General features: G+C 41.3%; 2 protein-coding genes across 2 annotated transcripts; both read right to left on the reverse strand.

Moving 5' to 3' along the window:
• Nucleotides 1–2,340: 2,340 nt before the first annotated feature.
• On the reverse strand, nt 2,341–6,081 carry setmar (SET domain and mariner transposase fusion gene). Its single transcript, XM_084348073.1, has 2 exons — nt 5,912–6,081; nt 2,341–3,190 (listed from the first exon to the last, which is right to left on the reverse strand). The coding sequence occupies exons 1-2, from the start codon at nt 6,029–6,031 to the stop codon at nt 2,393–2,395; spliced, it is 918 nt and encodes a 305-aa protein (XP_084204199.1). The 5' UTR covers nt 6,032–6,081; the 3' UTR covers nt 2,341–2,392.
• A 14,414-nt stretch (nt 6,082–20,495) lies between these two features.
• lrrn1 (leucine rich repeat neuronal 1) lies at nt 20,496–35,019 on the reverse strand. Its single transcript, XM_084348956.1, has 2 exons — nt 34,567–35,019; nt 20,496–23,647 (listed from the first exon to the last, which is right to left on the reverse strand). Exon 2 carries the CDS (start codon nt 23,478–23,480, stop codon nt 21,327–21,329), a length of 2,154 nt encoding a protein of 717 aa, XP_084205082.1. The 5' UTR covers nt 23,481–23,647; nt 34,567–35,019; the 3' UTR covers nt 20,496–21,326.
• Nucleotides 35,020–72,089: the final 37,070 nt, after the last annotated feature.

Raw genomic sequence — 72,089 nt, forward strand, 5'->3', positions numbered from 1 at the left:
TCTACTGCCGTATGTGCCCAGTCGAACTCTGTTCACTTGGAGAAGTTTAAAGGGATAGTCAGTCATTTTGGTACTCATAGAGTCAAATATACTGTTTTGTTGTGCTGACCTCTGTTAAATTTGAAACCACCGTTAGCAGCTTCTCAGCTTAGCTTTACGTCTGGAAATGGAGAAAAAGTTAACTCGACTCTGTCTTAAGGTAGGCCAAAGAAAACAGCCTACCAGCAGTAAGCTACTATTACAAATATGCACAATATATTATGCAAGTCAGTTGATCAATTATATTATATGAGGTGTGAAGTGCTAAAATTCAAGATTACTTACTTATTTGTCCCGAGGGGAAATTTAGTGAACATAAAGGCTGCCACATAAAAAATCCACACACTTGGTGCAGAAACAGACACAAGTGTCAGCATGTTTAAAGGACCATACATGTCACTGTCCACTGTCAGCTTCTTTAATCTAATTTAATTTTAAATATGGACAACTGACTTGCATAATATATGGTGCATAATTATGATAGTAGCCTACTGCAACTTCACTTTTTTTTTTTTTTACCATGTATATCACTTCACTGCTAAAAGAAAAGAAAGCAGACTCACTGCCAGTTGCAGTGTCTTATTTTGATTTTCAGACTTTGTTCAATGATTGTCATTATTAATGGTTAAATGAATATAAATCACTGAATATAAAAATTATTAATCAAAATCAGTTAAATGTAAACGTTAGTGCTTTTTATTCAGAAAACCCACAGTTTGCATGTCTACTTTGATTGTTTACAGGGCACACCTGCCACATCCAATATGGCAGATGCGCTAATGTACCGCGGCAATGGGCCAACACAGTTGATGTGGCGTGTACGTATATGTCTATGAGGTGAACCACCATAAGCTACTTAAGCCACCTGTTGCAAGCTTGTTAAACTATAGAGGTCTTTAGAGCCTCAGAGGTCCTGGTGGGTGGATTTTGCATTTGAGGACAGAGACAGTGTAGCTCTAAGCTAAGCTAACCTAGCCAGATGTTTCTTTTAGCTTCATAATTACTGCAAAAACATGAGCGCGGTATCAGTCTTCTCCTCCAACTCTGCAAGAAAGTGAATAAGCACTTTTTTTTTTAAGCATGTCTGACTATTCCTTTAAGTTGAGTTCCTTTAAATGATTCCTGATTGAACATCAGATCAGGTACAATGCAAAGAACAGTCCATGTTGTAAAGAGAGAAATCTCAGGTAACCCTCACAGAGGAGAAAATATAGGTCACAACAACATCCTGCGCCACCCACCTCTCCACTGGGTGACACAGAAACCAATCAACTTGACAGAGGTCTCCGATTGGCAGAGGGCTTCCATCTCCCCCCATCATTTAGTCTCTCTCAGCCCCACTGTGGCTGGAGCACTGGTCCCATTTCTGGATGAAACACGGTCTCCATCCTAATTAACCCAGATGTGGATATTAATAAGATCAAAGCAGGTCTAGACTAGAAACGGGGCAGATTGAAGGGAGAAGGTCCTGATTTCAGAATGGTCACATTAAAGTGGGACACCTTCGCCCCTCCTTTGACAGGGGAATAAAGTCTGTTTCTATATAAAAAAATCCCCCTGGCCCTTTTTAATTGCTCCCACCTCTCTGGAGGTTTGAGCGCAATGGAAAGCTGAGAATATCTACAAAGGAAGGCTGCGTAGCATGAAGACAGAAAAGAAATGTCAAGTTGATGGAAACATGACATTACAGCTATTTCTTTAACTGAGAATTTGGATGTTTTGTTTTTGTTTGACATGAAATCGTATTTCAAGGTTTGACAACGCTGAAGGTGTAAAGATCTATTCTGTGGCCTATGTGGCTAATAAAAGAAACCTATTAAACAGCGCTCCTCTCATCTCTGTCAGTGCAAATGATGCTTCTGCCCTTCCAGATTCATGTGTCATGTGAGAAAAAGGACTCATATGTGCCAGGACAAGATTACAGCTGCGAGACTGTGAATCCGATGGGAAATGTCCCACACAGAACAAGTTCCCCCTGTCAGATGAAATGGATTGTACAAGTGATAGAACGGACGGGAATGTCAACAAGTTTTCTCTCTCAGAAAAATAAGACTTGTTTTTCTGCCTTGAGATCTAGTTTGCATCATCTTACATTGAGTGGGAAACAGTGCCAGCTCAGGAAACACCAGGGGGAACCAAACAGGAAACAATGACTGGCACAGACATGACTCACCCAGCTGATTGTTGGTATGGAGCCACCGACATGTTGCATTGTTTTGTGCTAATGAGTGATTTAAACACTTCAGGGGAAACTGAAAATAGACAAAGAGAAAACCAAATACACAAAAAAGAGAGACTGCATCAGGCTTTACAAAAGGTTTTATTTAAATAAAACAAACAAACAAACAAACATTCAGTTGAGAATGGATAAATCCAGCGGAAGGAACTGAACACAGTTGTTGGCACCACAGTGGCACTCTTTCCTCTGTGGTCCATCTGTCCGACTGGCCTGTACGGCAGCGTCACTTTGAGTGGACGGCAGCTCTACAGGAGGTTGGTTACTGTATCCTCCTGAGTAATCGAACGTCAGATCTTCTTGTGCGTCAATGTCCCGTCCAGCAAACAGCGCCAGCCTGGGGACCACTGAGTGCACACGGACCGGCTGCATGTACAGGTTGGGCTGGCAGGAGTGGTTGAGAAAGCGGCCTACGTTTCCAACCACAGCAGGGTCCACAAACGTCTCAGTGACAGAGCCCCCGCCTGCATGCTCCCGTACAGCAATGATGTAGTTATTGTCCTCAGATCTTTGGGCAAGCTGTCTGCGTCTAGCCTCCTCAAAGTTGATCACCTCTCCTGCATACTCGCACACAAACATCCCGTGGGGGATTGCCTCCAGTGTCCGGACTCCCCAGCCCCTATTCTTGGTGCTGTAAACCTCCAGTCTGACTCTCGGTCCACTCTGCACCACCCGGTTAGAACAGGCGTCACTGCAGGTGCAGAGGGCATTGCACTCAAACACAGGTGAGCTGTAACCAGATTCTGTCCTGCTGAGGTTCAGCAGTGTGCCGGTGGTGTCGTATGCCTGCCCATGTGTCTGCAGGCAGGAGCAGCTCTCTGTGAGGCAGGAGTGGGAGAGGCAGGAGCATCCAGGAAGGGTGACCTCACTGGGGTCAACAGTGCATCCTGGTCCCTGGATATTTTCTGGGGAATACTGAAAAATGACAACAAAGACAACAAAGTTAGCAAACCTTTAAATAATGCTAACTATTTTAGTAATTGATAAACTGTAAAGCCAGAAGGATATTGGCCTATCACAGATATATTGATATCTGCATATTATGTTGTCTCTTAAGAACTCTTTTTTTCTAATCATCAAACACTCCCATCAAAGTTTACTGTTTCAGTGCACTGATGTCATTTTAGACAAAGTTTATCGTTGATCTGTGAGATATCCTGCCGCTGTTTGATAACCACATTTGAGGGATCATTGCAAAAACTGTGTGTATATTGGCTGATGTATTGATGTTGGACAGTCATTGGGTTTTTCTGGTTGTGTTTGTCTTATTGAATAGTAAACTGAATGAATATTTGAGTTTTGGACTGTTGATCAGACGAAACAAGATATTTTAGATGCTGCCTTGTGCTTCATGAGACTGTGACAGGGAGGTTTTAAACTTAACATGTAATCAAGAAAATAAAATATGGAGAAATCATAATTCCAATTTAGTTAATTTTATGGTAAACGTGGTTTGGAGCACAGTTTTGAATGCTTTGCAACTTGAAACCCATCACCTTACTTTAACAAGCACATGAAGCTATAGTTTTACCACATTCAGTGATCTGATTTGCATGTATTTTTTTTTTTTTAAATGGTTGCATGCAGGAGTGTTGGTTCTGGACTTTTTGATTCCCTGCACTGTGGTCAGATGATGAGGCAGTAGCCTGTAGTGATTTGCTGCCATCTGCTGGTGAAATGGGGTATTGTTTTTTTTAAATATATATTTAAGATGAATTAAGATTAAGATTTTTTAAAGGTGCCATTTGTTAGAAAATTAGATTTTTGAGGGTCAATCACAACTAGTCAAAAAATGACTCTTCAGGACGGCGGCGACCCTCCTACAATCCTAAAGTGTCATTATTTGACGAGCTGGGAATGAGACTCAAAAATCAACTTTTCTTACAAATAGCACCTTTTAGACTTCTCTCTTTCTTTTAATTCTTTTAAAAATCGTAATGATAAATAAAATGCATTATAATTATTATTAACATTATGTTTCCATTATTTCATGTTTTCCTAACAACTGTCAACTAAGTCTTTTCTTATAGTGTATTTCTTGGCCTTTTGCTTGGTGGTGGTACCATGCAGTTAAAATTAATTTAGAAAAAGCACAAGTTTACAGAATAGCAGCATCACAATACCTCCACAGTTTTCATTTTTGAGGTTCAAGGCAAATTCTGAGATGAGTGTGGCTGGGGTGGGTGTCGTCTTTTGGTATCCTTTGGGCTCTGTGCAGACAGCTCACTTGATATCACTGATGCTCTGTAGACGGTACCAGTGATGTTCTGGGTGGTTTTATTCGCCTGCTCTAGAGCCTTCCTGTCCTGAGCCGTGCATGAAACATGTCACTTTGTGATGTTTCCAGTCAGGATGCTTTCTATTCTCCTCTTATTTGAGCTAGTCAGATACCTCTGCCATCACTAGTGGTATATCACAGGTATATTGGTATCAGTCTATATGTTTTGTGATAAATAACAAAGATATGTGTGTGTTAGAAACAGTGTCACGTTTACATAGTTTGTCCACCAGACAATTGACAATTGACAAGTCTACAATATTTTTTTAAACAACATTTCCACCTCAGTACATACAGGCAATGTGGTCACAAGTTTAAAAAAAAAAACCCAAAAGTTTGTGTTTATGTTAGAGAATTAGTACGATTAGATTAGTATTATGAAGTAGTATAGTATAGTTGAATTATCAGCGACAGTCGGGCCACAGTATCTGTTTACGTTAAAGGCAGTGACACTGATGACAGTGATACAGTGGCAGCATGCTCTCTGGAGGGATCTACCGTATGTCCATCTGTTCCCAGAGCACATGAGGAGAATGCAGAGTCATAACTCAAAGCTCATTCTCACTGTGACTCACATTTTAATGGTGGACACAGTATATGTTGTCATGCATAGCCTAATTGATATCCAGGTTTATGCTCCAGTATATATTATTATATATAATAAAAATATTGATGGCTGAATTCCCTTCAGCTGCTATAGCTTTTGGGCTCACTGCCTTGCTTGAATACAACAGAGGTATCATTAAAGGGGCACTATGTAGTTTTGGGGAAGAAATTCAAACTCAAGATTTTAATATTTACAATATTATTGAGCTAATAATACAAACTCAGAAATATTATTTTGAAAGGCGGCAGGGTCCACCACATATAAACAAAGTAAGACAGTATGAAATGATGTTGTCCTTTAAGGTCAGTTTGTTTATTCAGTTTATTCAGTGATGAAAATAAAGAGTTTGTTTATGCATTAAAAAAACAGTCAATAAAGATATTTCTCCTCTGATTAACGTATCTTACCCAAAACTACACAGTGCCCCTTTAATGTTAATAGTAACACCTGTGTTTTTCCTAATCTTACAAGTCTGAAGTGAAAGAAAGGCACATTTGAGGAGCAACTAATAGCCTGTACTGTGTGTAACTTGTAGCTCCAACACATATTCACAGGTTTATTTTCTACACTTATTAGTTCCACTATATCTTACAACGCTTCTTCTCCGAGAAGCAACAGAAATATGTTGGACTTGGGGATTGTTTACGTTGCTAAAAAATGTATACAGCATTTACTGTAACGACAGAGTTGGTCCTGTATGTTCAGCTCATGGGGTTCACATAACGTTACAGACATGCTGCGTTCACGTTACCTGAAATGTCGGAACTGTCCGCACACCTGAACTCCTCTCAGTTAAAACAGGAACATTTTCCAGACCGTTGCTCAAATCCACATGTTGTGTGTCTTCATTCATGTCCGAGGTGAAGTCCATCCACTGAAGTTCCTACCAGCGACAGAAAAGCTGCAAAAACTCAAACCAAGAAGCGGCAACTTCCGGTGGTTTGATTACAGACGAGCTCCCCCTAGTGACGCATCTGTGTCATTACACCGCTGTAATTATACAGCTTCTGGTTTGACCATCTGGCCACACTCAGGACAAAGTGGGCAGAGGCTCATTAAAGACAAATACAGCACAGCATGGGATAACTGTTTCATCTAGACTGCTGTGAGGGTGAGACAGGAGAGGGTTACTTGTTAGAGACAATAAATGAACGTGCCTCGCAGTGTCACACCTATTTGCTCTGATGAACCTATTTATTCAAAAAAATTTTCTTGGCTTCTTTCTTTCCTTGCTCAATATTTTTTTTCCCTCACACCTGCAGTTATTCATCATCATCATCATCACCATCCCTGAGCAGAAGTAGTTTTTAAGTACAGTATCCTGTTTCATTCCGACAACTGCAGTAATGTCAATTGGCCAGCAGATGGCAGGAGGGGTTAGTCAAAGTATCTGTTATTCTTCTTTTGAATCCACAGCTTAACTTCTGCATGGCAAGCAAGAAGAGATGATGCTTTGACAACAAAGGGAATCAATGAAAATATATTGAATAAGCCACAATCTTGAAATCACATTTAAAATAGTTAAAATATGCTATGTTTGTGTCTTAAAAGGCTAATTTACCAAGTTCTTTTCATGTGTCTAATGACAAAGCCTGCTCTTTTACACTGATCCTTTGGTCAAGGCCTTTTCTCACTTGAGGTTACACAATTTGACTGTGTTTGTTCAACACTGGTGTTTACTGTCAGCCAGCAGCTGATGTTTCCAGACCGGTTTGACATGAATGTATTGCACATGGCCGGAGAGGAGAGTGAAAAGTAACTTTGCCGGAACGTTCTTCTTTTTTCAGGAGACACAGCGAGTAGTGTTCTGTATCCACGCCTAACCTTTCTAAGGTGTTACGCTGCTGTCATGTGTAATTGATACGCAGTGGTTAATTCTCTGGTGGCTATCCGAGGCAGATGGGGGGAGGTCACATTGTCAGCTGGCATTTCCACGCTGCACACAAGTGACCAAGGATTTTCCTTTGAGAATCAGCCTTCATCTTCGTCCTTGGGCAAAATTAGCGCTGTCACTTGTTAGTCCTGCGTCTAGCTTTCAGAGATTGCATACTCCATCACGAGCTGGGATGTTAGAAGTGAGCGGTACGAGTATTTGACAATGAACTGATTGGCAGTTTGACTGATTCGACAACAACAGAGGTTATTGCGGAGAAGAATGTGGGCTTCATGACTCAACGGTTGTGTTGTGCTCCATAATCAATGCTTCAAGAAGAAACAGCATGCAGAACACATGAGACATTTCTACAGACAATGACTTCACTTTAGTTGATCAGTTGGATTGAGTCCTGTGTGATGCCCCAAACCAATCCACATTCTCAACACTTATAATTTAATATACAGTTCTGTATACCACTGAATATGACTGACATGTAGCATTAGTTGTATGATTAAACATTCAAATGGATGTCTCATATATGCATGCCACTGTAATGTCTTAATCTCCACTTGTGTTTCTGTGTCACTGTTCTGTCAATTTAAAAAAAAGCAAATCAAACCAATAAGACAACTAAACAGTATTGGCCCTGTGAGGCTGTATTTGCATTTAACATTTTTGATAAATAATCATCAGTAATTAGGATATGATGACTGGTATAAGACAAGTTTTAGAACACAACAGTATTGTAACTTTAGAAAATGCCATCACCTTATTGTCATGCAGTCTTTAAAACCAGGGAAAAATAACACCTATGACATAATACAATATAACGCTAGCAGCTAGCTGTCTGAACTGGGAGCTTGGGGACCACTGCTAGCACAGGAGCTTTGGACCAGACAGGCCAGGGCTAGCTAACTTCAGTGGATATCTCTGTAATACAATACACAGACGACATCTTCTTCACATTCTCTTGATAATTTTAGTTAATTTCTGAATGTTTTCAACTAAAATTCTTCTTATTTTTTTTTAGCCTTTAATGGGAATGTCGATAGATTTGCAGGTGTCTGACCACTGAGTGCTGGACAGGCTCAAATGTTGACCTTATGGTGGCACTAGATGAAAAGTTAAAAAATTACAAACCCACAAATTTCATCCTAGGATTCATCCTCTGGGGACCATGAATAGTCAAAGTATGAAAAACATCAGTGTTATTCATCCCTTTGGCACCATGAATGTCTGTACAAAATTTCATAGCAATCCATCCAATGCTTGTTAAGACCAAAGTGTTGGACCGACCGACTGACAGACCGACATTGCAGTCCCAGGAGGCATGCTGCTAGCATGGCTAAAAATAACAGCAGTTTCAAAGGAGGTGCTGTCAGGATGAAAATAAAAAGGCATCAGACCCCTGAACATACAGTATATCTCAGAACTGGTGACAAGTTCAGAGACATACATCCAGCTAACTTTTAAATGTTACTGCAACTTATCTGAAGTTAAAATTAAAATAGCACTTTTTCATTTGCCAGCAGTATGAGATATGATCCAACAGTGGCCAGGGCCATGAAACCATTCCTCCCACACATCCTCGTGTTCATTATATTCTTTGGGCCTTAATTAAAGCCAGATTACTAAAAAAAACTGATGATTGCATTTTTAAGGATTTGGTGAAAAAGTTGCATAATCTGCTTTCTGTATCACACACTTTACAGCAGTAAGGCGTATTCTGTTTCATTTTTTATTTATTTTTAACAACATTTAGAAGACTTCAGAATAGCATTTGTTCATTTGTTGTCTTGAAGGTGCCTTTCCCGGAGTCTGTAATGTGAGTCTACGTCGTGGTTCTCATTGTGTCGTCTGACAACGGGGGATGAAACAGCTTCTCTTGCTCCAGACGAAGCAGGTTGTTGGGGATCTTACACAGCGCTGTTGTCAGGGATCCTTTGGCTTTAATGAGAACACACACACACACACTCAAACACACACACACACACACACACACACACACACACACACACACACACACACACACACGCACGCACAGAGAAGCAGAACTTTGAGGCTGGACTACAATTGGTTGGAGAGTTAATGAACCAAAGGCATGATAGAGCTTGTTCTCGGGGGAGATTATCAACAACAGTCCAGCACTCCCTCTGCTACTGCGCTGATTGACTTGGCCTCAAATTGGCTGCGATGCTTCTCCCAGCTTGCGAGGGAAGCTGCGCCATGGCCTAGTCGATGCACTCGTGTCTGGTCTGACAGTGGAGAACAAAGGAATTTTCAAAGGTTTCCTTCGTCTGCCTTTGTCAGCTTGAGTAGGCATTATTATGATGAGTTGACCCCGGGGTTTTTCAAAGGGGCTTTTTCTGACTGCTCCGCCGAGTTCATCAAAGGCCATCAAAGGCAGTCCAACAAACAGGGAGAGAGCAGAGATGCTCCGATTAGCCACAGAGAGGACCAGAAAAGACCCGAAAAGTCAGGGTTTGCATTTTGGAAACCACGATGAGAACCATCAGCACATTAACAAACAAACATTCAAACTTTTGGGTGGGATTCACAGGAGGATGACTTCTGGCCCGCCTTCGTGCACCCTGCGGCAGTCATCCCACGAGACTCCTGGGTGCCTTCCTCTGCTGCCAGGCAACTGCACTGAGTGTGATGCACTCACATGACAAGATTTTGCAAAGCAATTAAGTGAGGAGTCGAGGGGGTTCATCTGCCTCCCGAGGCGAGCAACATATTTAGCTCTTCACGCAGAGTTTGAAGAATGAATGAAGTTTCATTGGAATTTGCCAAGTTAGTCGAGACTGTACACAGCTAAACAAAATCTGCATGTCTTTATTTAAACTTTATGCTTTCCTACTGAAGTTATAGGTGAACAAAACAAAGCAGGTTCATTAGCATTCCTGTGAAAAACTGGAGCTACAACACAAGCAAGCTCCTCAGCTCTCCCTAAATGACACTCCACACTGGCTTTATTTATTTCTAACTCTTTATATTGGTACCTCATACAGCACCATAACCATCTGGGCCACTTTGAAGGATATGGTATTTTGCACATACTGTGTCCTAATTGGGCTTTGTGCAACGCCAAATTTAGATTTTCACAAGTTTTAGATTCCTCACCAGTTCACATATTGCATATGCTGCCTGAAACTGCATTGTGGCATATGGTGAACATTTTTTTTTCTTCAGCATGTTTTGATGCCAAGTTTTGTAGTAAAAGACTGTGTCCATATTTGAAATTCAGTTGCAGAAACCTTACTCTGAAACGTTCCCTCCATGGAAAAATACTGGAATGTTCTCACACCAATATTACAATGTAGTTAGTAGCAGCTTTTAGTCAGGAACACTTTTAGTGGGCAGTAATAAAGGGTTTCCATGCTGATTTGCCTGTATTTTATTTTCTAGTATATTGGATACGAAGTTCAAACCCTCAGTATAATACAGTCACAATGATTTTGCTATGAGCCTAGTTGCAGAGAAATTAATCAAAACCCAACCAAACTCTAAACTCAACCGTAGATGAGGCGCCAGTCACACTTTACATTTAAAGCACAAATCCCATGTTATACTGTCTGCATCATTATAGTATCCCCATACTGTATCTGTGCCACAGACGTACGGTAATTTTATATGATAATGCCGTTAGCCTCTGTAACACTTTCATCAGTCTGCAACATCAATGAACCAGTTTTATTAGAATATATTATTGCATCCATGAATACACAGTAGACTGTAAGAAAAGATTACAAAAGTTAATTAAAGAAGTGGAAATGATACTGGCAGAGTTAAATCTGCAATATTTGGGTTTGACTTTACAAGCTCAGATCTTTCTTGCAGACAGTTGTTGATGCACCTTTTCACTTAAGTTATTTGTGTGTTTTGTCTCACGTTTTTAATACCTTGGTCCTGAGAGAAACAACCTTTCATTGAACTGTGTTTGTTGTGGGTGGAAATGTGATAAATAACTCACCTTAAAGCAACATTAGGTAGAAACTGGCATAAACCAGTTGCCAAGAAACCAAATGAAAAGGTTACATAATGTTGCTTTAACTTCAGATGATCACGTGCGGTTCACGTGTTACATCACATATTGATATTGGTGATTCAGCATCCTTTCACTCTCAGCAGAATGACGTGCAGTAACACTACTCTGGCATTGTTTTATAGAGTAAAAGAGAGTAACAGCGATGTATAAACTCCTGCGATCAATGCACAGCTCTCACAAATCAAGTCGGCCAGGCGTGTTGCCTGTAAAGATGTTGAACCTCTCCAGAGGCTCTGTTCTTCCCATCCAATCAATACCCTTTGTCTGTTTCCACTTAGCCGGCTGTGGGTCAGTGTTTGTGTTTTAAATGGGCTGTAATAACCAGTGGACACTTTCTCTGCAGGACCACTTGTAGAGACTGTAGAGAGACTCTCACCTCTTCATTTAAATGACGCCTTAACTCTGCTGCCATGTCAGACTTGTTATTCAACAGTTCATTTAAATCTTCCATTGCTGCTGGTGGAGAACCTGTCAGAAACGAGCAACACAAGACGCCCCTGGATCACAGAGGTACCGAGGCACATGTCTCACATCATCTTTTTGTGTATGTTCCCCATCACCTCTGTCTGTCTTGTCGATTCTGTAACTGTCAGCGGTGTGTTGTTCACTGTTCATTTTCAGACCCTCATCAGTAATGATCATGCAACTCTCCTGGCTCCATATTTCTCCGAGCTGTCGCTACGCTCTACCTTCATCATGCGCGCAGGCATGAAATGGACTGGTTATGAGAAATCAATTTGTGCCAATCACAGTATAGAAAGGCTACAACACACGGCAATGTATATTTTAATGTTGTGTCGTCTTCGTGGAAAGGTGCAGTGCGCGTGATTCATGGGTATGTAGGGGGAGACATTTTAATTAAAATTCAAAAGGATGGTTCATTAGTGTATGATCACCTGAAACTAAAGATCTTTGTGTTTTTTTTTTACCGAAGAATGAGTCTTTTATATCTACCATGTTCCACCTCCATGTTTCTACAATAGCCTAGAATGTACAAACCAAAACCATGAGAGAGGTCCTTTTGAGCTTTGCACATTTTCAGCAGCCACAGTAGTCGAGGTTCAGTGAGGGAGTGAGTGAAGCTCCAGAAATGTTTTGTGGACTACAAAACTTGGACTTTCCATCCACATTGGGGTGAGTGAAATGATTGACTCTTTCACTTTTGGGTCCTTTAATACTTTTTTAACAGGGTTACTTTAAGAATGCATTCCAACACAGTTTCTTATTACCTGTTAAAAAATGTAGTCAGTAATGCAATCAAAGTATCCCAATATTAAAGTGATGTAACTTGATTACAAGACAAGAGAAAAGAAATATCAATAAAATTACTTTTATTTAATCTTACTGACTAGTATATCATTCTTTATTTTAAATCTGTAATCCTCTTAATAATCCCTCTTTTTACTGAATGTCACTGTAATCTAATTACATATTTTTTCTGTAACTTCACCAGAATACAGTAGTTCAGAAATGCCTGAAGGGTAAAACCAAAGCCTTTGTCTCAGCTCCGACACTGCAGAGATACTTTGCCGTATCAGACACATACAGAGGTTACACACTCGTCTTCCTAATAAAATATCAAGCAGTGAGAACACTCCCACACTCGCTGTCTCTCATTTCCTAATATAAATAGGAGTCTTGATAAGGGCATGGATTCTGCAAGTCAACAGATGTTTGACCTTTTCTGACCTGCTTTGTAATGCCACTGCTGGAGGAAAAGTCAGAAGCAGCATAAGGTCAGCCAAAATATGTTGAAAATGTTGGCTGAGATCTACTGGCTCTCATTTATTCTAACACGACTGCATATTGAGCACAAATGCGAACATGGCGGGCGCATGTGTGTAGCCACTGATTGCCTGCACACCCACACATGAGCAATCAATATAAGAGAACATTTTGCACTGTTTTGTTGACTAGGCAATCAATAGAGTAATGGAGTGAGGCCATCTCTGAATGTATCATGCCATTATTGTTTCACCATCATGTCAGAGTCGAGTATTGTCTGTAAAATTGTTTCCCCATCGAAACATGAACGTGTGTGCTTATTAAAATTGCCTCTTGTTTATTGTGTACACTTGTATATTCTCCGTCTGAATTTAGAACATTGTGGGTTTCGACTTTCATTACTACAAAGCACTTTATGTGCCTGTTTGAATAAAGACACAATCTTAACAGGAGATGGAAATGAGCTTCAAGCCTCTGCGTCAGCAGTGAGACCTAACACACATTCACACTTACAGTAGGCTGCAGGCAAACAGCAAAGCTCTTTAATTGGGCCCTGGGAGAAAACACCACAACAATCCGTCCAGCAATTCATTATGCATTTAACAGATGATTAACATCACTGAAACGCATTATGTTTCCACGCTTCCATTGTGATTTCTCCCACAGTACACCTCCATTATTCGGCCAGTATGGAAGCAATAATCTCATCACAATAAAGTCCCACAAATAAATTGGCACTCATCAACAACAACCAATGAAACTATCTGGCTCCTCTCCTGGTGATTGTATCCCACATTTGTTAAAACTGAGTTACTGTGTTAGTAAAGGCTAAAATAAATGATAGTGTCACATGTTGTCCAACCAGCTTGAGAGATGTCTCTTCAGTAATAGATTTCATGTCTTGTTGCCTCATTGCCCCTATAATGCAGAAAGTGCTTTTGTTTTACCATCATACTCAATTACACTGTTCAGCGACCAGCTGGAATAGACCAGTTACATTCTGATAGAAAAACTAATATAAGATCATGAAGGTGCACTATTTATATATTTGTATAGATTGGTATTTAGCAAGCCAGGAAATGATTTCCGTGCCTTCAAACTGTGCCAGGAGCGTTCCCCTCTCAGACACATAAAACATCTTGACGTCCAGCAGGTGTTGACACAATGGTCTGCACCGGCGCTGAATACTCATGTCAACATAATTCATCAGGACTAAGAGTCTGCAGCCACTGTAGTCGTAGTATGAGGCTGTACAATGCATAGTGGAGTTTCAGCTGGAGGTTAACGTCATCATGCTAACATGTCAGCAATGACATTGCTAACACTCCAACGTGTTGTTAAAGTTAAACGACTAAATAGATCGATTGCCTGACTGTTCTCAAAATGACATACACTGTGTGACCGCTGGACAGTACCAGTGGCAGGCATACCAGATATTCATGATCATATGGTTAACATTGAGAAACAGAAACACTCCCGTTAGGTTTAGGCAACAAAACTACTCCGAAAAAAAGATCATGGTTTGAGTCATAATAAGTACCTTAGTATGGACCGGACCTCAAACAATGTTCTGTCATGGTTTTAGTTGTGGTTTTGTTTTGTTGTTTTATTTTGAAGTTCTGCCCTCATGTGTACTATTTTACTTTCCATTTCCTCCCTTTGTGTGGTTTCCTGCCCCTTTTCTGTGTTTACCTGTATCCTATTAGTTAATCAGCCCTTGTGTGTTTAGTTTGTGTGCTTCCTGCTGTCTTTGTCAGTTCATCTGTTCAGTTTCCCGTCCTGTCTTGTTCTGTTCTGTCCTGTTCTGTTCCTGTGTCTCCTGGTTTCATCTCCCCGTCGTTTCATTCTTGGTTTGTACCCTTGCCTTTTGATTTTATACTTTCATCCTGAGGGGAATATGAATATCAACAAAATTGCATGGCATGGAATAGTTTTTTAAATGTTTCCCTCAGAATTACCAATGATAACTTTTAAGTGACAAATTAACTAAAATTCATCCTCAGGAACATCAATGTCTCATGCATCTTATGCCAATACATCCAAGAGCTGTGGATGTGTTTCAGTCTGGACCAAAGTGGTGGACTAAAATCAGCCATCCAATCAGCAATCCAGACTCATAAAAATAAAAATCTAGTTTTGGTAAATAACATTGTTTTCTGATAATCATACAACTGTTTCCAAGGCAGAAATTTCCCCTTACAAAATAAAATGTTCTACCATAAAAGGTTGATTGAGGTCGCGCTAACTTCACCACCTTCTGTACAGTATTATTCATCAGCAGCTTGCTGGGTAACAAGCCCTTTGTGAGTAGTTAAATTTATCTTTGTATGTGTGAGAGTGGGGGAATAATAAGAGAACAGGCTCACAGGTGCTGTCTCTGCAGGGCAGCCAGTTGCTCTCAGGAAGAGGTGTGAAGTTACACCCACACTCTCCCCAGAACAATGAATATAACCGAGGCTGCGCCAGCGTGATCGCTGCACCCGACGAGGAGCCGCAATAAGTTTCTTTATGTGTGCCTCCTCATTCGCTGGGATAAACAATCTATGTGAGGTGACCTCCTGTTGAACCTGTTGATGATCATCTCCTCTAAAAGTGGAGCTCATCACATTGTCCAAACACAGGTAGAGAGTAGCCAGGGCACTGAGAGCCAACAGAAGCTGAGTGCTGTGTGGATTACAAAGGCAGTGAAATGCTCTCCGCTTTGCTCACTTCACTTTCAGGTACTCAGCTGCCAATGACTGCACTCATGGAGGAGGCACTCTTTCAAAAAAAATCACGACTTTAACTTCATTGTTCATTGTGCTGTAGAAATACATACAGCTATGTTTTACAGTAAAATTGCCTGTAACTGTGAACCTCGGCAGGAAAAGCAGTTCAAATAATACGCATCAAACCAAACAGACAAATTTGTTTGTCATTTTGATTTCAAAAAGAGCAAACGGGTAAATTTGTCCGAGTCAACCTATATATGAAATCTCCCCAAAGCCGAGAAAATAAAGTGTTTTGCCACACCATCACCCTGCCCCCACCCGAGGGGGGTCTCCTGAAGGAAAAAGCATCTGTCAATTAAGAAGAGGAAAATGTCAAAAGTGACCTTGTGTGGGGTGAAGCTGGTGATGCATGTCATTAGTGTAGGAGTCAGGCCGAGGGGCTATTTTCACCTCCTGCGCTTGTTATTAGTTGTAATTGTAAAAAGCTTTTTCCATGGTGTGGGATTGACTCGGCTGCTGACTGTATCACATGATGGTTGGTTCGTTTCGGCTTTATGAGAAGATATTTAGTTTCAAGGTGACAGGCTTATGAGCAACTAATTGCTTTTTTTATGGGGAAAAAAAACATATAAATGCTTGTCTGTGAATCTCTCCGAACACTGATTTCATGAAAAGGGGTTTGTATTGATCACATACTTTGCCCCGCCTCGTCTCTGCCCTGGTAAAGATTTTCGCCTTCTGTTCCCGACCACAATTTTCGCCTGTGTCCTGCCAGTTACCCGGTTGCCTGTTTCTGTCTTGGCTAAGCTACAGGAGGCTCCAGCTATAGCTCCAGTGGGTTTCTTCTCCCTTGAGACTCTGAGTGATATTCCCCCCCCGCTCACCGGGTCTGCTCTGTGGTATCGATTCACTCGACTGGTTTTTCTGCTAGCGGATTATTTCCTGAGTTCCCTGCCTGCTTGCTGGTCTTGTGAGTTAAGACTTTCTATTAACTGTTCCTGGTGTGTCCTGCAATTGGGTCCAAACCCGACGCGTTACAGCCTGGGAACTGTTAGCATACTTAAGACCTGTTTTAAACAGATTTACACGTTAACATAAGTCAGCTAAACATTAAAGGAACCATTAATCCGAAAATGACAACTCTGATTGTACTGATTGTCATTCTCACTCCCATGGATGGAGCTTTACAGCAAAAGAGCCTTGCAGCATTCTCCTAAACAACTGAAATAGATGGGGACGTATTTTAAAACGTATAAAACAACTGAAAACACAACCACAAAATGGCTCCATTCAGCTCGTCTGTGGTCTTTATTTGAAAAGATGATTTGTAAACCCTCGAGCTCATGCACCCACTTCAGAAGGGGTGCGTGCTAACTCTTTTCGCTGAGCAGCTACAGTGAATATTTCAGCTTTAAAAATGAATAATATCTTTTCAAATAAATTTGGGAAATCGCAGCTTCTGGATACTTGGATTATACAAGACGAGCTGTATGGTGCCAGGGGTGTCTCAGCTCAATAAAAAGCATAAGAAAGTTCCTACTGTATCAGCGACTGGAGCAGAGGAGCTGTTTTGCCAGCAATGCTATCAGTGTATGCAAGTTACCCGTGGGGTTTTGGTGGGAAGAAACTCCTTCAACATCTCTTTGGTTTGTCCTTGGCTCTGAAAAGCAGGTGTTCAATCTTTTACGCTTTAAGTGGACAGAGAGCTTCAGGTTCCGACTCAGCCTTGCCTCCTGCATTCTCACCGGACAGAGATTACATTTTGATTAATACCTCTCAACGACTGCACTGAGTATGTTGGAAATCTGCTGAAAATTGAGACAAAACGTCCTTGTAGGCTGCGAGTCATTGGGCGCTCACCACTGATGTGGACAGAAGCAGACAGGTCACCACACTAACGTTTACACCTCGTCAACATACCACCGGCTTAGATACTTACTAGAATGAAACTTTATCAGTGTTTGTAGTCTTGGGGGCTGACCTCTGTCTGCATTATTTTTAAGTTTGTCCCATTTATGTCAGTTGAGATAATTAAACAAAAAAAAAAGTAAGACTAGACTTGAAATGCAGATGAACCAGTGGCTCTACTTGGAACAAGAGCTGTGCAAACATGTACACAATGACATTATTTCTCAGACAGTATTCATCCTGTCTTCAGCGCCACTTTCATATTTGACCTCAAACATGACAGAGGAAGAAGAGGCATGACGCCGGCTGAGGAACGCTCTGCTTCACCTTCGCTGCAAAGATGGAGCTTTTCTAGCTCCACACCTTTGAAAGCATACATGATGTTTTAGTGGTTTCCCACCTGCAGGGTGTTGACCTTGTCAGTGGTATTTCAGGCTCTGGGGACTTCTCTCACTTGGCTGCCAGCACCCGCAGGTGGATGGAGGGAGGGGTTGTCATGGAAACAGGCCACTTGGATGGGACACGGTGCAGGCTCCAGCACACGCTTTGAAAAGCTTTCATTGATAGCCGTCCCAATGAGCTGATTTCCGGTCTGTTACTAGGCTACCCACTGAGACGGTATAAAGGCTCGTCCGCTCTGAGCAGATAAAAGGACGGCAGCAGATTTTTCAAAGTGGCAGCTTCAATGTGCAGGTTTAACAAATGCCAGACTGCTGCCACTTTGCCCTCTTCTGTTCATCATTCTCAGCACAGGACACAGGTCTCCATAAAGGGCCCAAGACATTCACTGACGTCGTTCTTGCCACATCTGCTGACATCTTTATACACGAAGAAAAGTAGTTGTATCAAAAAGGGTTCTAATGGGATATATAATATATGAGTGACACTTTTTTAACCCCCTCATTTGCCTTTAAAGCAATTCACAAGCGTTTATGAAAAAAATAAGAAATTGTTTATAGCACACTATAATGTAGCTTGTGTGGTACCAAAAAGTCATTCTTGAGTAGAAGTAAAGATCGCATGTTAAAATACTATACTTTGGTAAAAGTGAGGGTCACCCATTTGAATGTTACCTGTGTAAAAGTCTCAAAAGTATCTCATATTAAATGTACTTAAGTATCAAAAGCAATTATCCGGCAAAAATATACTTCATCATAAAAAGTACAGGTTTAAGTAAATTAATACATACTGTATATTTACGTGTATATGCTGTACATTATCGGTTGATGGATTATGGGCTAGGCTGATTACAAAAAAAATTATAAATATGATACTTTTGCTCTGATGCAGCATGCAATCAAAGTAATGCAAAGAAACAAGTAAACCAAAGTTATCAAGTTAATGTAGTGGAGTAAAAGGAACAATATTTGCATATAGTATAAGTGTAAAGGGTAAAACTTATTAATATCCGTCGATTGTAAATGGATCATTTATAGTTAATTAAAATTTGGTTAATAGTTATTTCACTGTGAGCAATGAAACGCTTTATAAACCTTTTATTAAGCAATTGTAAAGTTTTATAACATAGTTGAAACTAAATGGCCATCAAAATAATTGTATAGATGAACTACAGTATGTATCAGTCATTTACAAAGTATTATATACATCAGTAGGAACTTAACAATAAACAATTGTTTGATAAATATGGTATAAATATAAATTGTTTAATAATTACCATTAATTAATGAAGGTTATTAAAAGCGTTCAAATAAAAGTAGCAGAAAATGGAAATACTATGAATAATCCTATAAGTAAAGGACAACTACCTCAAAACTGCACTTAAGTACTTGAATAAATGTACTGGTTTATAAATGTGTTTGTAACAAAGAAACTAAATTGCATCTCCTGGCCTTCATCAGCTGTGGGAGTTTGGTTCAGTTATTATGAGGGTGAAAAAGGCTTTAAATAACAAGAAATATCTCACCAAAAAATAATTAGTGCTTAAAATCTAACAAAATAATAAATTTTGTGAAGCAAAAATAATTTTTAATAAAAAAAAAATCTAAGGAATATGATTCCAACTGCATTAAACTGCTAATCATTCAGCATCTGTTTATAGACCAGTTTCTTCACAGGCGAGAGCCTGCACAAGAGCGAGCATGTTGTCAGGAGCAGCTAAACGGTGATGGTTTGATTGCGCCACAAAGCCCAGAGCTGTCAGTCAACATCGGAAAGGAGAAGAGCTTCTATGCTCCCACTGGAGATTCACTTTTCTAGACACTGAGATTGGGATTTGCATTGTGGTGGAGTTATGGACCTTCCAGAGACAGTGATGGGCTGCATAAACTCAACACAACTGTCTCACTGGTTTTTGAGGAGAAAAGCAGATTGTTGTTTTATGTCCTTTTACAGAAAGAGATAAAGAAAATCTACCTTCAGTGTTATATCGAATGAAAATTCAACATGACACAAGGATGAATAATTCAAGATAAATGCCACACTAGTAAAAGATGAGAATGTGAAACATTTGGCGGATTATAGAAGGGCGGCTTGGTGCCAAATAATGCTGCAGTCTTTACTTGTAACTGTCCATTATCCATAATCACCATCGCCTTCGATCGTCTCAGCTGCATTACACTCCCTGTGTTACTTCCTTTCTAAAGCTTTGGCGATGCAGAGGTATGTCTGGTACAATAAAAACAGACAGTGAACAAAACATGCAGGCACTATATCCACTGTCTTGGATTTGAGCGACTAATTTCTTTGTTTTTGAAGTTACTGTACGTTCTCCGAGGCATTTTGTGCAGTAATTATATTGCACCGGGACTAGAATTTAAATTATTCTCTGATAATTGCTTTGCAGAGGGAAACACACTGCAGTCTGCATCTTCCATTCTCTCACCAACACTTGTAACCTAACACCTACAGCAACACTCATCACAGTGGAATTAATAAAATCCTAGTGTAAGACATTAATGAGATGGTTTTTCCCACAGTTAAAGATTTTAAACCTTCCCTTTCATTGAGTAAATGTCTGTTTCTTATTAAATATACACTCTACACAATTAGCTATATGTGCTATTTATAAAAATGACACTTGGTGTTGAAATCATGGTTTAAAAAATATGAGGGAAGAAGATTTTATTTAACTTGCTCCTCAATAAACAACATGTTTGTGTGTGTAAACCACAACAAAACCAGTGATTGTAGACATATTCTAGCAAAATAAGAAAAGAAATATTTCAGAAATTAAAAAAAGCCTTACATCTATTTACCTAGTTCATAACATTCATATTTCTATTGCTGGTTTACAGTAGCTGCTCTGCAAACTGAAAGTCTAAATTAAACATACTGTTATTTAATGTACAAAAAGTAAATTAACTCATAGCTGATACAACATTACAGAGGAATTGCTAACATTATTCAATAGACGGTATATCAAGTCTAAACGTACTTTGTCAGCTTATATTTGAGTTGATAGACAAATTAGTATATATATTTCAGTGCACAACAGTCAACAGTGAAACTGTTTTACAAGAGAAAGAAAGATGGCAGTCGCTAACAGTTCTGCCAGAGAAACATGTCAAAAACGGGTTGGATGTCAGCTTTTCCGTTGGCTCGCGTATGCTGAATCCGGTGACAATGCTCATGCTGTGTTCATCAAAACAAGTACTAAAAATAAAGCACAGTGACTACTAAGTCCAGGAAGCTAAACAAAGCTGCCATATCGTGTGTCAAAATGGGCGAGAGGTAAAAAGGCAATATGCTAAACTAAAGATCTGAAAATCCCGGTTTGTCATTCGCTTTAAAGAGCAAGTCTGAGAGATCCGAAGAAAACAGAGAAGAAACATGAAACGAAAAAATGACTCAGTTCACTTTTACACAAAGAAGCAAGTATGTATATTTGTGCTCCTGAAAGAAACATGTCTTTGTATCTCCCACTGGAAAGTAGCTCTCACCACATGTAATAGCTGCGTGTGGTGTCCACCTGACTGGGTTTGGACTCGGATGAACCCTCTTTCTCCTTCTCACTGTCCACCTCCCACAAGTTGATAAGAGGAGGGTACAACTCATTCAGTGGTATTGACGAGGTTTTCTGCATATACTTTTTCAGGGAGTGGTGATAGTTTTTCCTCTTCCACCTCTTGGCGATGTACACCCCCAGAGAGGCCAGACTGATGATTGCGAACATTGTTCCCATGACTGCTGCAAGAGCAGTGTTGGTCCCTTGGTCAGATATTTCCACAGTGAAGGTTGCTTGCTTCGTCGTCACATTCACGCATGACTTCTGCGTTTGTTGGTGGATGTTGGAGACGGTGAGGCACACCTCGTACTCGGTTGCTGGTTGTAAATGTGTGAGGTTGTACTCGTGGACATCCACAGGTACCCTGGCAGTGTAAGTTATATGGGGATTGTCTATTTTCATGGTGGCAGATGACCACTTGAGGTTGGAGGTCATTACGTTTGAGTTTATTTTCCAAGAGACGAGGATAGAGTGGGATTCTGTTTGTTTGACGTAGATCTTCATAAGCTGAGTGCTGTCTAACAGAGTGCCGTTCACCCGTATAGCAGTAACTCTTGTGTCAGCTCCCTCTGCATTTTGAGCCACACAGGTGTATCTTCCAGAGTCTTCTACTTGGATACGAGAAATCCTCAGTGTCCCTTCATTGGTGAGGCTGTACTTGTCAGATAGGGTGTCCATCATCACCTTGTTGCCCATTGGTGTCACCCAGTAGATTTCAGGCTCAGGCTGGGACATAGCTCTGCAGTCCAAGTCCACCGTCATGCCAATGTCAAGGTTGAGGTGGCTTGGGAACGTATCATGGGAAATCATAGGCAGACACTGGTTTGCTAAATTGTTCTGCAGAACCTCCCGCACATGCATACCCCTTACTTCTGTTGGCATGCCACAAAGCATGGCCACAGGTTCCATGAAACGGACAGTGGTTTTGTTGGAGCTCATCCACTGGATAACGCAGTCACAGCGCAGAGGATTGCTGTGGATGCTGATCTCACGTAAGTTGGGGAGAGAATCCACAGTAGACTGATACAGGGCATTCAGGGCGTTGCTGTTCAGCATTAGACTCTCCAAGGCTGGGACATCACGAAAGGCCTGACGGTTGATGTAGGAGAATTTGGGGTTGTTTGTAGCCTCCAGCTTTGTGAGCTCAGGAAGGTTGTCTAGAGCGTACCGGTCAATAGAAACCAGTTCTCCCATGTTGTTTATACCCAGCTCCTTTAGTCTCAGCATGTTCTTGAAATCTCCTTCCTGAATCTTGTGCACTGGGTTCTTGTTCAAATCCAGGAACTTGAGGTTAGGTAGTTTCTGAAGGGCTCTCTGAGGAACTCGGACCAGCTTATTATCATAGAAAGAGAGACTCTCAAGATTGTCAAGTCCCACAAAGGCATTTCCGGGGATGTCTGTCAAATCCATCCCAGCCAAAACCAGGCTCCTAAGGTTGCCCAGTGGCTTGAAATTGAAGTCCATAATTCCAACAACGGGATTCTCCCCAATCATGAGGATCTCTAAATTGGGTGTGGATTCAAACCACTGGCTGCTGATGGTCTTGAGCTTGTTGGAGTTGAGGTGAAGCCTGAGCAGATTGTGGAGCCCAGAGAAGGCATTGGCGGAGATGGAGTTGATCTGATTGTGGTTGATGTAGAGCTCCTGCAGGTTGCTGAGGTCCTGCAGACAGTAATCGGGCATTTCTGTGATCTGGTTCTCCTCTAGATGAAGTGTGGTGAGCTGGGACATATTGATAAGGCCAACATCACGAATGTTACTGAAGTTGTTCTGGGACAAGTCCAGCTCAGTAAGGTTAAAGAGCTGCTCGAGCTCCTCACTGGTCCGGGCAATGTAGTTGCTCTGTAGGAGGAGAACCTGAGTGTCACTGGAGAGGTTCCCTGGAATGCGTGTTAAGCGAAGGTCATTGCAGTCCACAGTGATGGCTTCTCTGTAGGTGGACTGGGGAGTAAACCAGGGTCGGATCTCGCATACACACAGTTGGGGGCACTCATCGCTTTGGACGAAGGACAGTCCAATTGATACCACAATCAGGCCAGCAAACACCTGGCCTGTAAGAAAGCAGTCTAACCTCCATCTAGCCATGTTGGCAAAGGATAGGAGGAGGTGCAGATGACTTTGGGAGAGAGTGCGTTTCAGTCATCAACCAGTCATCAACTTTCTGCTAATTCCGTTTTTCTGTCCAGCCAACAGGTCAGGAGTTGATGCAGAGGGTAGAACTTTACATGAAGATCTTGGATCTCCAGAAATACCTGGAGAGAAAGAGAAAACACAGGTCAATATACAGAGGAAAAAAAATCATCCACCCCATGTTTATAAAGCAAAAGATATATAATACATAGCTATAACTAGCAGAACACTTCGAGAGCATACACCTCTGCCAAGGCCAATGATTTACTCTTCTATGATGTGTAAATCTGCAAGTGTTAACTTCACAGTCAATATTAGTCCTTGACCAACTGTGGGGATGTTACAATTATACCAGTTCTCTCATGAAACCACTTTCCAGAGGGGCTTCATAATGAATAATGACATAACGGCTTTCAGCAACTACATGTGGGCGGTCCCAGAGGATCTTTATTTCTTCAACTGGCTAGGTTTTGGGTTCTTGATCCCGTTCTTGATAACATTCTACAACCCTCCACCCACTTTCGTGAAACAGACCCATTATTCAGCTGAGAGACAGACAAATAGGACTGAAAACATAACTTCCTTGGTGGATGTTTTTAGCTATGCTAGCAGCATGGTCATAGGGATAGCAATGTTGGCATGTCAGTCAGTTGGTTTGGCAACTACTTTGATCCAGATTGAAGTATTATTAATGTATTTAATTTACTGTATGCACCACCATCAATTTTTAACGTTGTCTATTGTCTGTTACTGTTTTATGACTGAATCCCTACAAAATGAATGACATAATTTTGTTCGCTGAACATGGTAACCGTTATACCTGCTAAACATCAGCATGTTACTGTTGCACTTGTGAGCATTGTCAGCATGTTGGTGTTTGCATTTAGCTCAAAGCACTACTGTCTCAGTACAGTCTCACAGAGCAGCTAGCATGACTGTAGACTCTCATTCGTGTTGTATGTAATAATTACGGATTTAACACATAATCTTTCATGTTTCTTGTAAATGCAGCAATTACCAAAGACAGCAGATCGACTAAAACAACAAATGCTGCTCCACCATCCTTGTGAGACTGCGAGTTATGTGCAGCATCGACAGTTTTGAGAAAATGCAAGTTCAGCTCATTACAATGCATGCACAAAACACTGCTCCGAACCACTTGGAAACAGATCAAAATCCATTGAGGGCTTTCATCTATCCAACAGGCCCATAAGGACTCCATCATTAGCTTCTCCGAACATCATTAAACACTATGAGATATTAGTATGTGCCTTGCCTGAAAGAAAGCAAAAAAGGATGCACATCTTAATTTTTAATGCAACGTCTTCTGCATTCAGAATTTAGGGCAAACATGAAAAAAAAAAGTTTTAAGCAGGCCTAGGAGTTTTTCCAGGATGATTGGGAACAGACAGAACATTGTCAAAACTTTGAGCAGCATTCTTTAACTCAAAGAGGACTTATGACTACAAACTGGGATTTCAGGAGAGGGTTGGGAGAGGACCAGAGACTCTGATCCAGCCCGGTCACTTGGTTCAGTGAATGCGAGCTCCTGAGAGGTACAATGGGCATCTGCTTGCCCATATGACAGTAACACTTACTCCAGTGTCTTGGAAGATAAAGCATTGATTCTGGCAAACAATGGACACCTTTTTCCTCAATGCCAGTGTTACATTCTTAATCCCACCTAAGGTATGATGGAAATACAGTCATATAATTTTAATCTAGGGATGGCAAAGTCAGTCCACCACTTTGATCCAGTCTGAAATACCTTACTCTTGTATGGATTGCCAGGAAGTTTTCTTCAGACATTGATGGCTATTTTAATGTTTCTTTCCATGCACTGTAACTTCAAACTATTTTTAAAATATCTAAGATATTTTTGGCATGCTTTTATTTTTACTCCCACACTTACTTGGATTGTTGTGCAATTGTTGAATCACACTTAAAACTGGATATATATATATCCCTCTGGGTGTGCTGAATTAATAACCACACTTATCATAGTGCCCATTAGTATATGGGTGTGATGACCATTTTTAAATATTGTGTTATTCAAATCTGACTGGGATTGAAACATTGTCCATTAAAATACATTTGTGGCTGGCAGTCACTGTGCAGCTTTTACTATGTATATTGATATTTCACAGATAATCATGATCCCAAGAGGATGAAGCCTCCTGACTTTTCCTTCAGCGCCAGATTTGTGTTTTTGATCGATTGCCTCAACAAGCTTTGGATGGATTGCAATTCAATTTGAAACAGACATTTATGCTCCCCTCAGGATGAAGTGTAATAACGTTTGTGGTCTTTCAATTTAGCCATCCGCGGCTAATTTTTACTTTGTCAAAAACTTTAGTACCTTTGGTTTATCATTTAAGTAACTTGGTGTTCACTTAATTTGTTGTTTTAACTCTTAATGTAGCCTATGGGGATTTTGCATTGAACACCGATCATGTCAGTGGTTAAAACAGTATTTTAATGAAAAAACATCTCACATATTTTTTTAATCATTAACAATTAACCAGATTGATTGTTAAGGCAGCTGACTCTCAAAGAAATGTCTTGAAATTTGCATCCCTAATGGTGAACATTGTGAACATACCTGCTAAACTCCTAGCATTAAAAGCATTTTAGCATGGTGACATTGGACATTGTGCCCAAACACCCTCAAAAGCAAGGCTTCAGACACTTAGCCTTGTCAATGATGACAACACTCTTATGAATACTTTTACCTCATTTACATCAGATACGTGTCCCACTCACTCAATTATTCTGTTCACATGCAAATACTGCATACAGACAAACTGTGTCCTTACAAACAGTTTTGTCCCTCTCCCTCTCTTGCTTATTAACAGGATTAGGTTGCCAGCACTTCTTTAACAAGCCTGTGCAGTCGCAGTATCCTGCAGCAACACTTAAGAGATCCCATCACTCATTAGATCTATTTACCAAAAGAGTCACTCCACCCAGTGCGAAGCCATACGGCAGCACCACAGTACCACTGCCTTCTCCACCACAAAGCTTTATGGTCAACACCAGCTTAAGAAGATAGCGCTTAAGAGGCTTTCAAACAAGAGAGCTGACTAATTCATCTGAATGCAAACTGCCTGGCAACAGCACCAGGGAGACAGGAACACCTCTCCGCTCCTCCTATACCCAGGGATTCCCTATGGGGCAGGGCGGAGCGTCGGTGAAGCATGGATAGTACACTATGTTGTCTTTAAGCTGAAGCACCGTATATTGTGACGATTGCTGTGCCCGTCAGGATTAGCGGATGGAGATACTGAAGTGGAGATTAGCTAGAGGCAGTGTACTGGATTCAAACCCAGAGGAGAGAAGCAGGTCACTTAGCACTTTATTTAAAAGCAACATATCAGGGCAGCAGAGAGGAGGAGTGATAATTCATCTGTAATCTCTTTATGAAAATAAATCTTTAAGAGCTTGTTTGTGATTTTGTCAGTGAGTAGATATTCTGTCCAAATATAAGATTTAAAATGATTTAATTTTGCTTTTGCTAACACTTTTAAATGCTGTTCTGATGTAACACTTTTATAGCTTGTTCTGTCCATTCTCCCTGTTAAAAATACCTTCACATAAAGGTGAATTCTTCTCTCAAAAAAAAAAAAAAAAAATCAAGTCACCATTCATAATGACATCTCTTTTACAAGGAATGTCTTGGTTGTTTTGTTGATATATTTAGCTGACTGAAGTCAAACAAAAGGACAGTTCAGGAAGTGACTTCCTGACAGAATGTAATCAGTAAACAATGGCAGAGCGATGGTGTCACTCATATCACAATCTTGTATGTCTGTAACAAAAGCACAAAGTAGAACATCAAAAACAAGACTCCATATGGTTTTTATATGATTTTTTTTGTGTGTGGTGATGAGGTTACTTAATTTTCTTTTTAAGCAAGATGTATTTAAATATAATTGTCAGTTCTCTTGTCTATTTAGCACAAATGGGGTTAAGCTTAGATTCTCCCCATTTGGTAAATGCTGACAGCTTTGTCTGTGCTCCCCTTCATGCAGAGTAAGATTAAGAAGTTTCTGATCCCATTTAATACTAGACACAAAATATAAAGTAAAAAGTGGGTTAGCTGAAATAAAAAAAAAAATGCTGTTCTGATGTAACTATGAGCACTTAAAAGACTAAATAAAATCAGTGTCAACTTCCTGTTTTTTTTTTTTTTCCACAGCAACTAAAAGCTGTCTGGGACATCCTGACACAGGCTTCACAGGTCCATTGTGATCAGAGTCCCAACACACAGCAGGTGGAAGAACACTCAACAACACAACATAACACCAAAGGCAGGAAGGCAGGAAGGCAGGAAATGGAAAAACCCAGAGGTTTTAACTATGGCCACCTTTGAACCTCTGGAAAGGATGCTGGAAATAAATACCAACAGCTTCAGCCATAAACTCTGTCGCCTACAGCTCCATTAAACAATACTATTGTCAGCTATGGGATCACTTCAAATGACTTTATTACATGGACTGTTTACTGTAGTGCGGTTTTTATTACTCAGAGACACAGAACTCACAGGTCGGGCAGCTGTTAAACAGTAAACTCACACAAATATGGAAATGTATCATCTTTTATACAAGGCGGTTTACGTCCTTTAAGCTACATGTGATCCTGTTTTCAATCCCTGGCCTCTACCTACATCCTGGACCTACCCTAACTTCATATTAATAGATATCCATACACATAATCATTTTTATACTTTTAAAATGTCTCAAATTTATCAAATGATGCTGAAAATGTTATTTGCAAAATTAGTAATTTAGAAAAAAAATCCCTCTATCTAATATTGAGTCAATTCCTTTGCTAGAGTCTGATGGTGATCATCATCAGCGGGCTAGCGCACAAATGCAAATTTATAGTATGAAGTTAATGGGGCAAAAAGATGGAGCGCTGGTTGTCTAAAGGTGGTCTTAAGACACAGTGGTCCTCAGAGAGATGGCAGATGAACTTATTACTGCTAATGTAATGAGCAGATTTCAGATCTTGGTTCTAATGGTAAAGCAGTATTTTTCTCATAGTGTCTAAGGAAATCAAGTGAATGAGCATTTTAATATCCATGCAACTGTGCAGAACAGCTGCATGCCATGCGTGCCTAAGTACTGATGACTACTGAGACTATTTCTTTTATGCAATGCTCTGGTGATTTACTTTGCATTTACACAATTATTCCATATTGTTAATTTGAATATTTTCCTTCACATGCTACTTCTGTTCTAAATACTGCTGCGTTACAGTCTTGATGCTCTTCCATTACCATGTCACAGTATGTGGAAAATGAAAGAAAAACCCAACATACAAGTCTATCAGTGTATCCCAAATCTGAACTAGATAATACTTATAGGCAAGTTTTTAGTTTATATGTGTACAGTGGAAGGTGACCAAATGAAGTCTACTAAAACCAGACAGCATGCATACTAAATATGGGCGATTATTGAAGTATCCAAGAATTACACTTGATTACTTTTAATAATTCATCAGCGGAAGACTGAATCAGCACCTTCTCTCCATCACTACGGCACTGAGTGTTAATTGGGTGCAGCGACTACATCCATGATGCAGGAATGAGACCATGTTTCCCTCAATTAAGTGGTTCATACTGCAGAGATCTGGATTCTAGATAGTAGATTTTTATCCATTTTATTACAGTTACAGCACTTAAACAGCATTGTGACCAGTCATTTTGTTTATTTTGGCCAGTATTGCTAATAAATACAGTGGATCCTAACGATTGGGCCACCTGCAAAGCTGGAAAACTTTTCATGGCTAAAGTGAATATGAACGCATTTGACAGCCATGCAAATGCTCAGTTTGATTGCATGCCACGAAAGTAGATCCCTGTCATTTCCATTCGACAGACTGTCACTTAAAGCAATACCGAAATCCAACTTGTTAATTGGCATCCTGATGTACGGCGTTTACACCTAGTTTGAGAGATGTGACATTGCCTAAAAATATCCAAACACCTCTAAAGGTGCTGCAGCGACAGCCCGCTCACCTTTTGTAACAAACTGAAATTGCACCGGTGTACGATAATGACAGCAACTACACTCATCCACCTGTAATCTGAATATAATGTGTTTTTTTTAACAGAAATCTGACAAACACTGATGAGAGGAAAGTAATAATTTTCTTCAATATATCAATGTTTTTTTTCTTCCAACCCCATGAGCCCGAGAAAGTAAATAATCTTGGCTGATGTGTGAGTGTTGGCAGACGTGAAAGCCTTTTTCCAAACTCATAAATCTCCAAAAACTAGAGTCTCCCTTCTGAACCAATCACTTTTAAGTTCAAGGCTCAGTTTTTAGATTCCTGTCCAAGTCGGGTTGAGGACACCTCATCGTCAAGGAAATCCTTCCTTGAACGCGATAAGAATTGAGATTGACGCGAGAAAATAAAAAATGTGATTTAAACTGGTTAGGGCTCCCGTGGGAGACGCACACATAACCCTGCTGGTCCAGGTTTGCCTTTGAGCTTCAGTTTATTCATCTGCACACACAGACAAAAACCGATAAAGCAGAAATGAGGGAAAACAAATTACAGGTGGAGCAGGTGAGATAAACAACCCCCGGGGAGCCTATGAACACATCTTGTCACAAAGCGAACCAAATTGAGGTGACAAAAACAATCCGGAATTAGATGACAGAACCTGAGTGACAACAAGAGGGGATAGAAAACAGACTGCTACTGTGACAAGAAGGCTAAATGGAGACCGAAATAGGCCTAATGTATGAAGCGAAAACTCAACAGCGTCTCCTTACTTATCCTCTCCGACTCTGTCTCCATCGTTACAGCAGAATAACATAACACAGCCTCACGGGGAACACATATCCAATCAGACTCCAGAAACACTTGCACCTCCCTGAAAGTAAACTATATATTTTTCCTAGGATGATGAGGGAATCAGGATTTTTTCCCTTCAAAGAGCCCAATATGGGTTGCCTCTAATGTTCTCTCCATCCCCTCCCTCCTCCTTTTTACATAACACACTCCACTTTCTCGCCGGAGTTTCAAATTAGCAGAAGTTGAGAAATGGGCCCATATTTTTTGAACAATGTCTGCAGCAGGTTTAATTGTTCATGTAATCACCCCCTCCCGAGCAAAACAGGGAGGAAACAATGCTGCATTTCTGTGTAGAGTATGGATCGCTTTTCCTGACACAAGGATAAAACACATGTAGGGCAATTATGCTAAGCAACCCACAGAGTCCCAGAGTTCCCCAAAACTGCATAGTGCTCCTTTAAACATGCTGCCAGATTTCGTCAATCTGTGTAAATATGAGTAAGTGTGAGCGTGGCAGCGTACACATTGGCTGCTTTCACACTGGATGATTCACATTAGGTCTTCCCTGGGCCACTTCGTCATCAGCAACACTCATAGTATTGATTTTACAGCAGCTTGATTGCTGCACCTCTCAAACTCCTTCACCTTCAACCAGGAAGACCTCAATGGACACTTGCGTGCAAATCCACCTCCTCTCTACAAGCTGATGAGTGATTTGATTTGTGGCTTACTGAAGGTCTTGCCAGAACAAGTGCCAGTAAGGTATTGTCGTAAGAAGAGCACCCTGCAGTGTAAATGTAAACTAAACAGGAGTGGAACCTGCTGTTGAAAGACTATATATATTTTTCTTTAAAATGTATTTTAAAGGGTGAATACACACAACCACAAAACGCTATTGTGTTCCAGGTTGCAAGTCGTATAAATGAAGAGAATCTGACAAAATGTTAAAGTTCACTGCTTCTCGATTGATCAGAGGCCGAAAAAAAATGACTATTTCAATATTTTAAGGTAAAACAACATATGTGATAACATATTAGCTAACCTTAGCATCCAAACACTTGCCAGTTAGCACTATCGTTGATTGTGTCCAGTGTGTTTTACTGCCAGGCTTAAATAAATGTGTCCACAATGTGCACTGATATCATAGAGTTCATTTACGCCTTTTCTACCATGTGGTGTAACACTATCAAGCGGTAATGCTAGCTAGGAAGGGGTTAAATGCTAATGTTAACTGTTGTCTGATGGAAGCTAATGGGTTATCAAGTCTGTCATTCTATATGGCCCGGTGTCCCTCTGGATTTTCACTATCCATTGTCCATAGCAATTTGTCAGATTCCCTGTGTTTACATGACTTTAAACCTTCAACACAGCAGTGACATCGGAGTTTCTACCCTGAGCATGATGTCAGAGGAGAATGGCCGCCATGTAAATATGGTCCATTGGGGTAAAACTCTTGTGGTAGAATATATTCATGCAGATTAAGACCTTAATATGTGCTTTATATTGACTAAGAAAGGGCCAGCATGCAACTAATATGCATGCTAATAAGCCACTGGTTAATGGTTAATATGTTTTCCCTCATCTAGTGTCTCCATCTATGCATTTAAAATAATTCACATTTGGAGTCCAGTATCTTGCTTAAGGACACTTGTGGAAAGGACGGATGCATTCAATTACCAAAAATCACCCACAACCAGCTACAATCAATGGCAGGTAACGTCTACCACCTGATCTACAGACACCTGCTCTCACGGTGCAGTCAGACCAGCTCTTGCCGCCCATTCATTTGTATGGAGAACAGGGTGAGATGGGTTTACTTCCAGTCACGAATTGACCTGCCTTCCACCCAAACTGATTGAACTTTAGCACACCGACAGAGCAGAGAAGGAATGATCCCACTTGACTCTAAATGCAGGACAGTAGAAGAGGTTCGTGACAGTTAAGGGTTTGATGAGAAGAGTGTAAAATTTACAACTTTGTGGAAGCTGTGCCAGCGCTAGTTCTCGCAGCTTATGTTTACAACTCTAGCCACGGAAGGAAGTGCTCCTGTAACACCACGCCAGTAAATCTCACCAGGCAAAGTCTGACGGCGCCATTACAAGGAACTAAACATCGACCTCCATAAATTTGCCTTCCACTCTACCTTAATAAAGTTTGCCAGTCAGCCTAGTCGACATTTCACGTTCAAACTAGCCAATGCGTTATCTTCCAATCAGTGTGATGCAGACAGCTGAGCCTGATCACTTGGAGCACGGAGGGCTTCCCACCAGGGGCTCCTGTTACCACCACCACTCACACTGCTGTCCCTCAGAGCCAAAGGGCAGCACAGGTGTGCCTCTGACACATCAGCATGCTGCCATACCATGAAACATTTCACAGTGATGTCTCAGGAGATCACAGAGGGCAGGGTGAGCTCGCCTGCCACTGTGTCTGCTTTCCGTGAGACCTGTCGACCACTGAGGACAAAGGGTTAATGCCTCAGCCCTTCTTATAGGAATAATGGTAGAGGCTTGAGCTCAATAACCCGGCTCCCCCCCCTCCTCACCCTGCTTATACCCTAGGGACCTAAATGTTGGTGTTGAAGGGTGTGATGCTGGTGGTGGTGGGGGGAGGTGAAGCCCTTTACCCCCCTCCCATGAGCCCTGCTGTCTCCTAACAACCCCACCCACGCACACACGCGCAGACACCTGCCTGCCTGCAACACACACACGCCTCATTGTCTCCCACTATCCTCATGGTGAAGTTAAAGGTGCAGTCTGTAGTTTCGGGGAAGAAATCAGAAGAGAAAGATCTTCATTTGTCTGCGTTTTGATGACTGAACAAACTGAGCAAACAAACTGACCTTAAAGGAGAACACGATTTCACGCTGTTCTGCTTTGTTTATATTTGGCGGACCCTGACAGCTCTCCAGCTCCAAACACTTATTTTCCTCTGAGAGCAGCTTGCTTATTGAGTTATGGGGGAAAAAAAATTATATTCAAAGAGTTTGTATTATTACCTCATTAATAATAATATATAAAATTGAGTTTTATGAGTCTCCAAAACTACATTGTGCCCCTTCAAGAAGAAAACAGACATCTTGATTGTTTGTGTACCTGCAGTATGTTGTGTGTGTGTGTGTGTGTGTGTGTGTGTGTGTGTGTGTGTGTGTGTGTGTGTAGCTTTGAAGAATGATTTTTTGTAGCCTCCTGCTCTGTGAGACAAAAGCACCAAGGAAGACAAAGTTGGCAACAATCAGACACCAGGACATCAGCAACATTTTGGCCAGGCTTTATACCCACTATATTATGTAAGAAACAACTGGACACAATGAGGACTAAGCTGTTTTAACTGAATAAGCTGTTTGAGTCATTGCACTACAAAGTACAACCCTCACTTTTATTTGGCCCACAGGTCCTCAGAGAAAAAAAGAGGACTCTGAGCACTTCCATTAAAACATTAAATCCCTTTATCATCTTAACCTTTTCCTGCAGCGTGTGCCCGAAGTTGAGTGATGCAAGTCAGCGGCGGTCTCCATCACAAAAGCGCAACAGCTGCAGCGACAGAAGCAGAAGCGTTCGTGAGCCACAATGGACCCCCTGCCACTGCAACCCCATTCTCACCACAGCATCCCTGACAGACAGACAGAGGGCCTTGTCTTCTTCCCCCCTGAAGAAGACGACTTTTTTTTTTGTGCTTAGAAGGGAGGAATCGAGACATCTGCCGACATACTTTAACATTAATATGCAAATCACATTTGCACAACGTCGCGCACGCGGCGGCACGCAGCTCCCGCTGGCACCGCAAGTACCGCAACGAGATCAAAGTTTGTTTTCTGTGGAACATCATTCGACGCATTAGAGAGGGCTGAGACATGGCATTACATGTGCTGCGAGGTGAGGGGTTCTCATGTGGATTCAAGACTGATCCCCGGCCCCCAAAGTGAGGGGCTCCGACCAGACTGCATTTAAAAAATAAATAAATATATAGAAATAACAAAAAAAAAAACTGATCATGCCCTTGAGTGTGTCTGCATGCTAAACATACCCTAACTCATTGCATCGCCCCTTGCAGACACATATGTGATGAATGGAAACATATGCACAGTTAGAACAGTGATCTTCTACCAGAACGTCTGACTGATGGCTCCTCCATCACATCACTTCAAACAATTTTGTTTTTTCAGATCATAAATGCAGCTTTAAAAGAAAACTCCCAGTCAAACCCAGCCTTTCCTTTTCCACGGGGCTCTCACCTTGTTGGCATTCCAGTCCGATGTTCCCAAGCGCGCAGCTCCTTTATCCAGATATACGCGTCAATACGCAAGAATAAATGAGATCAATGTGATTGTGCCAAAGGGGGGTATCCTGTGCTAGGGGGTTCAGCTCGCGGCTGTTTACAGCGATTTGTCGCTCGTGTATCCGCTCAGTCCCAGGGCGCCTCGGAGAGAGGCATGGTGCTGTCTGCAGAGAGATCTCCAACCTGCTGCCTGCAACCCACCGCCGACCGCTTTGTCGCCCCGATATTCCTCCGCTGTGTCGCTGCCGCCTGCCTGCCTGCCTGCCTGCCTGCTCCTCCTACGGATGGAGAGGAAAAATGATAAAAACACCTGGCGCTGTCCAGACCAGTCAGCTGATTCCCCGGCAGGCTATTGGCTGAGAGCGCCTGTCCGTCACTGCCGGCCAAGCAAAGCAGAGCACCATCTGCTCCGGGCTTGTTGTGATGAGAACAAAGACAGGAGAGGGCGGCGGGGCATGGGGCGACGGGGGGATGTGTGGGTGGGGAGATGGGGGGTGGTACATGGCATCACTGCTGGAAAAAAAACCTCCCCTCTGTGTCTCCTGCACTATACACAGACCTTCAGGATGATACTGTGTTGCTGACTAAAAGGACCTCTGTGATCCCTGAATATTCCTCTTGTTTTCTTTTCTTTTTTTGATTATGTTTAATAGCCTAAGCACGTGGCATTGGAAAGAGGAAAAACCTATGTTTTGAGCCATGGGCAGGGGGAAGTAGGGGTGCTGAGGGGGCTGCAGCACCCCCTAAAAGGCATAATAAAAACCATTAATTGATTGTCCACATGATATAAAGCCTCAAATGACAGTTCCCTGGTTAATCTGCTCAGTGTGTGAACTACACTGCAGACTGGAGTCTCCGTTAACCGTGACAAACAGGCAGATCCGTGTCACATATGCTCCTCTCCACTATGAGATGTCTATACGCATGCATAACATTTGCCGAATTTACAAGAAGGACCAAATGATAATAATTTATCATAGAAAGCATTATGCAAAGTTTGTTAGGTTTTCTCCCAACTCAACAGCACACAAAATTGAGAGATTTTATAAGGGAGTCTGGGGAATTCCTCTACCCCTTCATCTCCTCGCTGAACTGCAGTTGGTGTGGCTGCTTTCACCTACAGTGTGTTGATTTTCACATATGCTGTCTTCTTTATTGAAATTGTTACACATTTTTGGTCATAACTATTAGATGTAAGTTATCCTGGCCATTCAAATTAATATAAAAAACATGTATGTCACATGCCGTATACTACAACGTCATTATAGAGGTTGACTTCTCAGCACCCCCGACTGTGACTGCTTCATCTTCTCTGCTCTTTCGAGGCTTACTTTACAAGCACACCCACAACCCCAACATTCACTTGCACTGGTTTTACAACCAAACTAGTCCTTCAACAAAGAGTTGAAACAAGCTGTTACATACAGTACCTGGACGTGTGATATTGAAAGTATGGAATAAGCAGATTTTCTAATACTAAGGACATCAAAAGGTGAAAATTGGATATAAAACAATACAAACAACTTCAATTTTTGGGTCTCTGAGCATTTCATCAGATGGACTATCACGAGTCTTTAGGTTTCGTGCCAGCGGCTCCACATGCTGTTTAAAAGTCAGACTGCCGTCTAGCCAAGTCCCCATGTATTTAAAAGACTGAACAATTTTGATTTTAATACCATTAAGTGTATGGATGGCAGGTGGATGTGAACTAGAACATCTTTGTTTTCTTGAGAATAAAGTCTTGTCAGTATTCAGTACAAGATTGAAATTATGCAGAGATGTCTGAAGAGGACAAAGGCAGATTGAAATCTCAAAGTAGTTGAAGAGGAGCCAAACGCACACATGGCTGTGTCATCTGCATGAAAATGGATGTTAAAAGTCTGCGTTGGAGCGATACTTTTGTTTATGTAGTAAATAGTGCACGATCCAACAAGGGGGTGTCGCTTATATCGTTTCTGTTTCTTTCTGTTCTCACTTTGTTATGGTGGGTGACATTAATGCGCCTTATCCCTGGTTGCCAACCGCCATACAATGAACAAAGGAGAAAAAGCTGTGAACTGTAAGCTACCTAGTGTGTGGCATGGATCTATACTGTGTGGCTGCTACTCATTGATTTACTGCTGCTGTGTAAAATCATGTCAAAACGACAGACATTTACTGTTACACAGACTCTCTCTCCAACTCCCTACACTCAATGAATGTTATTGATTTAGCAAAAAAACAGACAAAACACACAGTAATCTGTTAAAGCAAGTTCAAATTTTGACTGAGAGCGTTTTAATTTCAATTCTTCTGGCCACGATAATCGTCCAGTGAAAATCTGATATTGTGACAGCCCAAGATCCAACACAGAACGTTGTGGTACACCCTTATTTATCCTGATGGGAGGTTGTTTTGACACCATCAGAACAGATTGCCTGTATGTTACATGCAGGCGTCCATTATGTTAAACCCTTTGTTCAGTAGCACACCTACAAATCTCCAAAAGGTCATAGAGGACATAATGCTTTAGGAGTAGTTTGCGCATCCACGCAAGGTTGTGTGGGGAGTACAAAGCCTCCTTACGCCTGTGTCCTGGAGATTGGCCCTACAGATGTATTTCTTACTCTTTTCTCACTCAGTGCTTCCTGTTGTTTGATCTGCTCCTCTTGAGCTGTTTGTGTCTGTTAGAACAAGAACCATTATATCATCTTTAGAGCACCAGAATGTGTTGGTCTGTGATCAAGCACATTCTCAGAGGCCAGAACACATGGCCTGACAATGTGCCAGCACCAAGTAACCCTTGTTTGAACGCACTGTTGGGCTCTGAGGCAAATGTATGGCTTAAAACAGCATTGTATCAGTCAATTAATGCTTAAAGTGATGATGCTATTTATGTAGAGTGTGAATAGTAAAGGATTCAACACTGAACCTTGTGGCACCTCCTTATTTAGCCCAAGGAAGATTGTTTGAGACCATTCATGCAGGCATGATCTATGACTCTGGGCATTATGGAAGGATCCTCAGACATTCTTTTGCACAGTTATTGATCCTTAGCATTTAACCTGTATATCTGTCTTGGCCCAGCAGGACATAAAGATTATATCCTGGTTAGGGGAGTGTAGCGGAACAGCTTCGCTGATGATACGCTGGCTGTATATATACTGGCCTAATCCTCCGGTCAGAGAAGACGCAGCAACTTTTCTCCTTTAGATGAATTTATTGACCTCTTTCCAAATGAACAGGACACTGTAGTACACTGTAGAATGTGGTTTGTGGTATGTATCATCACCGACGCACACTGTTGTACAAAGGAATAAAGGAGCGCTGACGATCGGTGGAAGATTAACCCAACTAGTTAACTACACAGAAAGTTTTATCGAGCACACTGCGCATGCGCAAACAGTCCATCAGTCTCTGCATGAAGCAGCTTGCTGTGACGTACTCCTCACAGCAGGGAATTCACAACAGGGAGGTAGAAGCTCATCTCAAACTGGAAAAACTCAAACGCTCCCCACAAGACTTAAAGGATAGCTTCAACCAAAATTAAAATTCAGCCATTATCTACTCAAGCCGATGGAAAGTTGTGCGAAGTTACCTTATTTAACCCAAGCTTCAAAACAGCGTTGCAGCATTCTCCTAAACAACTGAAGTAGATGTAAAGAAACAACTGAAAAACACATACAATGGCTACATGCAGCTTGTACAGCATGATCCATGTCTAAGGAACCCCCTTTAGTCTTTTTGAAAAGACAATATTTACGCCCTTTTTTAAGCTGAAACCTGTACTGTAGCTGCTAAGCTAAAAGCATTAGCGTGCACCCTGTCTGAAGTGGGTGCTTGAGCTTGACCATATATTTTAGAAACAGTAGCACACTCACTTCTATGTGGCTTCAGGTTTTAGTGGCTAACAAAATAGTTGCTCATGAATAATTTAATAAGGGTTATTAGGTAATGCAACATTGTATTTTTCCCAATTTGCAGTACAACCCAAAGGACAAATATCACCAAATATAACCACATTGGCAACTATTCCCTTATTAAAGCTACAGGTGACGTCCCTGATTAATGCCACGCTCAAACCATTCATTTTGCATGAGAAGTAATGAGACGACAGCGTGATCACACACAAGAATACACACACGATAAATGCGCCCAGGCCATCAGAGTAAGTAATATCATGCAGTGACCTTTAAATATAAATTCAGCTGAATGCAGGATCACATTAAAGTGGAGCTCAGGCTGAAAAGCATCCTGGCTCCATTAGCATGTGTGCGACCCTGCGCGGTGACATCTGTAAAGCATTAGCACGATTTGAGGAATCCATTTGCTCACGGTGGCGGCGAGACAAGCAGATTATGAACCCTGTGTTGCCGTATACATGCGGCAGCCGAGCTTGCTGCGGGCCCGTTGCCACGTCCCAAAGTGCATGGCAACTGCAGCAGAGCAAAAATGAGATGTGAAGAGGTTGAAGTAGAGCCCCGGAATGAATAATTGCTCTTCAGGCCACAGCCTCAAAATCTAATCCATCCCTCAAATCTATTGAACCTCCCGTTTTAAAGAGCATGCAGCCTGAACATCATCGTCACATTTGTCTTTTTATCGTAGAAAACATATCTTTCTCAGTGGGAGGCTGTTTTTTTCTCAGTGCAGCCCTGTTGGGCTGTAGAAAGCTGCATGAACTGTCCTCTAGAATCAATTTGCTCCAGGAGTGTCCTTCACTTTGAAGCACCACCGTCTTAATGCACTCCTTCACATGATAGAGCTGCATGTTCTTCAAATCTCAGGAGCGGGAGGCAGGGCAGACCCCACCCCCAAACACTTATTCCAGGCACTAATTTCACACATTTTGCAGATTTGCGATCTCTGAAAATAACTCATCTACGGCCAAATATGCTCTTTTATCATTATTTTTTTACTTGCTTATGTGACATATGAGCCAAATGCTCATTATTATGCCATGCAGGTAGACAACATCTAACAGCATAGGGCTTTGTTGGGTTGATTTTCAAACAGTTGAAGCCGTCCACCAGGAGCACGAGCGTCTACCTTCAAAGCCACCCTCGGCGAGGTGAAGAGAAAGGGTGTGTGGGTAGGAAAAAAGCTCTTATCTGAACACCTCTTCTCTGGCTGAAGACAGATGGTCCGCTCCAGCCCTGTCAGAGAGATGAGGCTGTGGATACGGGCTGTGTGCAGCTGGACCAACGCACACCAAGTCTTTCAGTGAAGGTAGAGGGAAATGTCAGATTGTCTGCATGTCTCAGGACTGTTTCTTCTTACAACAGGCTGTTGTGCAGAGGAGAAGGTGGTTTTCTGTGTTATGTATTGCACTACTCAAAGCAGCTACTGTACAGGGGTGACATGGAGAGGATCTTTGAAATGTATTGGATTAAGTCATCCAGATATAATGGTCATCTCGGCAGCCTGTTTCATCTCTTTTTGCGAGCAGTTCTGTTCGAGTGTGCCACCGTCATCGCACAACCAACACTACAGCCTCAAGCACTGTGAGGACTATTCAGCCAGAGGTGATACAGCTACAGATAATAACCACCGGTGCTTTAACAGACAGCACGCTTGAAAGTCTGTGCATGGCTAATTCTTCACCTCGCACCAGCACGTTTATCCTCAATGATTAAGAATGGCATACTTGTAAACAGGGCTAGTGACAGATCAGACTTTAGCCTGTTCAGCACCATAGACAGCACACACAGAGGCTCACCTGTGGCAGTATGACCTGTGAGAGTGAAGTCACTGAAGTCTTGTCTTGCATGTGTAGAAGATAATCTTGCATGTCAATACCTGAGAATGGTCAAAGGGAACAGTCCGCTCAAAAGTAAAATTCAGTCATTATCTAGTCACCCCGATGCTGACAGATGTTGGATAAAGTTTCGTAGTCTGCAAAACATTTCTGGAGCTTCACAGCAAAACGGCGTTGCAGCATTCTCCTGAACAACTCAAGTAGATGGACTAAAAAGACACTAGCCTAGAAGCTACAGTGAAGATATTACTTTAAAAATGGGTGTAAATAACATCTTGGACAATGCCCGACAAGCTTTAGGGAACCGTTTTATGTGTTTTTTACATTCTAAAACAAGTCCCCATCTACTTCAGTTGTTTAGGAGAATGCTGCAACCATGTCTTGCCGTGAAGCTCCAGAAATGTTTTGTTTTGGAGTAGATTACTTGATAATTGAATTGAATTGTCATTTTGGGTGAACTTGTCCTTTAATACAGCATCTATCATTATTCGTGCACTTGTTTACACACTCAAAAACAGCTCATTAATACTGAAATTCATCCACCGCATGCTTGATTATAGACTGAACACAGAAAAATTTGGCCGCCGTACTCCAGAAATCCACAATCCAATTCCAAGAATGAATTGATCCCAATATTAAAGTACTGAAGCCAATGATCAGTGTATTCCTCTGTGCTACAGAGCTCAATTGTTGTCCAAAAACTGTTAATGACTCGTCAATAAGCCAGAGCAGAGGCTGACAAGCTCCTTTACTGCCATGAATACGGCCAATATAGTTTAAGTGGCAACGTGAACTTGAATACAGTATGCAGGTTTTGGCCAGCAGCTTAACGACTTCAGGTCCAGCTTGAGGTGTGGTTTGCACGTCCACACAAGGTTTTGCAGGTTTTATAGAATTTAGCCTCCATTATGTGCATTTTGGAGCCCTCCCTGCCGACAGTAGTATTTATTTTACTCTTACTCTTTTCTCACTCAGTGCTTCCAGTTGTTTGAGCTGCTGCTCTTGAGAGATTTTTGCCTGGGATAAGAAGAGCAGTATACCATCTCAAGAGTACCAGAGTGTGTTAGTCTGTGAGCAGGCAAAGAGGCCCAAACACTTGGCTATGCTTGCACCATCACCATCACATTCTTTCCTCCACAAAAAAAGCACGTGTTTGAATTACAGCAGGGCTCTAAGGCAAAAGTATGACTAATACAGCTTTTTATCAATAAATCATGCTTATATTCTTCCTTCAATCTACTATCTCTGATGTTTTGCAACATGTTTAGTCTTTGCTCTTGCAAAATCCAAGATTTCACTGGATTTATTCATGATGTATAGTCTTGCCATTAGCGCTCTCGGTCTGCCAGTATGCTGTGCTCTTTTTGTGTTCTCAGTTCCTTTGCTAAGAGCAGACAAGCAACAACAACAACAACAAAAAGTTTTTTTCGGGCGAATAAATTAGCAGTTTTAATTCAGTAGTGTTTGAAATTCTTGCTGTGTTGTGTATTTAGAGCCAGTTTTGTCCGGCTTTTGTAAAAGAAAGAAACTCTGGTTTTCAAACGACAGTTTAACACACATCTCTCTTGTTATCACCTTGTTTAGAAAAAAGCCTTTTTTCCCTTGTCAGTTCATTATGACACGTTTCCTATGAAGACCTCCCCTCCTGCCCATCACCCCAGGTGGTGTTACCCTCAACACATAATGGCTGAAGCAAGAGTGTATCGAGTGCTGCTATTGATCGCCTCTGTTAACTTGTGCAGTAAACACTGTGGTTTATCAGGCCTTGTCATCTCCTCACAGGAAGAGACACTGTGCATGCTAAGCTTCAGATAAAATGACCAGCATAAAAAAAGACACATTTTCTGCTTGTCAGAATAAATGCGGGCATTATACGTTTCTGCAAACCACGGATATGTTTCATGTTTCATGTTTCAATTTTCTGTTGTGACAACTCTGTGCTCGAGGTCTGGTGAGGTTTGGGCACAAAGACCACTTGGTTACGAACACAGCTGAATTATGTCTTGTTAGCCTGTCAGCCTGATAGCATGCGTACCTTGTAGGCTTGTAAGCCTGTTGTTATCCTGTTGTTAGCATGTTAGCCTGTAAACATGTATACCTTGTTGGACCACTCATAAGTCTGTAAGCCTGCTGTTAGCCTGTTAATCTGTTGTTAGCCTGTTAGTGTGTGTACCCTGTTGGACCATTTGTAGGCCTGTCAGCCGCCTGTTAGCCTTTTGTCATGTTAGCATGTGTACCTTGTTTTAAAACTACACTATTTTATTGCTCAATTACTGTATGAGGCTGTACCCTGAATTACAGTATTTTGTTGTAATGCACCATTTTTACCATTTCCGCTTTTAAAGTTGCTTCAGAATGTTGCCTAAATTCAAATTCACAGCAGCTTACTGTAATAGTCCAAATAAATACCCTTCATGCATAATTAAGGTAGTTTACTGTCAGAATTGAATGTGACAACCTGGTGTTTCTTTAACAGGGTGGTCTCAAACAGTCTCTTTCCTGGCAGCCATCTTGCCTTTGTGTCACACCACCACCATCACAGCATCCTTCTAAAGAGAAATATGTGGTGGAGAACGTAAAATGATATGTATTTGTAGAAATGTTGATGATACATATAAAACATATACAAATAACGTATCTGTAGTTTGTGGGAACATTTTACCCTGGTGACTGGGCTGGTGTCTCATTTTCAATCAAACTTTAATCTCTCAGGAGTATTTATGAGAAACATTTTTGCTTAGTTAATAGGTTTGTTTCGAACTAAGAGATCATTTAGGGGAAACATCAGTGAACTCAGCCTGTGTATGCAGCTGTAGAAGTTCTTGTTTCAAGGTGGATGACAAATATAGAGGATCCTCCAGTGGAGGCAGTGTGTAAAATACAACCACTATATTGTTTAATATTAGCATTTCCATTTGCAGACTCTCCAGCACCAAGATAGTCTACACTGCAGGAGCAGAGTGGGCCATAAATAGAGAGAAACAAACAAATGCTTCTCTTTTTCAGGTAGTGTCAAGTGGACGGGGGGGAAGAGGCAGGGTGGTGTTAGAGGTGGATGCGGGTGTGAAAATGATTGAGGGCCAGACCGGGGCGAAGCCGAGCCCGATGTGACGTGGCATTTGGCCGGCAAGCCTCCGGGAGGTCAGGCTGTCAGGACTGCTGACAGTCAGCCGAGCACGAGCCAAGTGATGCAGCCTGGAGGAGGCAGAAGCAGACGGAGACGCTCGCTGGCTGGAGCCTCAGCGAACCACACTCCCTACTCTCATTTAGTGTGACTCATCGTGGGGCAGCGCTGGGAAGAAGAAAAGGCACACGCCGGCCAAATTTGTGCCCACTTGAGAATGTGTGAAATATTTTGTATTTTTAGCCCACAGTTTAGTGCTTGCATTTGGCCCTGCAGGCTGGGAGTGCCAAACCTTTCGCCGGCCACGTTCCTGAGGCTGAATTCTTTCATAAAAACATCTGAGTGAAGATGCTGATCTCTTCATCTGCTGCCCAGCTCTGCCTCCCTCTCCTCTCTCTGTTCTGTTTATCTCCAGTTAGCCTCAGAGCTCACGTTGCTGCTTCCTCCGGCAAGGCAAACTGTCCTCCCCGGGCTTATTCAAGTGTCTGCTTTTCTGCTTAGCATGGATTTCTCCTTCATAATGCACCAACGCAGAGGTTACAGTGCACCTCACTGACTGGTGAGATCTGATTTAATTTTTCAGAGGACGGACGAGTGAGTGAGACACAGCGCAGGAGGCAGAGCCACTAAAGGACCAATTTGTCCTTTAATCTGTTACCTGAGGCTGTTCTGGTGCACATCACAGACACGCTGCTGTTGAGTTTTACCTCCATCTCCTCTTAATAATCCATCACAAGCTTGTAATAGAGGCTGAGTAACCATCCATTAAAAAGGAATAGAAACATTATTTTTTATCTTATTTATTTTATGGGGATTACATGAAATGACCAAACTCTAGGCTGAGTTACATGTATTGTGCTTAAATGTTGCTTTGTTGGCTCAGTATTGCCTGTGCTAGCCATATCATTCTGGATGAACTTACTTATTGACTGGGGATGCATAACAACATCCAAACATCATCTGTATCAGCAGATAAAGACTTAAAAAATGAAATATCAGCCTGAAATGAACATTTCTGGCGATATGACAGGCTGATAACATGATGCTCACCAAACCCTCTGAAACTCAACTTAATTAAAAAATCCATAAGGAGTCCATGGGTCATGCAGAGGTCCACAGACTTCCTGTAAGTAAGCCACCTGAAATGGTTCTGAAATGCATCCAAGGATTTTTTTGGCCATTCTTCAACACTGATATCACTACTTTAAAAGTGCCCTGCTAAACAGCTGAACCAAATGTTACTGCTGCTGAGGGTCTTTCAATCAAAGCAATGAAAACAGAAGACATAGTTTGGTAACATTAAGTACTGTGGGATCATCAGAACTGATGTCTTCATTGTTAAACAACCTCCACTGCTGATAAAAATCTACCTGATGTGATTCAGGCAGAACTGTTGTGCTGTGAAGGTAATTTTATTCACATTATGGTTAGCCACATTCACCGACCTCCTTCCTCACTCTCTGGCTCATGACCAGATGAAACACGTTGTTGCACTGAACCAAATAACTCTAAAAAACATTTGGGATAATGTTAATACAAAACTTAGCAAAATACATAAGACAGGACTTGTCGTTTTTAGACATTTCAAAACAGAAATTTGACATACGGTATCTTTAACAACACTTTCAGATGTAGTAGCAGGTGCAGCAGACATGCAGTTAAGATGATGAATTTCCCCTTTGAATATGGTGCCAATAATCACTCAGCAGTCTAGTAACAGTCCACTTCCAACCTTTTCTTAATGAAAGTCTAGATCATGTGAGTGTGTGTTTGTTTTTCTTCCCTGACACACTGTAGGTCATTGCTCCCCCTATTTATCTGCTTATGTTGCATCTCCCTCCGGTCAATAATCAACACTCAGGATGTGCATGCATGGGCATGTTCTGTAAATGAGCACCTACAGTACACTATCGTCTTCCCTCCCCCATGTCCAAACAAGCACTGATATGACTTCCACTCTGATACACAGTACAGCCTGCTTCCATCCAGATGCTGGCGCTAACAGCCACTCTGCTTTAACCAGTGACCCGGATTGTGACAACACAGGTTGAGGTGAGAAGGTCAGAGGGAGGAACCAGGCTCGCAGTCAGCCAGCAAACAAACTGCGGGTTGCCGGGCAGATTTTTGTAGTGTCATATTGGTCCGACAGCCTGATCACTTTCTCACTTGTTCTTTTTTTGTCTTGTTGTTTTCCACCTCCTTCCCCTCCCATGCAGCAGCCCCCTCCCCATGTAACAGATTTGAAAGGTGTTTCATTACTCAGTCACTTTCCTCATCCGCTTCTGTCACACGTCCCAGCAATAAGACATGCATATGAACACACCCTACCTGTACAGTAAGTACTAATTCTCAATAGCAAAATGAATGAAAAAAATAAAACACTGCTTAAAAATGCTTCCAAAAATAAGAGTATCGCGCTGTATCTGCTTGAGGATTGAGGGCTTTGGAATATGAATAAGCAAACGCACAGTAAGAGGGTTTCTCTGTACTCTGTCAGCTGTGTGTGACAGTGGCAGAGGAACAATCCCGCATCCGATGGAATCTCCCATCTTATCCCAAGAGAGTGCGCAGCCTTTTGCACCACTGAAGAAGTGAATTTACTCCACAACATGCACGAGAACTCTGTCTTTAAATATTAATAACATCTGCCTAGTAACCAAACATGAGCTCTCCATGGGATGCTCTACCGCCGCAGAGCGAGAGACCTGTCAGGCTTGAGAGAGAGGTCAGCTGTTCACTCACATGGATGGATTTACGGAGGGGGAATCAAGAGGTGTGGAAAAAACCGCCAGCAATGAAATTCATATATTCCCACATGGAGCGCCAAAGACAGATCAAAAGCTAACTGATAATCTGCTCTCGCCTTCTCCGCTTCAGTGCCCTGTCTCCTGATACATACAGTGGTGGATATCCTCCTGTGATCACTGAGCACCTGCAGGGTAAAGCTGGAAAAGGGGACCGATGTGTGAATGGATGGTCCATTTTCTCGGGATACTCTGGTGGGAGTCTCTTCTAAGATTCATAATCACATTCCAGGAGGCTGGAAGATGGAGAAGATTTCAGCACCTCGGACAGAGCTGCTGCTGCTGCTTTGAACATCCCACAAGGAAGTCTTGTTGAAGTGTTCTCACTCAAAGTATCTTTGTTTTCAGCTGTTTCTTATGTATTCTTTGTCCTGGATATAAAAGTGGATTTCTCTTTGAATCTCAAACTTCTTGTTTAGACTTTGATGTGAGGCATATTCTGGAGCCACTCCTCAGAAAAGTTGGGGATTTCTGCAGAAGGCAAAGCTGTGCTTTGTCTTTGTTCGTATAAGTTTGCGTTAAATCCAATGTAAAAAAAGAAATACAAGGGGAAAAAAATGACCCATAAAAAAGGTCAGTTGAGATCAAAATGCAGTTATGAGTATTTAAATCTGAATTTGCAGAGCTGAAATCCTCTTTTGCGGCCAAATGTCGTGCAAACACGTCCTTAATCCATATAATCTGATCAGTGGTTTTTTTGGTATGTCTGCTGAGACTGCAGTTGTACATATCGCTTTGTTGTGGCCCTGTCTTCCCACTTTTGTATTTTTGATGCAGATTTCAAGCCTGATCTACTTGGAGGTGCACAGTAATTTGCAGCTACAGTATTTGCAATTTGAGTCATACAGAATCTACTCAAGTAAATAAAATGACTCACTCCTGTAAACAGGACTGCAAATGAATGTTGATGTTACTCAGTGAATGTGTACATATAGCCTTGTGTAACATAGATGTTCTATGTAGTTACCACGTTGTAATTTTGTTTCTTAGATCCTGAATCATGATACTTTCATTATTTAATCTTGTTGTCTACTGGCATAATACAGATTCATCAGTAATACAGATTCCCATTCATCAGTATATTAACCAGTACAACCAGTATATTAACAATTAACCAATAGTTTATAATGCACTATTAGTACTTTGTGCACTCAACAACTATATCTTCTCATATGAAGCATCCATTTCTAAACAAACAGTGAATCACTTGTAAATAATGTAAACAACAAATGCTTAATAACACAGTGTAAGGTTAGCATTCACTAACTGTTTATACACAAGTTATGGATGCTGCATAATTTTTAATTATTGACAAACCAGCCATCATTCCTCATGCCTAAACATACATACATATATACATACATACATAAATGTATATATATATATTATAAGAAATGCATTACTGTGTTTATATACTGCTTATAAATGCTAAATGTTGATACTAAAATAATGTAATAATAGCCACACTGCACAGTCAAAACTGTAACTGTAAGTTTGAAAACTTTCCAACTCTGTCTCAGCAGGTCAAAGTCTCAACACTCAGATTTTGTCAAGGCCATGCAGAGTTGCACTTAACTAAAGGGAAAGTTATGTGCTCCTCTGCCTTCATTTACCCTCTCTCCCGGGGTTTTTTGTCCTTCTCTGGGCCCGGATCTCACTGTCCGAGCCTCAGCCTATTATCATCACCTGACCACAGACAACTTTTATTTAGTGCTACAAAGTCAACATGTCGTCTCTACCATTCTTCTCTCCTCCAGTGAACACTGAGCATTTAGACATGGTCTTTCAGGAGTTGCTGCTTTGATGAAAGGTCTTCAGGAAAACACGAGACTGAATCGTTCAGCCAAAATACCACCAAAGAATCCATACTTGTGACTGAGTGTCTTGACTCCTCCCTACCACCACCCACCCAAACAAGAAAACAAAACAGTCTCCTCAGCCATTTGCTCTACCATGGAGCTGTTAAAAGAAGTCCAAGGTTGCATATTGTTTTAGATAAATAGCAGACGCCTGCCACCATTAAGCAGGCTGTAAAAGCTACACAAAAGTGGTGATTACACCTGCTGGCCCTCGACGGGCAGAGCACAATGCAGCTCTTTTAAACACATTTGCAAAAGAGGATTGTGTAAATGTTCAGCCCCCTCCCATTTCTGGCACTTCAGACAGAAGGAGCTTAAATGGCGACCTCATGGGGATCGAACACAGAGACCACGGACCAAGTAGCAGCCTGGCTAACAGCATGAGATCTCACCATGGCCGCAGTGATTGGCTCCCTCATGCCAAAAGGCCATTAAACTGCTCTTGATTAACACTAAAGTCTCACTGCTCTCGCAAAGACACCATCTGTCATTATTGCTCTTTTTTGTCCATGAACATAATGTTTGTTGCCCACATGTTTATTTACTGTATGAAGAAGCAGACAAGACCAGTATGTATCGTACCATACTGCTGCAGAATATTAATGCTGATCTGCTACACAGAACAATGACGTATAACAAAGAATTTATAACTGTTACACTGTTTAACTAAGTGTTGGACAGCCCATCAATTAACAATCAGTAAATTAGTAATGAGAATGGCACAGCAAATTTTTTGGGGTGTTTTTAATTTAGAATGGCTCCTTTTGATGTTGAGTCTTGGCTCTTGACATGGTTTGCTGTTGCCCTATTTCAAACACACACATAAAAAAAGACAAAAGCACCACATATTTATCAGTGATTTTGGCGTAGGGTCAGTGTAGTTCATTTGCCATTGTCTGCTGTTGGCATTTTACATTGCTGCAAACCACGAATACGTAACAACTTATGGGTGTCATATGTATCATTTCAACATTTCTACATGTCTCATACCTCGTTCACATTACAAGTATCTAAGCTGCAGCTAGGTTGGACGATAGCCAAGCCAGAGAGCACTGTTCAAGACATTTTTCATCATTCGTAAGCATGAAACCACTGGATATTTCTAACATGTCGGGATATATGTTGTGATGAATGAACCGGTAAGCCTTTTAATCTTTTTCAATCACAAACCAATTTTTTTTGTTTGCCTTAACCTGACCAGATCATAAGCCCAGTGTTGACAGAACATAACATTTAAATTGAATTTAAAGAAATGTAAAGTTGCTACATATCTGTGGTTTGCAGAAACATGATCACAATGAAAATGCTCATTTGCTGATTAGTTTTGCGCCTCTTTGGTCATAAACGTACGTTTTGGAAACTGATCACCATTTAACTGATGGTGTTGCTGGATGAAAAGTCAGAGGAGAAAGTCAGTAAGATCCATCCTCTGCAGAACATGAATGCCTATATGAAATTTCAAGGCAATCCATTGACTTGTTGAGATATTTCGGTCAGGAACACACCAGCCTGCTCACTGGCCCTGTCATCCCTACGTGCAAAAAAAGCTAAACATTGTACACACGAAAAAGAAGCAGCTCAAAATTGCAGCTATGGAAGTTGTTTCTTGCTGGTGTTAGATAAAAACAGCCTGTCAGCAGCAGACATGATGCTGTTATTGGCTCACTAAAACTCTCCTCATTAGGTCACAGTGTTTTACACAGAATTAGAGCAGCAACAGCAGGGCTGCGTTCATTTCTCAAGGGAATGTTTTGTCGAGCTCTTCTGCAGCAAGAACAGTCTTGTAAAATTCACAGGATGATACTTGAGAGCAGCCGTAGTCTTTTACTGCTAAATACAGAGGGGACACGCTGAAGTGCCAACGAGCAAGGCACTTAACCTCTGACTACTCCAGAGTAGCTGCTCAGTGGCAAACAAATCGGATTGTGGTTGTACTGGGCCGCTTCCAAGTGTAAATGTGTTAACTGTGAGTGTGGAGCCGAGTGTTCCTGGAAAAGAACATTTGTATTCATTGACTCTGCTTCAATTAAAATAATACTGTTTTTAAATGATGAGGGTGAAGATCGTCACTTAAAGTTACAGGGATTTGGAATACGTCATGGTAAGGATTTTTTCTGCTATTACTAAGTCATACTTTGGCTGCACACCAATATGAGATAGCAGTACATGACTAAACTAGAGCAATACTAATGATGTAGTCTTACTTCAGTTTTCAGAGATGACGTTAAATGTTATCAGGCAGGAAACTCTCAGAGTCAGCTGTGGTGTTGTTGGGGGTTGGGGGTTGGGGGTTGGGTTGGGTTGGGGACTTAGTGCAGCAATGACTTGCATTTCTATTATGGTTTTTGCATAAATCGTCACTCTGCGACCAACAAGTGGAACTGATGCCATGTAAGGTCTGGCAGGGTCGCCCTTTGAGGCAGAAAAAGAGAGCGGAGAAAGAGGCTTGGGCATTTGCATTCTGCAGTGGAACAGATGGAGCGTCTGTCATCCATATGCATGAGGCGGGCGGCTGCCAGCCTATCACCTTGACCCTTGCTATGGAGCTGTGACCTTGGACTCAATGGAAGAGAATGGGACCAGTCTGAGCCGTGGTGTTAGGGCTTTATCCCAGAGGGCTGGGAAAAGCGGCTGAGCCTTGTGACTCCGGTATTCCGAGCCGTGATTGGGACTGTGGAGGAATGCCACCCTGCTCTCCAACACCTGCCTGGTCGCACGCAGTTCATGTTGGTAAATGATGGATGGAGGGGAGGAGACATGAGAAAATGTCACAAAGACACCTCTGTATCTCAGGCAGATGCCTTGGAAAGGAGCCCAGCTCTCAGAGAGGGAAGGAGGGTAAAAATAACCCGAATGATTTGTTCTCAAAAAGATATGTTGAGAAGAGATAATAATTGTTAAAGATAACAATGTTCTTCTGAAAATAACAACGGATACTTTCGTATATTCACATGATACATCATTGGTACAGTCTTATTTTAAATTCACTGCGAATGGAACAATGCTGCAACACTTTGCCATAATTTGGGCTTCCTGCTGACGCGTCGACAAAAGCAAAGGCAATCACAGCCACTTAATTATACAATTAACCTTTACAGTGTTCCAGGGAAGCTAAAAACAATCAGTGTGAAAAATGCAACAGAAATGAGTGCAATCCATAATTTAAATGAACTTTTCACAGATCTGACTCTGCCCTGTTTGGTCTCTTCTGAGGGAACAGATTTCTCTCACGGTGATGGGAGTTTAATTTCCAGTCTTCAAAGGCTCGTCTGCCTCAGAATGCCAATGGAGGTGACCTTTGCATAAAAAAGATGGAGGCACAGTGACTGTGTGTCATTCTGTAGTGACACAGTGAAGAAATGTATGATTTGTGTCAAAACAAGTCAGTCGATAGTTTAAATAAAACACAGCAACATTATCGAATGTTACCGGTGTTATTTTGTCAAAACTATGATAAGACATACTGTACTGTGTTAACAATCTTTTTCACAGGAACAAAACGGGATCTACAAAACGTGCAGACGTTTATAAAAAGGTTAGCAAGTGCTGTGGACGGGTATATAGCTTGTACATTTTAGCTTCTCCCCTCAAGCTAAACCCAGACAGTGTTTTACTGAACAGGTGAATGATAATTCTATTACTTCAGAGCAGTGACGTGAACAATGTGTGTGTGTGTGTGTGTGTGTGTGTGTGAGATAGAGAGATTCTGTGCAATTGAACTACCTTTTCCACAAACCTGGCGATATGAGAACGACTGTAACCATGGTAACTGTACGCAACATAGATGGCGGCAGCTGTAGCATCAACATGTTTAGGAGAAATAAAAAAAAATCTCTTTATTGAAGGCCTTTGAACACTGCCATGTGTTGACACACTGTTGTTTGTGTCACGAGTACTTTCTCACAGAAAGTGAATCATTTTTCTGAGCTTTTGCATCGCGGATTGATGGCTTCAACTAATCACGTTGTGTGAAATGGATATCACAACACAGCTCATGATGACTTCTCTCACAGACAGACTGCTATGTTGACGGACCGGACCGAAGGCCCAGGACAGACAGCTTAGATGAGCCCCATGAATGTGACCCCTCTTAACTATCAGCAAGCCGGTCAGTGCTGCAGTACTGCGGCTGCCACAGTACTGGATTGAGTCGCACCAGCTATTCATAACTCCATTATCATGTTTGTGTGTAATGTCCTTCCTACGGTGTTACTAGCTAGTTTCAAACTATTCATTCACCCTCTCTGGTTGGACTGCTAAGACATATCGTTTAGCTGGGTTGGTTCTAGGAAACATCTGGGGTGCTGTTCAAATCAAAAGAACCAAACAAATCACCACACTTGCACGACTCCTTCCTTTTTTAAGGCAGCTCTCTTTGGCTCTTTCTTTTCTTCAAGTGTTTTTCTTTGCATGGCCTGTTTGGTAGTATAAGCTGTCACTCGGAGCGCTAGAACCGATTGCTTTACCTGTTGCACCACTGCCATTAAACAGGAGGATCTTGCTCTCTGCACGTTCATGAGCAGACGGACCGCCTCTTCCTGGAGTTCTCTGTCCTGATTGGATAAAGTGGGCAGGGATATCAGAAAGGAGAAATACCCTTAATGCTAACCTTGCTGATGTTTTATAGGTCATTTAGCAACATATTATTAGCATAACATTTGGGGTGTATTAGGTATGTTGTGTTATTTTTGTGAAATGCAACTTTGAATCTTTATTCAACAGCATTGTATCAAGTGTCTGGTCGGATACGTCAAACACATTTATGTTATCTCCTTTGTTCTTTGCTCTAAATGGGTCATATTAGCAAGCTAACATTAGTGTTGTCAGTTAGCTAAACAGCATTTAGGCCTACACTGTGAGTTTAAATATTTAGTAACTTCTTATCGCTATGTACAAACTAGCTTGCATGATGCCTAAAATCTCAAAATACTTAATATCGAGCAGCTAAAGTTTTAACTTGAAAAGAACTGGTTCAACTGGTAATCACTAACTACAGCAGACCTCTGCTTGTTCAGACCCATCTGGGGTTATAGCTCTTAGCTAAAGTTCAATAAAAACACAATAAGACTCACGTCCATGAGGATTATTGTACATACTCTTTATATAGTGCTCCAGAGATCTGCAGTGATTAATGAAGACCTATATCTTAGCTCAGAGAGAATCATATGGGATATAAGCTCCCCTTCTGATTCTTACAGTTAACTTTATTTAACTGCTGCAGTATATCACTTGTTTGACTGCACCATATTTGTCCGTATTCCCAGCGCAGACACCGACAACACATTAGTCACTGTAACAGAGGGATTCCCATGTGGAAGGAGTATTTCTGCTCAGACCGTGCGCGTACGTGCATCCTTCTGCGGAGCGAAGCTGGCTAGAAAAATGGGGGCACGGTGCCACTGTGATGCACAGCAGAAACAAGAAGTTTGCCTCGCAGCCAGAGTGGGGGGGACAAGTTCTCTGTGGAGAGAGCTGGAGTGTGTCTCCTTGAAAACTCTCGCTGCTGAGGCAAGCAGAACAAAGAGACAGCAAACACAAGCCGGGAAATGACACTGAGCACTGTATGAGGAAAGAAAGGATAGTCCTGCGGTCAAGCAAAGATCGAGCATTCATAGAGTGCTTTAACTATTAGCTCACTCAGCTCACAGTAGTCAGGACGGGTGTTGTGGTACAGAACTGTTTACAGTAATGCACATTTCCTCGATGAATGAAGCTGGCGATACATCGGAGTTTATCCCAAATTCTGTTTTATTTCCTGGAATTACCGCCACATTGTTTACCCTAATCATCTAATTCAATTTTCTACCAGCAGAAGCCTTATTAATTAAAGCCCTCACACAATTCTGTGACAAATAGGATCACTGTCTGTGTGCTGCAGGAGGTCTGAATATCTGTGTGTGTGTGTGTGTGTGCGAGTGTGTGTGTGTGTGTGTGTGTGTGTGTGTGATCATCTCAGCTCAGTCAGAGGTGCCTCAGACTCATCGTGCTGCCGTCGTCACCACACACCCCTCAGGAGCCCGGCTCAAGCAGCCCATCACTCACTGCTGTCTCAGGTGTCTCTCCATAATGAAAATATTATTGTGTAAATCAGAAAATCAAAAGGGGTATATTGATATTTTCCACTTACTGGCATAATTGAATAATTTCAAAGGTGCTGCCTGTCAAAAATTTAATTAAAAGACCAGTCGAATGAAACGATTATGAATATCTTTAAACAACTACCGTAACATAATTATATATAGTAGATGACAAGACCAAAGCCTTGAGCCACTGCAGTACATTTAATATTGTGTACAGTGAAGTCATGTATGTGTAGATTTGTCAGGAATAAAGGGAGATTCTGTGCAGTTTGAGTCAAGAGGGAATCAACTGGGTTTAAAGGAGCAATTTGTAAAATATGGCCGGGATTTTAGTTTAAAACATTAAAAAATTAAATAACTTATACAATATGCCCCATAGATTCAGCTGGCCATAGTCAATAAACTCACAAAATGTCAAGAAATCGAATACTGCTACTGAAATATTAACACTACTTCTATTTTTCTTACTAAATAGAAAAATACCACTGTACACCTTCTGAATTCAAGTTTCTCTCTTTTACGGAATTAAAATGAGCTTTATTGCCTCGTTGCCTCATCGTAAAACACACTTCATTCAAACTCAACTTAAGCTAAATAAAACTCCCAAAGGAAAGTCTTGGTTTGTTTCCCCACAATCGCCTCTGGTTTGGTCGAAATAAAAAGTAAGTCGTGAAAATATTCTGTCTCTACACACTGTTTTCACCAGCTGCTGATGTCCGACTCCACCAGAGCTGCTGTATCAGCTCTGTATTGTATCCTCCTGTTGTCAAACTGACCTCAGATGCTGTGTCCAGTTCTGTGTCCACCCATGTTCACTTATCATCAGCTAACTGGCCAACAGCAGCTAACTACAGCCGAGTATAACCACCAAAGACCAGCAGTTGTCAGTTACTCTGGTGATATGCTGCCCCCTATATGTTTGGAGCTACCTTCCAATTCTGGCCATGTTCTGCAAATTACAGCATTGAATCTTTCAACCATTCCATCCATTTTCTAAACATATCCACTTCAGGGTCATAGGGTGGTGGAGCCTATCCCAGCATGCACTGATGGCAAGTTTCTAACATATAAAATGTGTCTCAATAGAGGGACTGGATCCTCAAAAGTCCCATTTTCTTGACAAAACACATCAGAAAAGAGGCTTTTTGAAAGACTGTCCCATTGCAGCCATGTGATACTGATATTGACTCCCATCCTGCATGTAATCCCACAGGATTCCTGAAAAAATGTCAATGTTTAGTTTGAGGATAACTTTTTGATGTCACATGTTGAGTGAGCGTCACTCAGCATGGCCCTCATGCCTTCAGATCCACTCCCGTCCATCAGAGGACTGAGCCCGACTGTGACATAACCATCGACAGACAAATACTTGGGGGCCATCGCAAGAGGCCTCTCATAGTCCACAGAAAGTTCATCCAGGATCTTTTTGTCATGAGAAACCACCACATAGCCTTAATACTGCTAGGTGGTTGACCAAAATAGTGGAATGCAGGCATAAAGTTTAAATGTTTTTCAATTCAGAAATGCAAAAGAGAAGTAAGAGAATTTGCAGCTGGAGTTTTCTCTCGGGAAACAGTGAGATCTCTGTGTCAAAAGGGCAACTCCACCAATTTTACACATGAAAGAGTGCTTATAGGTCTTAGGGAGCACTACTGAATATGTGAAAAAAAAAAAATGGTATGGCTCCAGAGTGGACCATAAAGTCTATGGTGTGGATTTACAGTACAGGAACAGACCTGCTGTTCATCTCTACCATCAGTTATGTGAGCAGGATTTTTTCTTTTACTGTATCTAGGTCACGATGTCATCCACACAGGCATGTATACAGTATAGAGAGAGTGTCCAAGGACACTGTGTGGACTGGAGAGCTGTATAAGCAACGAGGACAGCAATCACTCCATCACTGTGAGAAGCTAGGTAAGCTCAATGACAATCAATACTATCACTGTCAGCTCCTCCTTACCTGCGGGAAGGACACACTGTAACTGCTGCTCATCTGTTGACTGTCCTACTTTTCAGATGCAAAGTCAGTTTTTTTCCCCTGTGGGAGGAACTGTTGTTTTGTAGTTTGTAAGAAACTGTGGAATCAAGTGAACTGAGGATCAGAACCGTTGGTTATTTATGTGGTTTGCGACGACAGCGCTAACTCCCTCACTCCTTTCGGTTATTTTTTAATCTGTTTCATTTTCATTCCCAGCAGGAACCGAGCTGACTGACAAGCCCCTGCAGTTCCAGCATCCACACCTCCTTTTCTCACACAGTCACAGGTGTTGAATATCTCTGGCTCACATGCCGCCACAATCACACAAATAATGGGCGTAGGAATTGCAAATAGCATCCATCAGCGGAGGTGGCCTTGGAGAGATATAGCGTGTCGACAGGAAACAAATGATGAGAGCAAAAATACCCTCTAATTAGCCCGGTGCAGACCTGAGCAGATGTCCTTCATATTTTCTCTTTCAAGGAAGCTGAACGAGGGAGCTTTGCACAGTGAATCCACCCACCAGATTCACATCTCTCCAAGTGAACACTCACTATTTATGCTGCTCGTTGTCCTTCACCTGTCATACTCTAGATTTTCTTCGGTATGACTCTATTTGGGTGGAAAGCACACCACTGACAGTGAGACCCGAGTGTGCCTTAAAGTCTTTATTCTGCTGAGGCCAGCATAGAAAGCCACATCTGCTAACTGACTCAATTTCATTTTTAAGAAAAGAAAAAAAAGTCAGTGATGATTCTTACACTTCCTTTTATTGGCTCCTGAAATAGCTGAACACACATCGTACCTGCACGAAACAAGGCTATCGGTGTTAAAGCCCAGTTTCATCAGCTTCAGACCTGAGGCCTCATATTTCCCCGGAGACCTTAATCCACCTCACAACCAGGGAATCTTCCCCTTTCTCTTCCACCATTCATGCACTTTCCTCCTAGCAACTAATGAAATGCTGATGTTGCGTTATCTACAATAAAAGGCTACCAGTGTGTATCTGTTCACAACCCAAATAGCATAAATTAATAAATATGCATACTACATGTAAGACTGCACCGGCCTATTAAAATTTTAATATCAAAGAGGTGCACATTTGCATTTGAATCGGTTGCGTTTCTTCTACTGATAGGAAATCAAAGACTGAATGAATCCACGCTCCTGCAACACTAAACAGAAACTATTTTATTATTTTTTTATGACTGTATTTACTTTATGAAGACACTGCTGTTCATCATATGAGTTTACATTTGATCCACAGTGACGTTTTTATGTGTGTCCCTTGATTTGACTGAATATGTGATAGTGTGAATTCATGTGTGAGTGATTGTGTGATTAAAATACAGAATAAATAGATGAATACTAATAAATATGTTAGTGAAATTAGATTAAAAAGGGTAAAACAGTTCATTACAATTATTTGAAGTGTTAAAAAGATGTGTTTAAGAGTTAAAAACCATTACAATTCATTTGAGGTGATAAAAACGTGTGTAAAGTGACAAAAGGTCATTACAGTGCACTTTGGATGTGTTTTCGATGATCGATTAGTTTTGCCTACAGGCCTGAAGGGGGAGCCCTTGCCGCTCGATGCTTCACTTATAATGAAGCTGGCAAAAGGTTTAACACCGTGTCTGTGTCTTCATTAACATTTCCCTCTTCAGGTACGAGAAACACGGTTAATGCATAATGGCATTGTACTGTATTTTTGTTTACATTGCATACATGCCCTGACGTGAAGTAGAGTCACGGGGAAAATGCTGTTTTATTGTTCATTCCTGGTGTAGCACTTCGTACGGTTTTAGCTTGTTAGCTAGCCACCTGTGACTCACGGAGTAGACGGTTTAGGTCTGAGAGAACACTGTGTGTGCGTGTGAAGAGAACAAGAGATAGAGAGGCTGAGTAACGATATGTTCATAATGGTTATGTTCGGTCATGTAGCTACAGTATACTCACCGGTATCATTCATTAATGTGGAGTATGAGTATTTGTGTGCATTATGAATACAGTGTTTTGTATTTAGTATTGTGTATTAATGAAAACATGTGGATACATGTGAATGTAAATTGTAATAATAATGTTTTCTTTTTTGACTTATAATGAAGCTGGCAAAAGGTTTAACACCGTGTCTGTGTCTTCATTAACATTTCCCTCTTCAGGGACATTACAAATACACATGTCAGTTTTGGTACCTGATTTTGATTCAGTCACATTTTAGTTTTGATTATTCTTAAAAACTAGTTTATTTATTTATGAGACATTAGTTCATTGCCCTGCTTAACTGTTAAAGCGACATTACAGTATGTAGAAGTCTGGTTTTATGTGATTTGGCGCCCCCCACTGTTTCTGAGTGCAAAACCACTGTCTGTAAATACAGATCTCAGGTTTTTGTACCAATTTGCACAGAAACGTGCTAGCTAACAAACAAAACTCATCATTTCATAACAATGTAACGTCTTGAAAACGTATGTCTTGAAGTAACCATGTATGCTCTTTGCTGTGTGGCAGTCAAAGTTTGTGCAAGCACTGCACACAACTCAGAGCAATCACTGCACGCTAAGCTAACGTGACGTGAACCAGAGACAGTAACAATTATGATATGAATTATGATCGAGAACTAGTGAGTCAACAACTTTGCTAACACACCCAAGTGCAACAACACAAGGAATATAACTTAGCAAGCCAGCAATGATTATTTACAGTTCAACAGCCAACAGTCCATCTGTCATTCAGCCTTTTAATTAGTGAAGCTGTCGCTAACGGCTAAAAGCAAGTCTGAGATTTACTCTCTTGATCAATGTGTCTTCCTCTATTTTTAGCTTCCACTAAAAACATCCACCTCGGTCTCCTCACCTCTGTCATGATATCTGTAGGGCTGTTGTTTTGTTGCCTATTAGCCCCCGAGCTAACTTGTCGCTACAGAACACAGCAGTTAAAGGTTGCTTTCAGGAAACTCTGTAAATCACAGACAGTTGAGGGAAAGTCAGCAAACTTTTTCCATAAAATATGAACTAGTTTCACCAATATTACTGATAGCTGCAGTTACGTTTGTTTGGTTAATTCCAGCTGTCGCATTGTGGAGGATTCTTTGTTTGACTAATGAGAAATATTCAGAAGAACATCAAATATTGAGATTTCTTTTTGTTATATTTCATTTCCAAATGCTTTTCATTTATTGTCTATCAACAAGAAATAAGGTTGTCACCAGTTATTTTCTGGTTAGTTTTTTATCGATGAAATGAATCCTGTCTGGATATTTTCATGTCAGATCGGGCAGCCACATTCAGGCATATTTAATTTTGTTTCAACTCTATTTTTATGCCTGGCACGCTCTGGTCGGCTCTTTTGATGTGTCTTTGATTGTAGAGGTGGCTCTTTGTTCGGACCAGTGAGCGATAGTGGCCAATCAGCAGCAGACTGTGGCTCCAGTCTCTGCTGTCTGTTGGTGGATATAATGAAGAGAAATGGCCGTACAAGGGGACACACAGTGCTCTACGGTGATAGCGCAGGATTTTGGGGTCGCAGTTAGTGGCTCTGTGGATCTTTGTGGCCTGATAGAGCACAACACAGCTGCTACTTGTGCTGCTTCCTGGCCTCTGGCCTGCCACCATCTCTGATAAGCATTTAGTATTCAGCTGGGGCTCATGGACCGCTGCCCATAAACAGAGGAGCACTCAGAAGCAAAGACTGCTCTCTGATTACTTGCACCAAACCAACATCAGGTTGCTTCACATGAAATAGAATATTCATCGTAATTTTTAATCCACCTTGGCTCCCAATTTCTGAAATTATGCAGCTGTCGAAGGTCTCCTCCCTTACTGACAGGTGGGGTGTGAAAAAAGTGGAGGTTTATATGTGAAATGGGGAGTCCCCTCACGTCCGCAGTTTTGTGATTCTTGAAATACTGCTTTCAAAGTCACAAGGGTGGGGATGTTGAGAGATAAAACGATGGTGCTTCTGAAATGATTATCTTCTCTCGCCAAAAATGGTGCTGCGCGAGTTAGACGAGCGACAGCCTGGAGAGAATGTAAAGTTCATTGAAATTAAACAGTAAATGAGATTTAGGATCAGACGATGAGCGCTGCAGTGTGGAGGAACGCGCTACTTAATACCTGTTGTCTGAATTATCAGCAGCTGTTCATCCCTCCCCACCCCCCACCAAGAGATCTCAGCAGGCGGCCTGGTTTTATCAGTGCTGAATGATCACTCCAATAACTGCTTTCTCATTAACGTCGAGGGATGGATGTCTGCAGATGGAGAAAGAGAGAAGTCCGGGTTGGCAACAAGCAGTTTTTTTCCTCTGGGGCGGGGGGGTGGATTTCGCAAAGTCAAAGCCAGGAGGGAAAAAAGTGGTTGAGACGTGCTGACAGGGCCTTGGCTGTGATGGAGAGACCCCATCACTCCTCTTCCCCGTCTTGTCACGCACTCCTCCCATCATAGCAGGGCTTACCGTCAGGAGCAGAGCGGGGGTGTGTGGGTGAGCGATGGGTGCTGTGTCATTCCTCCCCTCCCCTGGTCCTGCAGATTGATTCCCCTGACAGGAACCCCCCCAACCAGAAGTAGAAAGAGAGAATGATGAGAGGGATACAAAGTAAGTGTCTCAAGCAACTTTGGCTTCAAGTGAAAGAACAAAAGTCAGTACAAACTTAAAATTTGGGGAGATATCTACAAGGTAAACAAACCAGCAGACAGAACGTGGTCTTGGATATTAGTAGACCGCGGTTCAATAAGTCTGCATGCTTTCCACTCGTTGGGATGAGTACCTATTTGACATTTAGAACACATCGACGCAGGCAGGGAAGAGTTTTGTGTAACATACTTCAAAGGTAATGACGATTGAAGATGGGAGAGAGCGTGCTTGACGACACGGCGCTGTAAATTAATTTCGAGGCTGTTTCACACCGGTTATAAAAGCACACAACAGAGAAATGAACTGTAAATAGCTCCCTCTGTGCACCGCTCATTAGGCTCAGAGACACTTTTTGTTGAACAGGATGTTCTTTTTATTAAAATGTGACAAATATCACAGCAGCGATGGGAACAGTTATCAAATTTACAATTTCATCAGATTCAACTAATTGGAGTGGATGCGACAGTTAAACGCTAATTATACGACTAAATAGTCTGTAGCAAATCAAGGAAGTTGTAAATGCAACTCACATCAGTGTATCAAATACCACTTTTACACCAAAATATTGTGTATATGCAGGGTTTTTTATAACGTGGGTAAACCTGCTAAAAATAGGTGATTGATGCCTATCTCACTGCTGTTAGGTGAGTTTTCATTTCTGTTTTTTTTTTAATCTTGTGTCTTTATTGTCAGACAGAGAACAGTAGAAAGCAGCAGATCACACACCTCATCAGAATACTTTCAGAAGACATTCACACTTTAAAAGTCTTAATCCAAAGCAATCTCAATGACACACATTGTTTTTTTCTGGAGCTGATGATGGAAGTTGCAAAGGAGTGAGACATCTTGCGTCTTTGTCATCTCTGTTGAGAGTTGCACATGTGCAACACCGATCAGACGAGGATGAAAGCCAATAATGATGGTTACTTTTTTAATATCTATTACTTCAGTCTCTCATAGCCTCACTGATTAGTGTATAAACATTTGTGATTTATTCATTTTACTATTTGAGTGAAACTGTTTATCAGGAGTTATGGTAAACAGATGGCTCTACTTAGCGGCTAATCGTACCAGGCTCCAACTGAACGCAGTCGTAGTCGGGACTGAACACAAACTCTGAGACCAACTGCAGCCAGTTTGAGAGGGAAACCCATTTCAAGGTGGTTTACTGCTGTTTGACACTTTAGCTTCACCACACCACATAGCATCACGTTTGTTGTGTTTCCATCACAGTCAACCCGAGCAGGGGTTGAGAAACATCTGTGATTACTGCAGAGTCATTTGACGTGGGAGTGAATGCCAATCATACACATTAAGACAAAAGCCAGATGTTAGTGGGTGGTAGTGGGGTTTTGTCCAGGGTGTTACTAAGTTCATATGAGGATGACTAAGGACCTCAATGTGCTTCAGTTGTACAAAAGTTTGAAACCTCCGCTCCTGCACATTTCTGATGAATTGTGGGACTTTGTCTGACAGTTTTTGTTACTTTAAGTGCCATATTGCAGTGAGCGTGCAAGTGGCAATATGATAGTCAGGACTTTGTGGTGCCAATTATTAAAAACTAATTAATCATTAAGAAAACACTGAATTATAACATTTCAGGCCAAACTTTCTGACATTCCAACTCCAGAGCCAAAAATGAGTTTGCACCGTATCAGAATCAGTGCCAGAGGCAGGTGTCACACTTCACAATGCCTCCATGAGTTCACCAGGTTGACAGCAATGGTCTCCAACTACAAGCCAGTATGATTTTTATAGGGGACATCAGAGTCTGTTTATAGGTCTTGTGGAGTACAGCTGCATGTTTGAAAAATGTAGAGAGCCTTTTGTGGACCCAGAGGGAGCAGCATTTTAAAAATGTTTATGGGTATTGCAGTGTTAAAGGAGTTCAATGCTAAAACAGTACTCTTAACTCTCTCCATCCATCCTGGCATAAGGTACAGCATCTTCTTGTAAAAGTAGTGTAAAGACTGTTCACACATCTTTACAGAGACCTCTCTCTACCACAACATCCCAGGTCAAGCTGTTGCAACCGACGGAAACGAGCAGGTGCAGGTCGGAAGAGGTGGACTCTCTGCTCAAACGCAGTCAAAGTGGATGGACAGTGTTTAACGTTAGTGCATCCCAGTACATCGCAGTGGGGAGTCTGCTCCATGCAAGTGTAGTTGTTTCAGTTGACAGTGTATTATACGCTGCTAGCCATCGCGATAATGTCGTCATCAAGAGTTCTTCTGGCCACAATAATCGTCCACTGAAAATCTGATATCCTGACAGCACTAATATGTATAGAAAAAAACTGTATATGTTCTATGTTTCTTGTTCTATGTACCTTATTAACACAGTAGTCTTTATATGGTGTTGTGAGTGGTGATTACAGTGGCTCTCAGAGGAGATTATAGCAGATAATCCTGGTACAGTTTGCTGTAATGCAATACTTACTGTGTATAGTTCGCACGTAATGAATAAATCTCCATTGCTGTGCATTAAGGGGTTAATGGAATTGATTCCACATTGTACAAAGGGCAACATTTTTGTGAAAATACAGTAATTATTATTGCACTTGACAACACAGAATTTGAATTCTCTTTCAAGCTTTCTTCATTCTTCACACAACTAATTCCATCAATTATTGCGTCTACCTCCAAGTTCGTCATCATGACTGCCTGAAAGAGTGCGGCCCTTATGACCGTTTGTAAGATTCATTGTGTGGAAGCTACCAGACACAAAAGACTCTAAATTCTTGGAGAGAAATCAGAAAGGCAGTGGGATGCAGGCAGGAGGAGACTCTGACGGCAGGCTTTTAGTTCTGCATTTGAGTGTGGCAATTCCAAGTGGCTATAAACACATTTGCCTTTGGACATGGTCAGATGACACATCAAACCCAGATGGCTTTTTTGGAGTCTTCACAACTGCCAGAAATTGAGAACAGTGTTCATTTACCTTTGAATCAACTCTGCACTCATCTTTTTTTGTGTCACTACTAGAGGACACACTGGGGTGAAAACGTTGCTGTCCAAAGAGCTTAGCCACATGATCATAAAGTTTGAGGCCCCCTAAAACAAAACATTTACCCATTTGCTCATCGTGTGGAGCAAAGCCTAAAGTGGCAGATGTAGATCTGGCAGGTGATGACAACATCTCACCCCAACAGTCTACACAGGGCTCTCCTCAAAGAGGCCCTTGTCATATTAAACAACTGCATATGCTCTTTTATGGCTCATTCAGTGGCAGAGCCCACAACAGTCCATAAAGTCTGCTTTGTCACCATGGTGATGTAATGGGGACAGGCCCTGTAAATCAAAGTGAGCAAAAATGGAAGCCAATTCACATTAGTGATGGCTAATTAGCTCATAGCAATGACGGCTGGAAGCTGTGCGCTGCTCGCTGGTGCCGTATGTCTTCAGAGCGGGAGAAGCTCCAGCTTTGTGTTTTCATGGGTCATTTTACATCTCCCCGGGGTGCACTGAACATGACACAGTTTGAGATCTGGCTTTTCTTGCAAAGCAGAAGAAATACACTGATGTGGGTGAAGAGCACAAATGAGAACAAGATGACCTCATGCTGTGTGTCCCATAAAAACACGTTTGGTTCTTGTCAAAAAAGGGCAGCTAACAGGATGGGAGGGTTTCAGCTCCTTTATCACGTCTGGCTCTGACTTCCTGCTCCCTCCAGCCACCTCCTTGGCTGTTCGCCTTGCAGGCAGAGGAAGCAGCATCCAGGAGGACTCTCAGCGTGGATGATTAATTCTGAAGGCACTTTCTTGTCAAGAGGACCTTTACTCTGCTGATAGAGGCAATGTGTTCTGTCAGTGCCTTTGAAATTCAAATGATGTCTTCCACTTTGTGTCCCACTGACGGCTTTGAAAGTTCTCATAAAAGAGAGCAACAGAGATGGGACCGACATAAGCTGAAGGAGAACAGAAAGGAAAAATCAACTTCATCGCCAAAAATAGATGGCAGTGCCGAACTGAAAAGACGCAAATAGATAATCAAAAAGCGACTTGACTCAAGCTTGTCTAAGGCTTTGAAATGTATAGGAACATGTCTATTTTTGTACTAGTGCTGCCATTTTTAACCTACAGTAATGTGTGCCAGCTGCCTGGTTTATAGTTGAGAGACTGAGAAATGACAATGACATGAAAAATATTTTTTTCACTTTGTAGCTTTTTTTGTACCAAGGCCAAAAAATTGCACAATTTTTTTTATTTTTAGTATATAACCCTTGACTCACAGGAAACGTGGCCGATTTTTAAAGTTTGCTTTTTGTACTACTTTTGCACCAGAAGATGTGAAGAGGCTCTATGGGTCTGTTCTGAGGCACATTAGGGCTGTGAGCTAAATGCTAACATGCAGCTGATTTGTTGGTATCATGTTTACAATGTTCACTATCTCACTGTAGTTAAGTTAGCATGCTAACACTTGCTAATTAGCACACAGTACAATAGTACAGCTAAGGTAGATGGGAGTTTTATTGCTTTTGCAGATATTTGGTAATAAACCAAAGTATTGGACGAAAACATTTGACCTGGTGGCACGAGATGTAAAGTAAATTTCAAGGCAACCAAACCAATAGCTGTTGAGACATTTCAGTCAGAACCACAAAACATCATAGCTGCACTACAGAAAAGTATATAGCTCAACAAAATCATCAGGATTCATCTTTGGGGGAACATGTATATCTGTACCAGGCTTGTCGGCAATCCATTCAATTGTCATTAAAGTCCGGACTTAAGTGCAGGACCAACCGAAGGACCAACTTGTCAACATTACCATTCCTTGAGTCTTGCCGCTAGCATGGCTAAAATAATCTTAGCATCAGGAGACCATAATTTTGAATAATTCAACTAAAACTAAAATAAGCAGGGTGCTTACAAACACTATGCATTTGCTCATTAGACTTTACAAGACAAGGAAGGATCCATAAGGTCTCCAGTTCTTATTTTTAATTATCAAATCCATCCACATAACTAATTGAGAGAATGCCGAGATCGCTACGCCACTAACTTTAGCTAATCATTGATGCCTGGATTCCTGGTAGCTGTAGGTCACCACAAAATGTTCAGGAAATTAACTTACCAAGAATCAAAGCTTGGCTTTGAACTAAATATTCTTTAATTTATTAACCTGTTGCTTGTAGTCTCTTGTTTTTGTTATAAAGTCTCTGTACTGACTGACAGCAGTGTCGCTGTTCGGTAAGCTAACTTCCAATTACTCTCCCACCCACATTTCCAAAGCTTCCTACCCTCACAGTTAGTAATGTCATACCTGGTTTTGAGTTGGAGTGAGGCTCTCATCATCTCCTCGGGCATGCTGCACCTCCCTCCCTCCCTCTGTCCTCCTCCCTAACAAGATTTTCTGCTCTGTGTAGGAGGGTCCTCAGCACTGATATTTTATCCAATAAGTTGTGGATAGAGTTCAAATTTGATATCCGTGTGGGAGGTTGTGTGATATTTAATCACCCATCAGTCTTCACATGAACACAGGTGTCTATAAATGGAAGATTCCCAAAGGTCAAAAATTAACTACCATGCTCAAATTACACTGTGGCTTCACACTTAATTAAGCTTTATGTGCTTCTGGTATTCATTAGATGATATATTTTAAATGTGTGTCTCACAGGGTTGCTTTCAATTCACACTGAATGATATCTGTTCAGTACAGTAACTCATCTTTAAAAATAACCAAACACTGTCTACTCTGCCCAACACTTATTACTGAACATAGTTTGATAAATCAGCTCACAGTGAGGTAAATAAGGCTGTACGTCATTGTTCAAATCCTAATGTTTTGTCAATTGTCCATTAAGTCTGTGTAGTCACCTGCTAATATATGCATAACAAGAGCAAGAAAAGGCAGCGAGAGAGCTTGAACATATCGCCACATATTGACAGCCAGAGAACACTTAATGGCTTTACTCAACCGGAGTCAGCAGAGCTGTAACAGCTTAAAATGTATCATTCAAGCTATCATCTGCTCATGGAGACATCTACTGGAAATGGGTAATAGACAGACAAGCACGGAGAAACTGTCTGTACACTCTGGTAGTCTCTGTTTTGATCTTCCTTCTCAAATGAAGACAAATTCTGGCTCTTAGTGTCTGGCTCAGCTTTGCAGCAAGATGATGGCAACTTGTTGCTGTAAGTGGAAGATGCTGATGAGCGCAGAGGGACAGAAGCAGCATGTGTCCTAAAAGCTCCCTCATGGTGGCTGCTAATGGCGCATAGTTTGTCAAGCAGACCACACGGCCTTATTCCTGGAAAAGCTTAAAGATCTCTTCAGAGTACACTCAGGCAATTGTAAAAGCCATTAACATCAAAAAGAAGAAAACTCTGCGGCTGTATGGATCCTGAATGACTAACACAATTCATATGAGTCTCGCAGAACACAGCCAACAGAGCAATCAGCACTTACTGAAAAGGCCTTTTTCATATCAGTCAAACTGCAGGAGAAAGGAAGGATAAAGATTTGTGCAAAGGGAACTGAATGATATCCTCTGTGCGAACAGATTCCACCAAACAACCCAGTGACTTTAAACACGGCGATCCATATGCGCCTTTCAAGGGTCGCCCGTAATTATTGACAGCCTGCACACACATCACAGAGTACACAAAGATCGCAGTTTGTTTGGCGTGTTTGATCTCAGCTCTGCATGGATACTTGCTCATTGATACAGTTTATACAATAAGCCTCTACCTTCAGTTAGTTTTGTTGTAGAGAAAAGGAACTTCACTGCAACGGTGTTCCCATTTTCAGTTTCATGTGCAGAAACAGTCATAATGTGGTAGAGGAAGAAATGTCGGGTGTTTTTAGCACTCAATATACTCAATATATTGAGATTCAAGAGATTCAGGTTCACATGCTCTGTAATCCTGAATGTTTGGTAACGTTCTAATATACGTATAAAGTTTGATTTCCAATTTATGTAATGTTGTGTAATGTAAGTGTTTAATTAAAGTCTAAATATGAACAGACTTCTAATGAAATCAGACAAAACAAATCAAAAGCCAAAAACCCATTGTCCCCCCAGGATTAGGAGGATAGTTATACACACAATCACACCTTGCAAATATCTGCTTTCTGTCACATGGACCAGCAACAGAGCTGTCTCATGAGTAAAAGGTAAAGGTTATTGTCATTTTTTTAAATCACGAGGATTTGAAAAATTGAAACAATGTTTGAGTCCTCTGAGTCCTGCTACATCTGTTTAAGAAAATGGAGTGTTGAGGACGAGTTCAGGAGTCTCACGGCCCGGGGAAAGAAGCTGCTCTGTGGTCTGGTTGTATGGCAGCGGATACTTCTGTATCGTTTGCCAGATGGCAGCAGGATGAACAGACTGTGGCATGACACTATGAGGAATACCAGTAATCATCAGTGTCAATGGGCAGGACAGCGCCTTTTACTTTCTGTGTTTAAAAATGGTATGCTGGGAAGTCAAAATGGTGGGGAAATATTATGAATTCGCTTTTTCTTCAAACTGACAGTAGTGTACTTCTCAGTGGGTATTAGTTAAGCTAAGGTGCGTCACAAGACTTGCAGGATGTGTCTATGTGTAGAAAAGGAGACATTAGCAGGAAAGCTAACTTAAGACTTTGTTATTTAAATAGTATATTAGTATGAATAGTAATAGTATAAACATATAATTTTATAGTAGCCTACTTTGTAGTAACTATATTAGTTTTATAGTACTTTGGTGTATTTTAAGATGTATTGGTTTTATCAAAACAAGTTCTTCTACATAAAAACAGTAAATAGGTTTCTTGATCTTTTTTCTTTAGCACAGACTCAAGTAGTTAAAGTTGACTTAAAAACCAAATGAAAACAGTCCATTTAATAAGCTTCATCATCACTATAAATCCTTTTAAAAACAGATGTTTTTATTTATTTTTTATGAAAAACACATTCAGATTTACAGTATCTACTCCACAGACTAAGTGGCCAACAGCAGGGGATCATAAACTGAGTGATTAGGACAGCCATGAAAATGGATTCCACCCCTGTAGACGTATTTTATTGTATCATAAACCACAGAACAACAGAACGAATCACTCTCCGTGCCTGGCAAGTCTCCAGTGTGATTAAATAGACTTTGCATTTTTGTGAACCTTAAGGTGTTACTTTGTGATTGGTGAGCCAACAAATTATACATACGCTGTCACTTGCTGAATCATCAGGATGACATTTCACCAAGCACACACACATACGCACACACACACACACACACACACACACACACACACACACACACACACACACACGGACAAACTCATGTCTCTCTTTAAATAGGGATGTGACTCAGAATAAAGAGCTTTTAGCGTCAAACATTTGGATTTGAGCCAGGCAGCTTTAAATGCATCACATCGTAGACAAATATGGCTCCATAAAGCTCCTCTGCAGTGCAACAGCTGTTTTAGTGACTGATAGAGAAAACAGGCAGGCTTGTAGCACCTGTGCAATAAAGGCTGATGACAATCTAAGATAGCAGTCATATCACCTCTGTGAGCAAATTTCACAGGCAGCATTATTTAATTAAAACTTTAGGCAGAACAGAAATGAACTGTAAAAATATGCGTGAGAACCTGTCAGCCGCCTGGCAACTTTCCCCCGAAGCTCCTGTTAATCTCACAATCCAGCGCTGCAACACACCGGCGCCTTCCCACAGAGAAACACTCACACTGACACAGAAACACACGCTCAAAATGCTTTATTCATTCGGGGGATGCTCGTACAGCACATGCACAACAACAAACAGCTAACTGTCAGATCAGCTTTAACCTCGTGGTCACTGTTCTCCACAGCTTTGTCATCTACAGTCAATGCTGCAGTCCATCAACACATACGTCTTACAAGGAAACAAATCATCTGTATTTAACAGCCACGCAGGGCAGTACTGCAGGTATTCTCATTCAGAGTTGGAACTATTTTTAAATTGAGTTTCCAGGTGAAAGCAGTGAGAAATGGAAAACTGTGGTTGACAAGTCTCAAAACAACAACTGCTGTTGACACACTTCGCAACTCACGCCAAGTGGAGCTTTCTCCCCACACAGACAGCTTTGTGGTTTTGACATGCTTTCTGCTCAAACACCTGCTGCCACTCAAATGTAATGGAAGTGAGTGCAGTTTTGCTTGTTTAAAATATTTGCTGTGCTTTTGTCCCAACTGATGCTACTGATTGATGCTGTTATCTTCAGTATTTAACCATAAACACAATACATCCCCTACCTGTCAAGCTACATGAAATCCATCCAGAACACAAGCTAGGTATCATTATCGTTCCTCCAGAGCTGAGTACAATATAAAAGACCTGATGGAAGCAGCTAATCTTTTCTCATTCACTAAACATAAACATACAAGTTTTATTCATTTAAAGATTTTTTTAACTTTTTATTTTCAGACTACTCAAAGACAAGAGTTCTTCTAACTTGAAGTCTTTTGACGCTTAATGATCAGTTAAATCAATGTGCTCTGTGAAGGTCAAACAACTTATTAAAGGTGCAATATGTAAAAAAAAAAAAAAGAAAGATCACATATGGAATTTATACTCCAAACAAATAAAGGGCAGTGTATCACCAGAGAGACCGCTAACTGCTGCTAACTGTAGCAGCCCTTAGCTGGTTAGCTTAGTTAGCAGAGCAGCTAGCAGTCCTATTTGTTGACTCAAGTCTGGAGCATTGGGGGAGTGTTGTTGTTTATACCACTAGCACAGGAGTTAACTGGTTAGCATGCTAACTTTCTAGACTTATTTGACATAAAATCAAAACCGTTATTCCTATACATTCTTATAATAATTTTAGTTTACGTGATCTGCATTGTAGCAGACTTCCCAGCATGCAACGTTTGAGAGTTAAAACTCTACACTTGTTTTTCATTGTTTAAAGAAAATATACGTGATGAAAACTCTGTGTCTACATTCTGAGGTAGGTCATGGTTATTTACTTTTACAATAATGATGGCATTGCTCATGATGATAAAGGTTAGTATTGAATTTAGTCTTTACCCCCTTCACACTTTAACACTGAGGATTCACTGTGAGGGACCACTGTCTTTTCACTCACCTCTCTCCCTGCTCCCTCCATTCACCTGACATGGGAGTTTCTGTATGTACTCTCTCTCCTTTTAACCAACCAGATTCTGCCACGAACACTATCAGCCAATCATGTCTCTGCTGTCAAACTTAAAAGCACTCTCCTATCTGCTGTCAGTTGTCATTTCAGGCATTTGCATGACCCTCCTCTAGCTGTTCGTCCAGTGGTTAGGTTCTACTCACCAGAATCATCTCCCCCTGTCATCAGATCCCCAGGATCCTTCTTCCTCCATCACCACCACCAGTGTCTAGACTTCATCGGGGTTTCCTATTCTACGCACAGCTTCATCACTACCCCCAAAAATATTCTTCATCAGGATGGAGTCTAACCACCAAGACTTTCTCATTCTCTTTGTACACATGGCAATACATCTTCTTGTTCACTCAAAGAAATGACAATTCTCTCCTGATTGAACTAAGAGTTGTGTGTATTCACTGTGTTTTTGCCTTTTTGCACTCTATGAAGAAAGAAAATATAACCTTCATTTATTCAACCTTTTTTAAATCTCGTAGAATCACTGAGGGCCTGCTCTCATTTTCAGTGATGTTGAGAGTACACTTAAAACAGAATAAATACACACAAAAATAACCTCTCAAATATTATTTTTCAGATATCCACAAATAAGGGATTATCTACAGAAACATCCAACAGGCTTCCAGACTGAAACAGATAAATAATTGATGACCATCTCCAAACATGACTGCGTCACGTGCCACAGTTCAGCCTCGGGGCAACAGGAAGAAGAGACCCAAATACAGACACTCAGACAGAGCAGGTTGAAGAAAAGGGATTTTTACTGTACATTTAACAATAAACAGATTTACAGTCAGGAACTTGAAGCCAGTCAGAACGAGCTAACAAATCCAACAGGGTGGAGGCAGGCAGCTGAAAAAACAGACGTTGTGAACAATGAGATGCTGCCATACGGGAATAGCTGGAACACCATACAGTAAAAAACACTAAGAATGCTTTAAAATACGTTGTTATTGAACAGTTTACAAATATATTATGCATGGACATTTTATCACTTGGAAGAAATGTTAATTAACAATTTACTCATGATGTTGAAAAAAACTGGGCGGCATGCTTCAATTAAAGATGTAATGTAAGTTGAACATTTTCAATGTTGCCTCCAAGGTGATTAATATTCACTGCTACTTTATCATTATCAACACTTCAA

The sequence above is a fragment of the Pagrus pagrus genome (genome assembly GCF_965226575.1).
Source record: "Pagrus pagrus genome assembly, chromosome: 3".
In the NCBI taxonomy this organism is placed as follows: Eukaryota; Metazoa; Chordata; class Actinopteri; order Spariformes; family Sparidae; genus Pagrus; species Pagrus pagrus.

Bases quoted from the DNA above. Each gene is read 5' to 3' on its own strand.
- setmar (XM_084348073.1), bottom strand. From the start codon at position 6,031: ATGGACTTCACCTCGGACATGAATGAAGACACACAACATGTGGATTTG. The intron at 3,191-5,911 runs GTAACGTGAACG...GTCATTTTTCAG, and splicing joins GGACAGTTCCGACATTTCAG to TATTCCCCAGAAAATATCCA.
- lrrn1 (XM_084348956.1), bottom strand. From the start codon at position 23,480: ATGGCTAGATGGAGGTTAGACTGCTTTCTTACAGGCCAGGTGTTTGCT.